This window comes from Eptesicus fuscus, chromosome 2, assembly GCF_027574615.1.
Source record: "Eptesicus fuscus isolate TK198812 chromosome 2, DD_ASM_mEF_20220401, whole genome shotgun sequence".
Lineage (NCBI taxonomy): Eukaryota > Metazoa > Chordata > Mammalia > Chiroptera > Vespertilionidae > Eptesicus > Eptesicus fuscus.
This window is the reverse complement of record NC_072474.1, coordinates 103,073,240-103,145,328: the sequence shown is the minus strand read 5'-3', so window position 1 is coordinate 103,145,328 and position 72,089 is coordinate 103,073,240. Positions and strand designations below refer to the sequence as shown.

The 72,089-nt window shown below is 44.0% G+C and overlaps 1 protein-coding gene across 2 annotated transcripts; it reads right to left on the bottom strand.

The window, feature by feature from the left end:
* Positions 1-30,442: 30,442 nt before the first annotated feature.
* On the bottom strand, positions 30,443-71,866 carry SEPSECS (Sep (O-phosphoserine) tRNA:Sec (selenocysteine) tRNA synthase). 2 transcript variants are annotated; one of them, XM_008140194.3, is made up of 11 exons: positions 71,683-71,866; positions 70,716-70,870; positions 68,437-68,555; positions 65,521-65,679; positions 60,279-60,432; positions 56,792-56,894; positions 49,510-49,639; positions 49,288-49,379; positions 40,300-40,393; positions 32,411-32,501; positions 30,443-31,065 (listed from the first exon to the last, which is right to left on the bottom strand). In XM_008140194.3, exons 1-11 carry the CDS (start codon positions 71,794-71,796, stop codon positions 30,765-30,767), a joined length of 1,512 nt encoding a protein of 503 aa, XP_008138416.3. In that variant the 5' UTR covers positions 71,797-71,866; the 3' UTR covers positions 30,443-30,764. The 2 variants fall into 2 exon arrangements, with proteins under 2 accessions (XP_008138416.3, XP_054585724.1); XM_054729749.1 differs by lacking the exons at positions 49,288-49,379; positions 49,510-49,639.
* Between the last annotated feature and the right edge of the window lie 223 nt (positions 71,867-72,089).

Below are 72,089 nucleotides of genomic sequence, written 5' to 3'. Positions count from 1 at the left end.
CCTGGTCCCCCACAAATGCCCTCCTCTGCAGGCCTGCCCCCCCCCCAATTGCCCTCCCCTGCAGACCTGGTCCCCCCACAACTGCTCTCCCCTGCAGGCCTGCCCTCCCCACTGCCCTCCCTGCAGTCCTGGTCCCCCCCAACTGCCCTCCTCTGCCAGCCTGGTCACCCCTAACTGCCCTCCCTGCTTGCCTGATCACCCACAACTGCCCTCCCCTGCAGGCCTGGTCCCCTCACAACTGCCCTCCCCTGCAGGCCTGGTACCCCCCAAATGCCACTGACTGCCAAGGGGGCTGCAGATCAGGCCCAAAGAGAGGCCTGGGGAGAGAGAAGCAGGGTCTGATCCATAGCCTCCATGGCAGCTGTTGATCAGCACTCGCCTCTCTCTTTCACTCTGGGCCTGGCCAACAGCCACATCTCTCTTTCTCTCTGGCTTCCACTGGGGCTGCTGATCAGCCTTGCCTCTCTGATCAGGCCTATTGATAGGACTGGCATAGAAACCGACCAATCAGAACCAAATCTGGGTGAAGTGCGAGGAGCCAATGACTGCCTAGGAGGCGGAGCTTTTGATGCTGACTGGCATAGAAACCGACCAATCAGAACCTAATCTGGGTGAACTGAGAAGGCAGAACCTAAGGTGGAGGCTGAGGAGGAGTTTTAAGGGCAACAGCTGTTTGGTGCAAGGAGTAAGGAAGCGGTTCAATTTTTTGATGACCGGTTTGGCAGTATAGTGCATATGGCTGGTTATCAGTCCAGATATAGGGATTATGTAATTTTGTCTGCCAAGAGCATCTCCTCCTGATGAAAAAGGCTCCCCCCACCCCCCATTTAAGCAATCCTATCCTATATAATCTATCTATACTACTAAAAGGGTAATATGCTAATTAGACCGGGTGGACCAGCCATCTTCCGGACGTCCGACTTCCTTCAGGACAAAGCCATGGTGGCGGGGGCTGAGGCAGAGGCCATTAGGGGTGATCAGGCTGGCAGGGGAGGACAGTTGGGGGCAAGATCAGGCCAGCAGGGGAGGACAGTTGGGGGCGAGATCAGGCCAGCAGGAGAGGGCAGTTGGGGGTAACCAGGCAGGCAGGCAGGCGATCAGGCAGGCAGAGGCAGTTAGGGGCGATCAGGCAGGCAGGCAGGTAAGTGGTTAGGAGCCAGCGGTCCCAGATTGCGAGAGGGATGTCCGACCTCCGCTTTATCGGGCCTAAACCAGCGATCGGACATCCCCCAAGGGGTCCCCAATTGGAGAGGGTGCAGGCTGGGCTGAAGGAACTCCCTGGTGCACAATTTCATGCACCAGGCCACTAGTTATATATATTAAGTTATAATAAACTAACCTCCCTCTATTCCAGGCACAGTACTATGTGCTTTACATATTAACTCATTCCATCCACCCAACAGAGTTGCCCAAGGGCATGCAGTTCGTAAAAGAAAGAGCTGGAAGTCTAGCAAAGAAGACTGGTTTTTGGAAGTGCATGCTAAAGAAAGGGTATTGGCCAGCTGAGCTCAGTAAATCCAGAAACGCTTCTTGAAGACGGGGGTACATTCCACAATATTTAAAGGACAAGAAGAATGTTTTCTTTTTCTTTTTTTAAAAAATATGTTTTTACTGATTTCAGAGAGAGGAAAGGAGAGGGAGACAGAGATAGAAACATTAATGATGAGAATCATTAATTGGCTGCCTCCTGCATGCCTGCTACTGGGGATCGAGTCCTCAACCCGGGCATGTCCCCTGACCAGGAATCGGACCTCGACCTCCTGGTTCATAGGTCGATGCTCAACCACTGAGCCACACCAGCCGGGCAGGAAGAATGTTTTCTTGGTGGGAGCGGGCAGAGAAAACCAAGCAGGAGCAGGAAGTGCACGGGCAAAGCCATTTGCCCTTTTTCTATTCCTCACTCATCTGGCCTAAGTCAGCGAACTTGAGAGAGCAACTGCTTTATTTGGTTCCGGGGAAAGATAGTTGCAATGAACATTATGCTGATATGCTGACCGTACCAGGCATCACTGCGCCCCGGTCTCGGCATATCAGACCTTTAGTAAGAGTTCACGGTCAGTTATCAAGGTGCATTACTTTCCGCGTAGCATTCAGTGCATTGCAGACGCGCCATCCACTGTAGCTAACGGGCTCCTTCTCCGTCTGCATGATTCTCAGCGCTGTCAGTCGGCGTGACATGTGTGCACTGGGCCTCTCACCGCCATCTGGCAGCCTCTCTGAAATCACAGCTCCCCCTGCACCCCCCACCCCGTCCTCCATCAGGAGTGGGTTCCTGAGCCAAGACTGCCGGGAAAGCGAGAGCGGGACGTATGGACGCCCCAGCGATGACAGCCATGATTTAGCTGCGTCAATTGCTTTCTGACATTTCCATAGCTCTTCCTGGCTCTACCTCTGCAGCCGGCCGGGTGAGAGCTGCAGGAGGCAACAAGCAGAAATTGAATTTTCCACAGTGTGCTCATCTGAGAGGCCCATTCCTCAGTTCTACAGGCAGCTACCTGGGAAGGTTCCAGCAGCTGTTCCTGCCCCCATGCTCTGCCCTGGCCAACTCGCAGGGGGACCTGCCCTCCTCCCCCCAGGAAAAGGAACGTGGCTCTGGGGACAGGCAGGGAGGTAAGAGTGTGCTCTTTTCTGTGGCCACCGAAGAGGTAGACAGAGCCCTCCGCCTCTCACCCCCACCCCGCCCCTCTGAGTACCCTGAGAAAGCCCAAGAGAATTTCCCAGGGTGTCATGGTGAGTGAGGTTGTGGGGAAGACACATTAGCGCCCGCACTTGGCCAGCCCTCTAAATCCCTCACAGGAAGAATGCTCACCCACAGGGAGGTTACACAAGGACCAGGGAGGGGGCAGGACCCCTTGCTGTCCACCTGACACCAGAACAGGGGGACCGCGTGGTGACACGGATGTGCGGGTGACACGGGGGGCCACAAAATGTGTGGGTGTGCAGGTGACACGAGGGGCCACAAAACCTTCTTTCTCTATTTCACTCTAACACGCGTGAGGAGGATGCATGTGAACAAGCGCACTGCGGGGGCCTCGTGCAGGTGGTTCTCTGCGGTGGTGTAAGGGGTGTGGTTGCTGCACACAGTCCCTTCCTCCCGCACGGCAGCTCCCCTTCAGGGCAACGGCAAGGATGCCAGCGCTGCGATGTCCCCTGCGTCCTCCTGTCCACCCCTGACCTCCCAGGGCACAGCCTCTGCAATCCGCCACGTGGGATAACCCTCACCACCCTGCTTCTCTCCCTCCCACAGCTTCGCTTGTTTCTACCCAAAGGTGCCCCCCACCACCCCATGCCAGGTCACACGCTGGGCCTGCCTGGGGGCAGAGGCAGAAATGGAGCCTTATTCTCTTCATGTCTGAAGGTGCCCAGCATGATGATGAGCTTTATCAATATTCTTGAGCAATTGCACTGCATATATAGTAACACTAACCTCAGTTCTCACCCTAGGCTAGCTACTAGTGAGGAGAAGAAATAATGTTAACACGGATTGATAAATGGTGCTTAAAGATTAAAGCAGGCGTCCTCAAACTACGACCCGCGGGCCACATGTGGGTGTTTTTGCCGTTTTGTTTTTTTTACTTCAAAATAAGATATGTGCAGTGTGCGTAGGAATTTGTTCATAGTTTTTTCTTTTAAACTATAGTCCGGCCCTCCAACGGTCTGAGGGACAGTGAACTGGCCCCCTGTTTAAGAAGTTTGAGGACCCCTGGATTAAAGCATCGAGCCTCAAATTGGGGAGGATTTTAAAGAGGGAAGCCCCAGCTTTGGCAAAGGTGAGGAGAAGCTTTGCTAATGTGTACGGGGCCGTTCTGGAGGCAATCTGGCACTGTGTGACTAAAATCAGAATGTCTCTTCCCTTTGATGCTAAAATTCTAGTTCTGGATCTTTCCCTAAAGAGATAATAGAATGAGGATATGAAACTGTTTTCTCGGGTTAGTCCCCAAATGCCAGCTAAGAGCCTAGTCTGCACAGGGCGTGGAGCTAGGGCCTGGGCATTGGGACTCCGAGGCGCAGGAGGCTGTCAGAGTGAAGAGGGCCCCAGAAGAATCACCTGGCAGGGTCTCTCAGAGCAAAAAGCCCACAGCAACCTCACTGTGCATCATAGATGGTGGAGACTATGTTTGGATGTACTAGTAGCCGTGTGACACAATCCTGCACAGTCATTTAAAATGTTTCCGTGACACTTGAATTTAAAAAAATGCAGATTGGGAAACAGGTAAAGTCTCACTATGTTGAGGAACACATGAGCATGTACATAGAGAACGGTGTGGAAAGCGTCATTGTCCAATGTCAGACTGAGCAAGGAGTTGTTTCTGGTAGGTGGAGGGTTGTATGTTCTTCCTTCTACCTTTGTGTATTTACATTTTCTACTAGAGCAGTGGTTCTCAACCTTTCTAATGCCGCGACCCTTTAATACAGTTCCTCATGTTGTGGTGACCCCCAACCATAAAATTGTTTTCGTTGCTACTTCATAACTGTAATTTTGCTACTGTTATGAATCGTAATGTAAATATCTGTGTTTTCCGATGGTCTTTGGCGACCCTGCTAGCGGTTCTCAACCTGTGGGTCTTTATACACAGAAAAGAAGGAATAAATGAATGAGGAAAAAGCAAAAAGGCATCCAAGTTCAACCAAGGAACTAACTACTAACAGCCTTCACAGAAGACCTGGTAGTCCCTCCCACTCTTCCCTGGGAGGATTTGAGCTCCTGGAGGGCAGGGACAGGGGCTGGCACACGGTGGCACCCAATGGCAGCTTATGCACCTGTGTGGTCACTGCCCTCTTGCCACACCCACCTCAGAAAGCCTCCTGGTCTCCTCTAATCCAACAACCGCTGGACTCCATGACCTTCCTGCGCCTCTTCCATCTCTGAGATGGGGCAGGGGCTGCCATCAGACAAGTGAAACCATCCAGCTAACAATGGGCTGGGAGTGGGGAAGAAGGCCCTGGCCATGGCCTCTTGTTTCTTAATGGCTGAGGCTCCTCTGATGGACGAGGCACAGCTGAGGCAGTTAAATCTTCCCCAGCAATTGCATGTGCCTTTAGGATTATTCATACTATGGTGAGTCCCCTGCCCAAGACCCCTTTTCCCCAAAGATACCCTGCCAAGCCCGACTCAGAGCTGATAAACCCATACCCAAACTGATCTCACAGCTGCTCTCCGAATGTGGTACCAGACCCCTCATCTGAGCCAAGCTGTTTGGACTTGCAATAAATTGGGGTGATTTTTCATCTGGGGCTTGTCGTTGATTTCCGAAACTGTTCTCATTCAGCAAAAGCTTTTCATTAAAAAAAAAAATGATTTTATTTTGTTTAGAGCAGTTTTAGGTTTATAATAAAATTGAGAAGGATGCACAGAGATTTCCCATATACCCTATGTCCCCACACATGCATAGCCTCCCCCCATTATCAGCATTACTCACTAGATTGGTACATTTTTCATCAAGGATAAACCTACATAGACACATAATCACCCAAAGTCCATCACTTACCCAAAGCACATCACTCTTGGTGTTGTACACGCAATGGCTTTGGACAAATGTATAATGACATATATCCATCATTATAGTATCATATAACTATTTGTGCTGTGCTCTGTCTATTCATCTCCCCCATCCCACCCCCGGCACCCACAGATCTCTTCATTGTCTCCATCATTTCAGCAAAGGCTTTTCAGTAGAGACAGTAACACGTCTTGGCAACAACATGAGTTTGGCATGCTAATAGGCTTTCTCCTACCACCAGACATTCTGGCAAAAAGGCCCCCTTTATCTGCTGACATAGTTTGGTTCTTCATGGCTACGTGATTTGCTCATGAAAGAGAAAAGGGAACAACAGTGAACACTCCCCCACCCCCACCGCTCCGCCATGCCTTCCTTCTATCACACTGAGCCACAACTTCAAACAACATGGCCCAGATGTGAGGAGACGGGAAATTAAACACCAGTTGATCAACTCAATCCTAGGCAGTTGGGGGAAGAGGAGAAGGGTAGTTATTTGGAACAAGATCCATGAGGACAAGAACTGCAGACCACTCCAAGGCCAGCACTGGCACGAGGCCTGGAACCAGAAGCCGCCGTGGCGGTGATTAAGTGGTGGAGGAAGTAGCAACTACAATGACAAATGTCTGTGGGGAGGTTGGCCCTTTACAAAGTGTGTTTCCACATGTAACCCCATGAGCTGCAGTTGCAGTTGAAAAGGTTTTTCCTTAGATGCATAGCACCCAAGGGCCATCAGGATCCATCCATCCACTCATTCATTTATCCACTCACGTAGTCACAAACACGGAGCTCTTACTGTTTTTCCAGGTACTCTGATAGGTAATTGTAGTAGCCAGGGTTCTCTAAAGAAACAGAACCGATAGGATGTGTGTATATAAAGGGAGATTTATTGTAAGGAATTCACTCATATGATGATGGAAGCCAGCAAATCCAAAATCTGCAGGGTGGGCCAGCAGGCTGGAAACCCAGGAACAACTAAAGTTGCAGTGCAAGTCTGAAAGCTGTCTGCTGGCAGAATCCCCTCTTGCTCAGGGGAGGTGAGTTTTTTGTTCTCTTCAGGCCTTCAACTGATTGGATAAGGCCCACCTACGCTGTGGAGGGCAATCTGCTTTACTCAATATCAGTTCACTTAAATGCTAATCTCATCCAAAAACACCTCAGAGAAACATCCAGAATAATATTTGACCAAATAGCTGGGCACCATGCGCCAGATTGACATAGAAAATTAACTATGATAATAATGAAGGGATTGAAGTGAATAAACCCAGCCCTCAAGAAGATCACAGACTAGTAGTAGAAGCAATAGTATATATTAGAATAGTAATACAGCATAGCAAGTGGTGTGTACTATAAAAGAGACACAAATAACAGTGCTAGAAACCTAAATGCATTTCTTTGACCATAGGGAGGAGGTGAAGGAGAAGGGGTTTCATGGAAGGCTTTTTGGAGGAGGAGAATTTGAAGGGGGATCTTGAAGGATCAATATAATTTGGATGGGTTCCAGTAAAGACATGGCAACAGGTAGATGGAAGAGCAAGAAAGAGATTAGAATCTGGTCAGGGAGCAGCCAGGAATTTATTATCCTCCTATATAATAATAGACAAATATGCAAATTGACCATACCTCCGACACACCCACAAGCCACGCCCACAAGCCACGCCCACCATCCAATCAGAGCGAGTATGCAAATTAACCCAAACCAAGATGGCTACAGCCACAGAGAGCAAGGTTTCCTAGGTAACAGAGGAAGCCAAGCTTTCTGCCAGCCGTTGCAGGCCTAAGCCTCCACTCAAGCTACAAAGTTTCAATTATAGAAGGTAAACAAATTCAAACAAATGGCGGCAGAATGGAGCTTGAGAGAGCAGGCCAGAGTTGCTGCCAGCAACAGGGGAAGCAAAGCTTTCCACACACCCTGGCTGGGCTCACCCGCTTAAGGCAACAAAGTTTCAATTATAACCCCAACACAAATGGCTTCGGGCCTCGGAGGGAGCCCCAGGCTTGGCTCCGCTCCAGGATACAAAGTTTCAATTGTAGAAGGAAAATAAATTCCAGATACCAGGGCCTCTGCTTGCGTTGCCAGGGGGCGTGGCCGGCCTGCAAACCACCACAGGCCCCTCGCTCAGGCCGCCCCATGCCCCCAGGGTACCCCACCCTGATCCGGGACACCCTTCAGGGCAAACCAGCTGGCCCCCACCCCTGTACCAGGCCTCTATCCTATCTAATAAAAGAGTACTATGCAGATTGATCATCACTGCAACACACAATATAGCTGCCCCTATGTGGTCAAAGATCCTGCCCCCATGTGGACACAGGATGGCCACCACAAGATGGCCAACAGGAGAGGGCAGTTGGGAGGCACCTGGCCTGCAAGGGAGGGCAGTTGAGAGGGACCAAGCCTGCAAGGGAGGGCAGTTGGAGGTGATCAACCCTGCAGGAGAGGGCAGTTAGGGGTGACCAGACCAGCAGAGGAGGGAAGTTGGGGGCAAACAGGCTGGCAGCAGAGTGGTTAGGGGGTGATCAGGCTGGCAGGCAGAAGTGATTAGGGGCAATCAGGAAGGCAGGCAGGCAAGCAGTTGGGAGCCAGCAGTCCTGGATTGTGAGAGGGATGTCTGACTGTCCGTTTAGGCCCGATCCCACTAAACGGGCAGTCAGACATCCTTTGAGGGGTCCCATATTGGAGAGGGTACAGGCTGGGCTGAGGGACAACCCCCTTCCGTGCACGAATTTCGTGCACCGGGCCTCTAGTAATTGTATAAAGAATTAGCAAGCAATATGGCAACCAGCAGAGTAAACAAAGGGCATTGCACCCTGTCCCTTCTTGTCCTATTCCACCTTTCTGTTTGCTGTAATCTGACCTATTTCTTTACACACTTGTAGTTAATTATGAGTAAGGCAGATTGTGGGAGGCAGGCATCTTCTGCTTTTGCCCCAGCACCTACCCATGGTTTCTCCTGGGGAAACCACATTCTCTCCAACTCCAGCTCAGAGTCTTCAATTTGCTCTCCCCCACTGACTCTGAGGTGGATCATGTGACCCATTCCTGAGCCAATCAGAGCCTCACACTCTCACTGGTAGAGTGATTGGTCAAGGATGGACATGTGACACCACTGGGGCCAAGTATACCCTGAACTCTCTCCCTCTTGCCATGAACACGAGAGAGGATAGAAGAGCTGAGATGAGACTGAGGCCCACAGATCGGTGGGCAGAGCAGAGAAGGGAGAAAAACGATGGGTCCTGGTATCTTCAAACACAACCCACAGAACACGGAGGAGGCTGTACTGAGACAGAATGTGAGCCCAGTATCCACAAGCATCTGGTGGTAATTGAATCCCTGATAATAACATCAACCAAACCATTTATTGACCACTCACTGCTGTGAGTGAAGCACTAACATATTTTGTCTCATTTAGCCCTCTCCACCTCGAAGGGTAGCTTCTATATCCTCCATTTTATAGCTGAGAAACAACCTCAAAGTCTTTAAGAAAATTTCTCAAGATCCCGCCTCCCCCTCAAAAGGCAGCAGTAAAATCAAGTTTTGAACCCATATCTCCCTGATGTTGAAACCCAAGCTCTTGCCACCCCAGTGGTTCAGAAACACCTGGGAAGATGTTAAGGAACTACAGAAATCTAGAGAGTTGGGTCACTTGGTCTGGAGTTGGACCTGGCATTGATAATGTTTTAAAGCTCCCTTGAGCCTCCTAATGGGCAGCCTGAGGTCATGTAGAAAACAGTTCTTATTTCTCTCGGGTAGCTTCAGCCATTTGCACAAAACCATATGACTCCAAACTCCCAGCAGTTCAGGGTAACCCTAAGTTTGACTAAACACCTCCACTTGGACTACACGGGTTCAGCCTGCCCCTGACGGATAGAACTGCCATCTGATCCCCAGGGTACGAGGGAGGGGTGGGTGTGGGCTCGGGCTAGGCGAAGAGGAGAATGCTCCTCCTCTTTTTTATTTGGCCTGTCATTTTTAGAAACAAGCTTTATAGGAAGTAGCAAAATGCAGCTGCAGTGGGAGACTCCGGGGCACGGTGGCTCCTGGCTGGTCACCGCCGTGATTCATGTTCTGTTCCACTCCATGGGCAAGCACACACATCCCCATGATGTGCAGGGACCGGGTATACCAGCTGGCCCTGTGGGCACACACACACACACACACACACACACACACACACACCTGCAGCAGTGAGGGCAGGAGAAGGACTGGCCAGCGCTCCACGTCTGGTTTTTTAATTTGCTTTTCAGTTGTTGGAGCAGTGGGGGCTGGGGTCCATTGCTTGTTTTCCGAGCTTGGCCACACGTAATTATTCAGACGTTCCCTCCTGAACATTCTTCCTGGTTTTAAAGAAAAATGCCTGGACTGTAATTTTGATTTTATGGCCTCTCCCTTGAGATCAGCTTTTATTCAAAAATAAAAGCCCAGCACAAAGGGTAAGGAAGCTCGCGAACGTTTTGAGGACGGCTGGCTAGCGCAGGCTCTCATTAAAGTGCTTCCCAGCTCCGGCGCGATCAAGAAAACACCTCCTGCGCTTGTTCTGAAAAACCTCCAGTTTCCTCCTGACCCTGTGACTCGCTCATGTCTAGCACAGCGCCTGGCACACAGTTGGTAATAAGCAAAAAAATGTTTTGAAAGAACAACAGCAAGAAAGAATGCCTATTGACCAAGTGGCTTCCTTCTTCATCGGCCAGATTCTGCAGGGACTTTAGTATTAATGAACCGTGAAATGAGCATCAAGCTGTTTGAATTTTGATGCAACATTTCGCCATTGAGAGAAAATTTCAAGAAAAATGCAAATAAAAAAACTGTCCTACGTTTGTTGTTAGTTTTAAGGTGCTTCTACAAACTAGCAAAAACCTTTAACACTATATTCGGGGGAGGGGAGGACAGACTAATCGGTCCTGTGCTGGGGGGATGCTGTCTATTTCTAAAAGACAACAGAGAGATGTTTGGGCCCAGGACTCACCTTCCCCTCCAACAGTCTATAGCTACAACCAAAGATGAATCAACTTCCCTGTGTGATACAGCCAGACTATAGTTTTCCTTCTCGTCCAAAAGGCTATTGTGAGTGTCTCTGATAAATATCTCACAAGGTCAAGGTCACCAGGTCTTTAGCACTTTCCAAGTTTATATTAACCCATCACCAAAAGAGAGAAAGTGGGGTTGGCGTGACTTGTTCATAGTGAACCTGTGATGGCTCTGGGTGATCACTCCTTCCTTCTACATGTATGCCCAAACTGTCCAATAATTCTCTAAGGGATTATCATCACACCAGTCCGGCGTTTCTACAAGTCTCCCCTTTCTCCTTACAAAAGAACCCGAAAAACTCTTCATCTCTGGCTCTCTCCCACTACGCCCCCCTCTCTCTCTCTCTTTTAAATATATTTTATTGATTTTTACAGAGAGGAAGGGAGAGGGATAGAGAGTAAGAAACATCGATGAGAGAGAAACATCGATCAGGTGTGTCCTGGGCCTCACGGGTACCTGCTCACATTCTGTATAATCACAGCTACATTTACTGAAGAACATACAGTGTGTTGGGCCTTGTTCTGAGGGCTTTACTTCCTCGCTCACAAGTGATTCTTGCAACAGCTCAGTGAAGTAAGTATCATTATTCACCCCCTCATGCCGATGAAGAAACTGAAGCACAGAGAGTGTGAGTAATTTATCCGAGGTCACACAGCTAACAGGTAGCAGAGCTGGCATTCAATCCCATGTCCTGAACCACCACCACACTGCGCTGATCTGTCCACATTTTGTCACTTTTTTGAACTTAGATTTAAAAAGCCCTTTGTGGTGTGATGGAATTATGGGAGATGATTTTTTTTTTTTTTTGGGGGGGGGGTGGGTTTTGGTTAAGATTTTCTGCATCAGATGCATAGTTATTTTTAAAGCCCCTTCGAGTGGCTCTAGCATCACTAATGGGCCCTGCATTTATGGAGGCCTAGCCTCCTTCCCAGCAGGCCCGGGTTTCCTACCTCCTGAGTTCCTGGTATAGAGAACCTCCCTGCCTTGCCCATCTTAGCGCATCACAGGCACGTTGCTGCCCTTCTCATTCTTTACCCAGAAAGCCCAGCAGGCTCCTTGCCCGCTTCCTTTCTCATTCCCCATCAGTCCTTTCCGGAGCCGCAGGCCCAGGCTAAGTCGATGGGAGTGACAGCAGTCTCTTCCCTGGAAGCAGCCTCCACAAGGACAGGCTTGGTGTTACAGGTGGGGTTGCATCCCCCAAATTCATATGTTGAAGCCCTCACCCCACCACCTCAGAATGTGAGCTTATTTGGAAACAGGGTCGATGCAGATGTAATCAGGTAAGCGGAGGTCATCCTGGAGTAGGGTGGGCCCTCACCCAACAGGACTGGTGTCCTTATGAAAAGAGGAATTTGGACACGGACACACCCAGGGAGAGGGCCATGAGGAGACGTGAAGATGAAGGCGGAGATCAGGGTGATGCAGCAGAAGCTGGGAGAGAGGCCTGGAAGCGTCTCCTTTACGGCTCTCACACGGAACCAACCAGCTGATACCTGGATCTCAGACCTCCAGCCTCCAGAACTGGGATTCAGTGCATTTCCGTTGTGTAAGCAGAATTTAAGGATTTGATTACCGCAGCCCTAGCAGACGAATACACTGGATACTAAATAACGGAGGAAAGAAGGAGACCCCGGTTAATGAAGTCCTCTGACTCCTCACTTAGATGCCCCTCTCTCAGGAAGCCTCCGAGAACCATACAGAGGTCTGCAGAGGAGGGGCTGGGTGGCTCGCAGGTGAAGTGAAGTCAGGGGACAGGGCTGCCAAGGTAACGTGCTAATATGTTTACTGTGGTGCCTTCAGGTGGGCGGATTGTGAAACTGGGATGAAGTAAAGGCTCCCCCCTCCCCCCAGCCACCGAGTCTGGGAGAGGTACTCTTCCCACACTCCATGTGCATGGATGGGCTTCCTCTGTTGCTAGTGGGAGTGGGGTTCTTCGGGGGCCGCAGGAAGAAGAATTTCCGGAGGGTGGAGGATGAGATGTGGTAGAAAGCTTCCATTGCGTGGAATCACTTCCCTGGGATTTCAAAGTCCCGTTTCCCTGAAACCAGTCCTGGAAGAGGTGCAGCTGAGGTTCAGTAGAGCCAGCAGCAAAGCCAGTGTCCGGAGTTTCCGTTCCATGGTGGACCTGGGCCTGGTGTGCCATCAGGCTAGCTGCAGGCCATTAGTCCATGTGTGTGGCGTCCACATGTCTGTGTGCCATGTGGGAGGATGCAGGAGTGTGGGAGTCCCGCAGTCGGGAGTCAAGTGCCACAAGAGAGCCGGAGAGGGAAGGCCTTTGCTTAGGAGTGTATGTGTCTCCAATCTTCCCGTGCTTGCAGTGGCCAGAGTAGGTGTGAACAAGGACCTGTTCCCAGGTGTGACTGACAAGAAAGTACCTTCCTAATGTCACCCAGACTTTCCTGGGCATGCGTCTCTCTCTCCCCAGCCCCCTGTCCTGTCCAGTCCATTGCTTCTTTCCAGTTATTCACAATTGGGCTCATTACAATGGTATCAATAGCACCTGATGCTTCTATGGTCACTCCATTCGACGGCTTGATGACGGTCTCTTTGCTTGTCAGCTCCCTCACTGGACTCAACTCTCAGGACTGAACTGAGGTCAGGACCACACTCACTTGGTCACCACTGTTCCTGCATAACTAGCTGTGTGCCCGGCCCCCTGTGCATCTCGCTAGGTGGATGGATGGGTTCCTGTGTGCATGGGGGGGAAAGAGCCAAAACACTGAGATGGGAAAGAAGAAACAGGATATGTTTAGAAACAGGATTTTATTTTTAATGGGAAGGTCCAAGGGCGGAGAAAAAGGAAGAAAGACAAAGAAAGAATGAGAGAAGAGTAAGAAGAATGATGCTCACCCATGTTTCTGGTATGGATTTATAGTTCCTTATCTGATATCTCAGGAACAGATAGTTCCACACTGGGAATGTCAGGGATTTTAAGAAGGCTGCTATGGGGTATAGTCCATATGGGGCAAACTCCTGAACACAAACATTGATATTCCTGCAGCAGAAAATGGAGGAATATTTATACAAAGCAGGATCAATGAAGACTAGAGTCAAGTCATATATTTTTTTAAACTTGAGGTTTTCAGAGGGTTGGGCCTTGTTAACAAGGATACTGTTAACAGAGCCCAGCTCCAAAATGGCACAAAGCCAGGCTGAGACGGAATCTCTGCTCACACCTTCCATTTCTAAACAGGAAAATGCTCAGTCACAGAGCCCTCCCCCGCCACTGTGTCCTAAGGCCACAGCCAGGGGGAGTTTGGGGAGGGGGTTCCCAAGAAACTGTCGGTGATAAAGCATGTGTTCAATGTATAAAAAGTGCTTTGTTCTCAGTCAAAGCAAGTTGAAGAATGAGAGGCCAGAGGAAAGACTTCTTACTGAAAACCGAATCCTTCCTTTAGTTCCAGATCCCTCCCCACCTTCCCCCATTAATACCACATTTTCCATTCTTCTTTTCTGGGAAATAGTTCTCCAGTCATCTTCCCAGCTGCCCGGAGCCCAGCTGTCCCAGGTGGCAGATGGTCTGGGCAGTGTCTGGGTGGAACACCCAGGGGGCCCCAGGCATCTCCTGAGACCTGCTAAACATTGAGAATGCTCCCCTCCTAGAGAATTTGTCCTTGAACCTGGCTGAGCTTATTCTCAAATGACTCGAGCCAGCTGCAGACATATATTTGCTGTCACTCAAGGATCCCAAAACTTGTGCAAGCCTAGGTTTCTCCATCCCACCAAGGGGTGAGGATTGGAACAGGGCAGAGGAAGGAAAACAGCAGCTCTGGCTTCCATCCTGTCCTTCACTTGCCCGTGACCTTAGGCGTGTTATTTACATTTTATATATATCGTTTTATTGATTTCAGAGAGGAAGGGAGAAGGGAGAGAGAGAGAGACAGAAACATCAATGATGAGAGAGAATCATTGGTCAGCTGCCTCCTGCATGCCCCACACTGGGGACCGAGCCCGCAACCTAGGCATGTGCCCTGACATGGAGTTGAACTGTGACCTCCTGGTTCATAGGTCGATGCTCAACCACTGAGCCACGCTGCCCGGGCTGATTTACATCTTTCTCAATTTCAGGAGCCCCCCTATGTAGAAGGGGAATGATTTCTTTTGCAGGATTGTTGTGATGACTAAGCCAGATGACATATGACAATGTATGAAAAGCCTAGGCCCTTAATAAGAACCTTTGCTATGTTTACTGATCCATGAACCATCCCTTGATACTTCCTGGAGCCAGCGGCCCACGGTTTCCTACGTAGGGGTGATGGAATGGAGAACTTGGAAGACTTTTGGAGCAAAGTCCCAAGTTTCTCTTGCACTGGTCCACACCCCCAAACCTTGGGCAATTCCACAACTTTTAGGACCCTCCGCAGAGTCCCCTTAGAAGGTTGTCCTGGATTTGGGATGAGTTCCTGTGAAGGTAGGATGACCTCAAAACCACGCATCCAAAATGTGAATGCTCCCATCAGCTCATCTGTGAGTGGCCTTGCCTACCTGGGGACTGGTGGACACCCCATTCCCCCAGGGCTGGCCCTGCCTCAGCACAGACACTCCCCTGTCAAATTTGCACTGGGCACAGCTCCTCAGTTCTTACTAAGTCAGTTGGTACAATGGTTGGCAGCTCACAGGCCCTTGGAGACAGGGAAGGGACTTGACCAGTACTGACTACTGATATTGATGCCCAGGCCAGCACAAAGGCCTCCTCAGCTTCCCAGATCCCAGGACACACCCGTAAGGTTAGGTCTGGAAAGATCAGCTACACATGGTCCCTATTATTTGTGCTATGTTCTTGGCTCCTGGTGTCTCTGTGGAGTCTTTGTGGTCCAAGGCGGTTGCTTGAGCTCCAGCCATTACATCGGTGCTCCTCTTGTTTGCCAGGGGCCGCCCCAGGCAGAGTTACCATTACTGAGATTTATTGATACGTGTGGTGGTTTTAAACATGTCCACAAGTTCTTCTATATTCTTACATGGAAAGGGGGAGGTCTGTGTCCCCTCTCCCTGAATCTGAGCCAATGACTCACTTGTTACCAATAAAAGGCAATGAAAGAGGTAGCATGACTCAGCTCAGAAAGGTCAGGCAGCGTCTAGCCGGTATCCACTTGCTTTGGAGGGGCAGGCGCCACTCCAGAAGTCTCACACCCCTGGACCGCTATGCTGAAAAGGCCACACCTGAGGAGCATCGGTATAATGACACTGGATGGGACTCCGAGGGCCCAGGGCCAGCTGAGTGCCAGGCCCCAAGCCATGCCTCCTCTCTCCAGCCTGAGGGACAGCAGTGACAATGCTTAGAGTGTGGGCTGCTGAGGCTGAGTGCCGCAACTTACATGCTGTTTTATCTACTCACTGGCCGAGTATCCGCACACAAGCAGCTTCACCTTTCTGTGCCTCTGTTTTCCCCATCCGGACAATGGGGATAAGAACAACCCTTTGGGCACAGAATTGACACGAAACCTATATGGGTTAAAACATGTGACAGCTTAGAATCATGTCTCATTCAATATTATCTTGTCTTCTTCACTTCACGGCACCAATTATTTCCTGGAAGGATTGTTTCCTCTGTAGTTCTCTCTCCACTAGACCGTGAGTGTACTATCCTCACCGCGTGCACCATCTCACTGCTGTCACCGCCAGAAGAATGTCTGGCACACAGTGGGGACTTGTATCAGTTTAGATCAGTGTATGTAACACATGAACTCATGACAACAGTTTAAAAAACAGCAGTGTATCTGCCCCTCATGAAAAATATTTGGAGGTATGCAGCCTGGGGAAAGTTTTATGGAGCTGCCATCATCAGAGGCCCAAACTATTTCTACCAGCTCCCCCACCATGCTTGGCTGCCCACCTCATGGTCCAACATCGGTGCCTGAGCTCCAGCCATCATATCTGAATCCTGTGTTAGGACCAAGGGAGCACAACCATGTGTATTGCTTCTCTTTTTAGGAAACTTTCCAGCAATCCCACGCAATAACTCAGCCTCCATCGCATTGACCTGACCTTACTAGGTGGCTACACCTAACTCCAAGGCAATCTGGGAAATTTAGTCCATTGGGAGGGTGCCATTTTCCCCAGTGAAAGCTGGGAAGAAACTAGCAAACTCTGGCCCGTGCTCGGTAAAGTCTCGGTCAGACAGGTAAATGGGCCAGCAGCTTCAGTCCTTTCCAACCGTGCCCTGGGGAGTCCCACGAAGGCCAGGTGACCTGTAATTGGTGCCATCCCGGCCTGTACTAGGCTGTGACTGCTGCTTGCATGAGGGGGAGTCGGAAGGTAGGAGGCTGCCTCTCCATCCCATACAGAAGGCCTCACATCACTGCCAGAGCTGACCCTGAACCCCAAGAGCCGACTGACCCCAGTGAGGCTGTCTGACGGAATGGGGACCGCTAAGGACAGGGCTGACCTTCCTCATTTGCATTCACCCAGGAGTGCACCTGCTTCCCCAGTGGCGGCGCTCACCACCCACGACCTCAGGATGCAGTGTCACCTTGCGGTGTGGTCAGAGGGAGTGTCAGCAGTCCTCCGGGCAGGTGCACATTCCCGCTGACCATGGGGAACTGCGGGCCAGAGACGCAGACACCCCGATGGGCCTCTTGGGACCCACGAGCCCTGCTCTCTCCTCTCTACCACATCCTCCCCTTCCCGCCCCCTGGCTCAAGGCTATAGAATCATCCAAGAAGATTGGTCTATAGAGGGTTCCAGAAACAGGTGCCAAGTCACAAGCTTCTGTTTCTGAAAGGGGCGAGCAGGGAGCCAGGTTTGGGCAGATATAGGCCAGGTTCACACATGCTGAGTGGACAGACTCGGACTTTTTCCTGGACTCAGCTCCTCAGCAGCCTTCTGTGCTCCCAGGCGTCTCCCGCCTGCCGCCATCCCAGCCTCCTCTGTGATGCCAGAGCCCACAGACAGTGACCCCAGGCCTGGGCTGAACCCTCTGGGTGCCAGGAGCAGAGAGTTTCCGAAGCCCAGTTCTCAGGTATAAAAGGTACATATTTGGCTAATAGACTACCCTCTGCCCCCCCCCCCCCCCCCCCGCCCCCCCCACCCCATTCCCACTATCACCATTAACACCAACACTGCCAGGGCTCTTCAGAACCTGAGCTGGGAGGGAGGTGTGATGAGGTGCAGACGGGGAGTTCTTTATGTGCCCTGAATTGTGCTCCTAATCTGCCAAGCACTCGACAGCCGTTACCTTATTCATCGTCTCCTCAGTCCTACGAGGTAGAGACTGTGATTATTATCCCCGCTTTACAGATGAGGAAACTAAGGCCAGAAAGCAGAAACTCCTCATCCTGAGATCCTGTCAGCAGGCCAAACATGCAGCCTGTTTTCATTTCGCTTGAGCCTTTCTGTCACTGACAAGTTATTATTTTTTAAAGACTTATCTTTGGCTAAAAAAAAAAAAAAAAAGTATTTTTGTCTCGTAGGCATGTCTAGATTTCCCTTCCACACACAATTTTTCATTAGCACCAGGTGCGGGAAAGGCTGAGGCTGTTTTAAAGAGATCAGAGTCCCCTTGCCATGTATTTGAGAAGACACGCTATTTCCCGAATTTAGCATCATCGAATCACGGCACCTCCCATCTACGGCGGGCCAACTCTATAACAGACATGACGCCAGACACTGTGCAGTCCTTGCATTTCCTCCTCAGTCCCTGAAGGGACACGTCAGCATTGCTCTCCCATCTGGTAGACGCTGAGGCTTAGCTAGGTAACCTGCCCCAAGTTACACACTTGGTAACTGGCGACCAGCTCTAAAAGGGGGCCAGCACTAATGGCCTATGAGCAAGATCCAGCCAGCCTCCTGCTTTTATATTGACACTGTTGTAATTAATCTAGTTATCAAGAACAGGAAAGGAGCGAAGGCCCAATATTATAGGCATATCATTTTGGGCAGCTTCACCGGGAAACTACAACTTTACATTCCCCAGGGGTCCAGCACAGGGAAGAGAGATGTGTGCCCAGTAAAGTTGGGGGGACTAGCAAAGGTGCTTGCTGTCAGTCACACCTGGGAACAGGTTTATTCAATCCCCTGAACAAAGGCGTTGGCTCTCTTGGTTTCTCCTGGTGCTCTTGGCTGTTTTGGGGTTCCTGTTGCAGGGGGTGCGCTCTCTTGGCTCCCCTACATTCGCCCACATGGCCGTGGACCACACATAAGGGACTAAAGGACTGTCACTAGCCTGATGCTGAACTGGACCCGGCTCCAACCTGGGACGGAGACTCTGGGCACTGGCCTTGCTTTCAGCTCTACTGAAGCCCCAACTACACTTCTTCCAGGACTGGATTAGGGGAAATGGGACTTTGGAAACCCAAGTGTGTAATTCCACACAAACAGAAATCACTCATTCTCCCACACGAGTCTCGGAAAATTCTTTTTCTCGATACCGTAAGGACTCCACCCCAAGTACTCAGTGGGGAAAGGGATACCTCAATTCCCCTGATAACAGTATGACCTATGAGCTAAGAATAAATTTGACACTTCTAAATGATTGGGAACAAAATCGTATGGAAATGAATAGTTCACAACTCATGAAAATTATATGAAATTCAAATGTCAGTGTCCCTAAATAAAGTGTTATTGGAACACAGCCATGCCCATTCACCCACCCTACTGTCTGTGGCTGCTTTCAAGTAGTTGTAACAGAGTCTGCAAGGCCTGCAAAGCCTAAAATATTTACTACCTGGCCCTTTATTTAAAAACAGCTTACCTGTCCCACCCCAAAGTGCAGGATCTTAACCCTTGTTCCAAAGTTTCCAAGAAAGCTCCAAGGCCGGCATCAGAGCCCTGAGCACCAGGATTCCTGAGCCTTCGCCTGGAATGAGGCCAGATAAGCCATCTAAGTCAGCCAACTTCTCTGGGGCTTATCTGCAAAATACCAATCATCATCTCGCCCTGCCGGGCTCCAAAGACTGTCAGAAGATGAAAACAAGATAATGTATGTGAAAGCATTTTGTAATCCGGAAAGCACGCTATAGGAACGGGAAGGATACTGCATGATTTGATTCAGAGAAAGGAGGATGGGATAAGGGAAATAAGCCAACTGGGGGAGGAGGAGTTCTGCCTTGCTTTTGCATAATTCATTAATTAAACAGACCAAACCTGCTAGCCATGGCCTTGGCCACTCCTGTCACCATTTCTTTGGCCCTGAAGACAGAAATCGCCCCTTACGTATTCAAATTCCGGGTCAGTGCCACTGCCCCAGAGAAATGGCTCATAGCCTTCCCAGGCTTGGCCTTCTTCCCAAGGAGTAGTCTTCAGCCCCCATCCCTGCCCCGCCCCCGCCCCAGGCGAATCTTAAGGTGCCAAGAGGACTCCCCTTCCCCAAACATGCCCAGATTCATTTCTCTTTATTCTGAACTTAAAACAAGTATGTCTGGGAAGGCTAACATGAACCCCTATTGGTTATTTCTCTAGTGTGAACAAGTGAGTTGTTCATTTTTTCAACAAATATTTACTAAGGTCCCCCAACGTGCTGAGGAAAATGTACGTAGATCAATGGTCCCCAGGAGGGAGGCCGTCTGAGGCACAGGCCGGGGAAGCTAGGTGGGTGCCATTGAATCTGGTGCCATCACCACTGTGCTGAACCACCCCCACTTTTCAAGGTGTCTAGAAAAGTGGAAGGTGCAGAGCAAGGCGCAGGGAGCTCCAGGAGGTATGGTTGGGATGGGAATAGTTTTGTAATAGAGAAGGTCAAGAGTATAAGTTACATCTTGAGTGTGAAGAGGTATTTGGAGCTGCTGCCTGGTAACTCTGGGGTGGGGTTACACTGAACTCCCCTCCCATTCCCCCCCGCCGCCCCGAAACCTGCTGCCCTGGGGGCTCTCAACACAAAAGCCAATCTGGAATCTGATGGCAGCCCTGCTCTCCTGTGCCCCAGCCCCGCCTGAGTCCCCCTGCTGGAACCGTGCAGGCTGACACTCAGTCCATCTTTCCAAAGTGAGAGACACACAAAACTGTGTGCAGAATTGGATGTTTATTTCCACCATCTGCGTGGCGATACCAGTTCAAGTTATAATGGCATCCGCTCTCCATCAGTATTAGGGAACCATTTAAACATCCACAGCCATTTACTGATTATAAACACACACTGAAAAAAAGGCGGCAAGTGGCATGCGGCCCCGCACCTGGTGCCTTTGTGTGCGTCAGTCAATTTCATGCCTAGGAAGCGCTGGGCTCCGTGGGGATGGCTATAGAAGCAGCTTGGTTCGTTGTGGGTTGTTGTTTTTTTCCCTGGGAAACAGCATAAACCAAGTTGGCTCAAAAATACACTTATTGCAAATAGATGGGAATAAATGGAAAATAGACAATGATCATAAATGCAAACAAAAAAATGCTGACTTTCCTAATGTTAAAAGGTCCATTTACTTCTAATTAGTAGATTAAAACTGAAGAGTATTTTTATCAGCCTTCAAGAAAAGTTATGAGGGGCTGCTGTGCAAAAGGCTCCTATCTCCCATGCCCAGCCCCTCACCACCCCACACCACCCACTCTCACCCTGGACGGTTTGAGTCTCTGGCAATGACAAATAGGGGATAAAACTGGACATGGTGACAGCAAGCAGGGGAAACTGAAGGAACAAAGAGAAATTGATGCTGTTTTTTTAAGGTTGATTTTTTTTTTTATTATTTTAGAGTGAGGAAGGGAGAGAGAGAAAAAAAAAACACAAACACCCATGTGAGAGCAACAGTTGCCTCCTGGATATGCCCTGACTGGGGATCGAACCCACAACCTGGGTATATGCCCTGACCAGGAATCAAGCACTCCAACCAACTGAGTCACACCAGCCAGGGTGAAGTAGATGCATTTTACAGGGAAACAAAGAAAGTTTACCTAAAAGGTGTGACATGTTTTCAGGATCAACTTCTTACCTTGCCTGCTTCTGACCAAGCCCCTGCCTTGTCACTGGCCCACTCGTGGCTCCGTACCGAGTCTGACCTGAAATTAGCCGTGTGACTTTGGGCATCATTCTCGGAGCCTGTTTTCTTACTGGGACAGCTTCAAAGGGGGCGTTTCATTAGACCAACGGATCCCAGGAGCTCTGGGTGGCACATTTCCAGTTCACTTCTCCAAGGAGAGGTTTGTTTTTGCTCTGTTTTGGGGGTTTTTCTGACAGCTTTCTAACTATAAGTACTTTCTGCCTCTATGACCAAATGTTTTGGAGGGAGGAGTGTGGAATAACACTCAAGCTTTTTAATAAGTCGTGGGATGTAAAGTACAGCATAGTGAATATAGTCAATAACATCGTAACTCTGTACGGTGACAGATGGGTTCTAGACTTCTCGTGATCACCTCTTAAATGTCTAATCATTGTGTTATACACCTGAAACTGATATAATATTGTATGTTGACTATAATTTAAAAATATTTTTAAAAGCTAAAAAAAAGGAGTACAAAAGGTTTATGGGGAAGGCCCTATAACAGAAAAGGGGGGCAGGCTGGGCAGGGGAGCCATCAGCCTGGGATGCAGTCAGTGCCCAGGCGGCTGGAAGCAGAGCCTGCCTGCTGGAGGACTCGCATCAGTGGGAAGAGCCAGGGCCCGCTACCACCACCCTGCTCCGAAATTGACCAAAAGCTTGACTTTGGCTCCAACACCGAGTTTTAACCAACCCTGAAGGAGCCACATCAGGGAGGCTGTCAGCCAAGCACACGCCTGCAGCGGTGACAGGCCTTTTCTTGAAGGGAGAGCAGAGCAGTGCCTCTTGTGTCGGCCACACGGGATAGAATTTTTAGGGCCCTGTTCTAAAAGCAGTGGAAAACCACTGAACAGTTTCAATCAGACAAGATGGGGTTTCATAGTTGCACGAGTATTGAATAATGCCTACTGAACCATTCACACCCCTGAGTCGGGTGTTGGTCCTATGCCAGGTGTCAGGTGCCTGGGACACGAGTGGACAGAACAAAAGTCCTGCTCTGGTGAAGCCTCTGTTCCTCAGAGAGGGAGGGAGACAAACGGTAGGACCTAAGAAATATTCACATTACATAGTCTGCTGGATTTCTGCTCTGCAGTGTGGTCCACGGGCCAACAGTATCACACAGGGGTTTGCTGGAAAGGCCGGCCTCACCCCAGACCTACTGAATTCAAATCTGCATTTTACCAAGAAGCCCACATGACTCTTATGCACAGTAAAATTGAGGGTCCACTATCAATCTTTTTTAAAAAAATATTTCTATTGATTTTAGAGAAACAAGAAGGGAGAGGGTGAGAGAGATAGAAACATCCATGATGAGAGACAATCATTGAGCGGCTGCCTCCTGCACGCCCCACACTGGGGATCGAGCCTGCAACCCGGGTGTGTGCCATGATCCAGAATCAAACCGGCAACCTTTTAGTTCCTGGGTCAATGCTCAACCACTGAGCCACACCAGCCTGGCTTCACTCTCAATCCTCAGACAAATTTTAGGCAATGTTAAAGTGGGGGCAATAACTACAGTATTAAAAAGTGTAGTTTAGGTAGACCTCACTGAAGAGAGACACTGATTAAAAACATAAAGGAGTGGGGGGAGTTGGCCAAGCATCTGGGCTGAGATGTTCGCAGGCAGAGGGAGCAGCTGCAACCAAGGCTCTGAGGCAGACAGGGCCTGTAGCCTTTGAAAGCAAGATGGGGAGGGAGCTACTGCAGTTACCAGACAAGAAACGCTGGCAGTCCAGACCTCCTTGGAGGCGCAGATGAGTGGAGAACTGGTTTGATTCTGGGTACGTTTCTAAGGTATATCCAAAATGATTTCTTGATGGATTCGATGTAGAATGTGAGAGAGAAGTTGAGGATAAGTCCAAGCTGTTGGGAGAACAGAAGTGTGATCAATTAAAGTGGGGAAGGCTGTGGGTAGAACAGGTTTTTTGGGGGTAAGATCAAGGAATCATGTAGAAGTTGAGATGTCCGTTAGACATGCACGAAATGATCAGTTTCACAGAAGTGTGGAGCTCAGGAAGGAGGTCTGCTAAAGATGTAAATTTGGGAGCCATGATCAATCATTCCACTATGGTCTTCTGAGAATAGGGCTAAATATAATGAACTACTGCCATGCTTGCAGATCTGCTGATTATACCAAAAACTTTGGTCAGACGATACAACCGATGTGGAAGTCACTGTAACAATAACTTTTTCTGTAATCCCTCCTGGGTTGTGATCTGACATTTCAGGTGCATAAAATAGTTAATGCATTTAAATATTGTTTTCTTTAGAATATTCTCAAATATAAATGCAAAACAAAAGGTAGTTCACTGATAAAAACCAAAACTGAGAATAAAAAAAGATTGTCATCTAAAATCAACGGTATACTTTTTAATTTCCATTGGAGAGTGGACAAAACTCACTGATGACTCCCTCTGAAAAAAATGTTCTACTAAAATAAAAGTTCTACTAAACTAGACAATGAATATATTTTCATTAAAATCTAGCAGCACTTGGTATAGTATAGCAGTGTGCAGAGCATTATAGCAGTTATTAACAGAAGTGCTGTTTCAGGCACCCAGTTAATCATTTATATATACTATCATCTCATTTAGTCCTCATTCCTGTAAGGTTGTACCCATTTCACTTATGAGACCGAGATTCAGAGAAGTTAAATACGTGAGCTCACATGGTTAATACGTACCAGGGAAGAAATCTAACTCCAAATGAAAAGAGAACTTCCTATAAAATTCAAACAGCATAATTTAGAAATGAAATCTGCTGAGGAAGGAAGGGATACTAATCTATTTTATTTTCAAATGAAGACAAGGTGCTTCGTCTAGGAAAGACTATCTTCTAAGCACCCAACTTTCTATAGTCAATATATCCTTTACAAAAAGGTTGCTGGAATGCCATTTCCTTTCTCTTTAAAAAAAAAAAAATTTAACCACCTCCACCCCCTATGACTCATGATTTTCACTATAAATATGACTTTTCTTGCTGACATCTAGGCAAGGTGATACTGATTAAATTAAAAAGTGGGCAAGTAATTTTGTTAGTTATCTGTACTTTCAGATTTTATCTATAGCAATGATTAGGTGAAATGATACACTGTACTGTTAATGATTTTTTAAATTTTTATTTCATGTAATAAATTATATAATTCATTTTATCTTTAAACAGTCTACAGCAAAAAATATTTTTGAAAACATCTTTCTCTTTTAGTAAAACAAATAGGTTAGCAGACTGACATCAGCTTCAATTCTAATGGCTAAAACCTACCACAATTACACAGTTAAACATTTCTCTAAAAGTTCAAGTTGATACCACTTGATAAAAAGAATACATTTCCATTCTGCATAAGGCCTTAGACTGAACTGTAGAATATTAGGTGGGAAATTATAAAGATATATTCGTTAGCATTGAACTCATCATCTTATTTGTACATACCGTAATGGCCAAAAGGAGCATGACAGTGAAAAAAGAAAGGCACAAAAGGATGCAGTGGGTAAGTCTTAGTCCTGTATATTATGAGCAGCCGGCCATAAAAGGCATATAATTCGCATAATGTGACAGATAAGGACAAAAACAGTTCACAGGAGGTATTGGTTTTTTTTACTGTTAATAGCAAATTTGATTGTTCTTATCAAATTATTCAGAGGCTATCAAACTTCTGTGAACATCAAGCATGTCAAACCCATGGCCCGCAAGCCACATGCCTCGTTTATTTGGCCCATGTTAACCTTTGAGTTTGACATGCTTGGTGTACTGATTACTTTTCAGTTACAAAGTAAGGTTGGCCTCATGAAGTGCACAGGATAACAAAACCATTTAAGGGCTTGGCAGAAATCAGTACATCTTAGAAAGTGGGAAAAGAAAACCCAACTTTAAATGCACCAAAGGATATGTATGCAAAAAAATTTCTCTGAATGTACATAAAATGAGATTGATCGGCATTTGTTGGTATTGTCAATTGTTGGCTATTTTCCTCCATGAAAGAACACAAGAGTTTAACTCTCATGATGAGCTACTTATTCAATATTAAAGTAACGTCACTGGTTAAAAAAATTACCTTTGTTTAATTTAAATTTTACTAAAACCTATCGTCCTACAGCTTAGGCCTCATTAAAGTTCTCATTACAGGGTGGTTAAAGAAACAGAGCCGGACACCATGTCACCTGAGGCCTCTCCTCTGGTAGACCAGCCAAACCATTAGTGCCAGGATGCTTTTCTTTGGTCCTCAATGTTCAATTCAGGAATTCATGCCAGTACATAAAGGTAGCACTTGCAAGTACAACAACAACGTTCCACATGTCCTTCCTTCCGTCCGCTTTAACCATAGCCATAGAACCTTCCTCAGCCCAAGAAGTGACCCTCTTTTATAAGTTGAATGAGCAAACATACTCTGATCTTTACACTAAACTGGTCATTCCAAAATACCATCCCCAACCAGGAAGGATATCACGTACACCAGAAGCCAGCCAGCACCCATTCTCTGCTAAGTTTGAAGTCGAAACTTACTCACTTGAAGCATTCGGCCCGGGGCCCACTTGTGAGTGAAATCCAACCAAAATGATTGCTCACAAAACAGACCAGACCTAACAGTCTCCCTTATTAGATTCCATCCTCCTCAGACTTGCAGAAATGATCTCTCTGCTGCTGCCTCACTCCTACGGTCAGCTGTATCCACTGCTTGGAACTCCTCATCCGACCTAACAACTCGAGTTCAGCGTAACATCCCAGTCATTCTCAACAACACAGAGTTTCTGAGGATATTAGAAAAAACATCTGTATTTGCTAGAAGTAATTCACACGGTTTCCTTCTCAGAGACTGAGTACCAATGTGCAAGACTTTTCTATGTTGTTGAAATCAAGGCGCTCCTCCCGAAGCAGATTCAGGAAGAGAGCCAATTGGTTGCAGCCCTTGCACGTGTAGATCCTACACTGGGAGGTCTTCCTTCTCCTGCCACTCAGCCTTCTGTCATGTTCAGAGGTACTGCTGACCCTTTGACTTTCCAGCTCCCCCTACTCAAGACCGCTGTTTCATGCGGGGTCTCAGCTGGAAAATTCACCAGATTGCTAAGCTGTACGTTGCTCATGCACCAAGCTCGATCGCCTATGTTCTGATCCTACATGCCTTAATATTAGACCGCTGCAGAGAGTCTATTGAGGGAGTGGATTGAGTCTTCACTTGGAGAAATGATGGGATCATCGCAAATCTTGAGCCTTATGCAGATGGACATTACTGCAAAAGGAGAGATCTTGGCAAATGATCTTTATATACTGGAACCTTTATACCTTCGGTTACTACGTTATTTGCTCAATAAAAGCAATGCTGCTTTAACATTTAAGCTCAAGTTGACTCCTGTTATAGCTTAGCCAGACATATTACTCAGGGTAATATGTCTGGCTAAGCTAAACCAGAGGTGCTGGTTTCTAAGTTACTTTTTGTAGGGATTGCGAAAATAAGTCCTGATGTCTCCCTGCTAATGAGGCTAAACATTACTAGGGTTGATAGTCAAGGTGTGCAAGCACCTGACTTGTACTCCTTACTAGGAATGCTGAAGCCTCTCGACGCAATCAGGACAACGATCACTGAGGTAAAGAAAACCACAGAATTTTGCCAAACCTCTCCTTGTCAAGCTCATCATAACGTGAGGTCTTTGCTCACAAGCCCCAACTGGCACTTGTCTCTACTCCTGAAGGCATACATAGCAGTGTTGGTGTCTGAAGTACTTGTTCTCTCTCGTGATACTCCCTCTGAGGTCATTTTAGACCTCTGCCATGTTTGTAAGATAATTATTCACACAAAGGGTGATGCTAGGTTTTCAGAGAGAGTTATTGAAGATTTGTGTGGCACTACCCAAGAGAATTTGTTGTCTGATTTTCCACTCGCCACACTTACTAGTGCTCAGCACTATGATCATGCTAATTCCGGGATTCAAGGAGCTATCACTTACTGTACCTTTGAAAAGCCTGCATTGGTAGGACCCTGCCAGACTTACCTTGTAACAGTTACTCAGGGATAACAAGCTTATTGGTCTATCAGAAGCTTCTTTGCATCTTGAGCCTGGTGATTTGTGCTCCTCAGTATGTCCAAAAACTGATGGTATTTTCTGTGCCGTTGTTGATGCTACACTGTCAGTACTCGATGCTGTAGAATCTTACCCAATTGTTGCCAAGCATGCTTGGTTTGGAAGATGTGATTTTTCCCGGGAAGTTCTTGTTGCTCCAAGGCTAACCCCATTGATCCAGCAACTGCATTGCTATCTGGAGATACTCCGCAGTGCAATGAAGATGAGGCGAAGGAATCCTCAGACTTCGGTATGTTTGCTTGCCCACGGCTTCTGGGGGTGTCCAGGTTTCATTATTTGGGGAAGGACTTCGCATAAAGGTTCAATCTGATGTTCCTGACATGGGTTGGCTCTGGATAGGATCTCACCACTGTTTCAATTTAGTAACCATTGGGACCATTTAAGAAAAAAAAAAAGAAAGAAAGAAAGAAAAGAAACACAGCCACAGCCATGTTATGTGCTGGGGCAAAATACTGAAAAAACTTAATTTAAATTTACCATTCTGTATATCAAGTGCCTATTGGTTGAACAAAACTGTATTTAATAATTCATATTCTATAGCTTCATTCATCTAATACACAAAGCTAACTAGAAAGATTTATAGCTGAACACTGAGTTCCTAAGGCTGGTATCACATGTCATTCCCTGATAGAGTGAGAATTCATCAGCTGAGAACATAAGAGCCAAATTGAGAGTTGGATTTAAAATACCTTTCCCTTCTGTGTGTATAAGGAACACATTGTGTAGTGACCTAAAGAATATTTTCTGTTATTCAATTTTCTTTTCTGGGCAGACTACCACAGCACAGTGACTTTAAAAACCCAACTCCAAAACTCTACCTGACAGCCTGAGGAAGAGCAGTTGGGTCACAAAAACAGACAGGCCACCTTAGTCAATGACAGAAAGGCATCATCCTTGGCCTCTGCCACAGTTTCAGGACAACTAAGGCCAATTAGGAGGGTTACCAATTAGTACTAGCAATTTAAAATAAACAACTATTTGTATATACTTCCTTATACTTACATGTGGAAATGGGAGAGAGCAAGGAAAACAATATTGGGGTAGGGTAAAGGAAAACCTGTATATACAGAACCTACAACAACCCTTCAAAGCTCTTGGGAATTCTACGATCTCAAGGTCAAATTTAAACCAGCAGGAATAGAACTGGAATTCCAAAACCTCTGAAAGGAAAGTGCTAATAATAAACACTGCAGCTGATTTTATGCACCAGGAATGAAATGTTATAACACATCTATCATTCACACGTGGGTTCATGTAATTTATCTTCAATTAGAATGATTATCTATTCAGCAACTGAAGCCTAAGAGCTGCTGATACACTGCAGAAGAAACAATATTTGCTAGTCTCTCTGCTCTGGCCTCTCTTAAACGACAATACAGATCACTTGTTCTGTAAAGCAGTTCTGGCTTACGCAGAGACAAGTGCACTGCCAGCATTTACACCGGCAACATCACTTCGTTTCTTTTCACAGACTCCAGAGGTTCTGTGCAGACTCTTCAGCTTATTGGTTCTACAATTCAGTCCCAAATTCACATAGAAAACATTACATAACTTTTTAATCCAGGATTTACTCCTTTAAAATAAGTTGTTAAAGCTATTTTTTTAAAACAGATCTTTACAATATTTGAACTCTAGAGATATTTATAATTAAGTACTTTATGACATTTATAATTAAGTAAGTACTTTATTTCAACAGTCTTGACTTCCAAGGTTGTCAAGCCAGTGTCTAAAGTATCCTAACTTATACTTTAGTGAGAGTGGATCTGTCTAAGCTCATGTTTAATAGCGCACATTGCCAAATCAAGAGAGAAAAAAACAACCCAGAAATCAAGGCAGATTCTTTACTGCAGTGTTTTCAAAAGTATGTTCAGTGGATGTCAATAAGTCTTCAGATAAGGATATGTTCAAGTTGTTTCAAAGGAATTCTTAGAACCTTTAATATGCCAATAAGCCGGTCTGCAAAGTCCCCAAATTATTTGTCCACAAGATCTTTTATCCCCATGAGCACCTCTTAGGAACAACACTCCACAGAGTGGGTCTTGAGAAACAGCTTCACCATTTGGTGTATTCAGAAGCTTCACTAATTCCTCCGACTATGAGACATCAGTCTATTTCTTAAATGACACGAATAATTGTCACAGCCAATAGGTCTTGAATTTCAGACTCAGAAAGTGAACATGTGGGCAGGGAGGGGGGATACACCTGTTTATCATACTACATCATTTCACTTCCCTAAAAATCTATGTTCAGAAATACCCATGGTTAACCACTCTTTCTAATTACTGTGCACAACACCTGGGTACACTAACCAATATTCGAAGGCTGCTTAAAGCAAAAACAGTGGAATTGAGTTTTCATTTACCCAAATGGAAAGATGCACAAGTGCCATATAAAACAATTTATAATTACATATTTAGAATGGGTAACGCTGGTTACTACCCAAGAGTCTATACCATACAGACAAATAACACTGTAGAGCATCTTCTTTGAAGCTCTATTGAATAATTAAAGTTGCTATGGAAAACTCTTCCCTCGAGGAGCTAGTTTACTTTAGAGCAGTGTTTCTCAACCTCAGCATTACTGAGATTAGGAATTGGATAATTCTTTGTTTTGGAAAGTTGTCTTGTCCACTATGGGATGTTAAATGTCAATAGCCTCCCACCAATCGTAACAACCAAAAATATCCCAGATATAAGCAAAAATGTCCCAGATATTTGCTTGGATATCAGCAACTCATCCCCAGTTGAGAACCAATGCTGTTGAGAGAAAATTAAAGCTTACCCCTTGACCGCTTCTCTGGGAAGTGTCCATTTTACAGGCATACTGTGACTTGCACATATCCACAAACATCTAGAAATTAGTAGCATTAGAGATCTTTCTAAATTCTATGTGATCAGAAACAAAAGTAATTTGTGATCGGTAGAGAATGGTTAGGAAGAAACAGTCTACACATTTCAAAAAGTATTGTGGTAATTTTACTGCTCTTATATAAGAATTATATGAATCATAATGCTTAGTTGACAAATATTTTTACAATTAGAAAAATGCTAATTGTGTATTATAATCCATTAAGGATCATAATGCTTGAGGCTATATAAGAATAAAAAGTATAACAATCATAAATGGCTAAATCAGGCCAGATTCTATTCCTTGACCAAACATTCTCCATGACATTCTCAATTCAAAAATTTCAAGACTTATCTTTAAACTGCTTGCTTATACTGTCACCTCATCATTTCTTTCAAATTATCAAAAAGAAACCCTTCACATGTCATGAAGAATCCTCGAACTTGTCAAGAAGTACATTCTCTAGTTTTAAACCCATTTCTTCAATAACCACATCTTCAGTTTTGTCATTGTCAACTCCAGATCCATCACTCTCTCTATTTTGTTCTTTTCTTACTATCTTGAAACACTTGTCCAGTCTCTTTATGAACAAGTCCACATCCTGTGTCTTCATTCCAATGGCTGACGCAGCATTGAGGTAGGCACAAGGGTAATCATTGGTATGTGACATGAAGCCTCGGAAAGTGTAGCCACTCACAGTTTGCACAGCCCCAAGAGGCACAACTCTAAAAGGAAAAAAATTACCAATTTGATATGTCTGGTGATATTAGAGTATCACCCACAAACAAAAGATAGCTATGTTGCTAAGCCTTACATCTACTTCTTAAGAAGTTTAGAAACAGCCATAAATCATGGTCTATGAAGAAAGACTGTCAGCTTTAAACTAAACAGTATACAACACACTCAATTTTACATGGAAAAGTGATTAATATTTACTTATCTCCTATTAAAGAGGTACAAGCTCTAGGAATTGCAGACACCTGTACATCTTCTTCAAAGAGTTAAAAGAAAATTGTTTTTGTAGCAAATATGGAATCTGACTTCACATATACGAACTTTAATGGAATGGTGGAACTAGTACGTCAAAATCACTTTGATTAACTGCCATGTGTCACCTCAAATAATCAACAAACTAAAATTACACCTATCTGATCAGTGCTATGCAATAAGGATTTTAAAGCAAGGATCCAAAAGAAATTATGTAACTGCTTACAGTGGGGCGGTGGTCAGCAATCAGTAATGGCACACACATTTTTTTTAAGCTTGATTTCATTGGCACACTTGATATAAGCAGATTTCTAACAGTCCTTTTTTATTTCTCAAAGTCAATTAAGATAAACTTAAACATGAAGACAAATCATGGCAACACTAAAAGCAAAGCTAAGAAAACCATTTTAGGAGTATCTAACTATGCTGTGTTATATCACGGTAAAAGCTGAATTCATCTAAGATTTTTTTTTCTTTTAAAAAGTTGTCCTTTGATGTAAAATCTCTAACCTCTGGTAGTCAGAGGAAAGTAATAGAAGAATGTAAACAGGAACACTCAGAACAAGGTATTTCTTTTCAAGTCATTCTTCTTTGACATCATCGAATTAAAAATGAAATTAATTTTTAAACCAGGTACATAAAGGAGCAAAATGTACATTTTTCAAAGACAGTACTTAGACAAGAATTGCATAACCTTTTTAGTTTAGAAAATGGGCTTTTCCTTAAAAATACTTTCACTTAAATTTAGTAGTGAAGATGACATTTCTAACACCATTAAGTGACATCACTGAAGATTATCTAACAAAAGAAAATAAAGACAAACATAGAGAGGTAATGAACTTTTGTTTCTGTATGTCTATTAAAATAAACAAGATTCATATCTTTCTGTGTCTATTTGATGTGTAGGCAGTCCACAGGTGGGCATATAATAGACTTATAGATTCTCGACCTCAATATTTATTCCACGATGAATTCTTAGGGGTAGTTCAGCATATACTTGGGGGACTATTGTTAAAGAAAGGTACTTTATTAGCCAAATAACTTTAAAAAGCCAAATCAATCCAAGCTTTTAAACATAATTACCTGGCTCCAGAAACCTGTCTGGTAAAAAGCATTGAGCCAAGCTGAGTGACAGCTTTGTCACGGTGCTCATCTAGTGTCTTAAGTGTCACAGCTGAAAAAGATAAAAGCACCCCAGTGAGCCTTGATTCACGAGCAAAAAAATCACTCAAAAAACAACACTTAATAATGAAAACATTACTTTTGTGTGTGTTAAAATACACATAACATAAAATTTACCGTCTTAGCCATTTTTAGGGTATGTTCAGTATTGTTAAATACATTCACATTGTTGTGCAACCACCATCCATCTATCCATCCCTATAATTCTTAGCATTTTGTAAAACTGAAACGGTATACCTATCTTACCTTATAATAGAGAAACATGCAAATTGACCGCACCTCCGCTATGCCCATGATTGGGCCTGCGAGAGGCTGGGGGCGGGACTCCGGGTGGCCTTTCTGGCTGTTGAGAAGACCAAGATGGCGGCGCCCAATCCTCTTATTTCCGGGGGTCCCGAGTGGCAATCGCCACCCGGGGGGCGTGGCCGGGCCCAGCCAGAAGCCTCCCGGGGTGATCCAGGCGGCGATCGCGACCCGGGGGGGGCGTGGCCGGGCACAGCCAGCAGCCTCCCGGGGGTCCCCAGCTGGATCGCGACCCGGGGGGGCGTGGCCGGGCCCAGCCAGCCGCCTCTGGGGCGGGGTCCCCGGGCGATCGCCACCCTGGCCTAAATGGCTGGTGCTGAGAGGGATCAATGGGGCCATTGGAAGGAGCAGGTGGTAGTTGACCACCGAGGCCATCTGCAGCAGCCGGATGCAGAGCTGGGGTCCACGTTCTCCAGGTTGGCCTCCGTGGGGCCTGTGTCGCACCCATAGTAGCCGAGTGGGCATGCTGGCATAGTAGCCCCAGCATGAGGCCAGCTTCCCAAGCCAGGCTGCGGAGGGAGGGAGGGCCTCTGGGCTGGGAGCACTCCCCCACCCCAGTGGACAGGGCACAGAGAGCGAGCAGCAGAGAGCTACTAGGGGTGGTGGGTGTGGTGGCCTGGCTTCCAAGAGGCTGGCTTCAGCTGCTGTGGCCTGCGTGTGGCTGGTGGTGGGGGCAACTGCGTGGGCGCATCCGAGGCTGGGGCACTGGGAGACGTGGGACTGCAGCCCAGAAAGCGAGGCTCCGGAGGACCTGGTCACCGACCCCCGGCATTGAAGCCGCCTCCTACAAGATGTATCCTAGCCTAGGTGTGTGGGAAGCAGGTTCAGGAACCTCTCCCTTTGCGGCGCCAGAGCCCAGGCCTGCCAGCGCCCCAGAGGAGACCCCCACCAGGATCGGGGGCTTGACCAGTCTCTAAACCAGGGTGGCCATTAGCCCAGGCCTGCCAGCACCCCAGAGGAGACCCCCACCAGGATCGGGGGCGTGACCGGCCTCCAAACCGCCAGTGACCCTAACCCAGGCCTGCCAGCGCCCCAGAGGAGATCCCCACCAGGATCGGGGGCGTGACCAGCCTCTAAACCGCCCACAGCCCTAGCCCAGGCATGCCAGCACCCCAGAGGAGACCCCTGCCAGGATTGGGGTCATGGCCAGCCTTCCAACTGTGGCGGCCCCTAGCCCAAGGAGGCCTCCTGGCCGAGGACGCCTGAGTCTGTTCTTGACCTAGGGCCGGGCTCTCCCCGCAAGGGACTCAGAAGCCGCCAGAGTCTAACTGCCAGTCTCTGGGAGTGCATCCACTGTCCACCAAAAAGTAGGGCCATCAAACCATTCAGTCTCAGTGCAGGCACAGGTCCGTGGCCGACGGGGTGGAGGCCAGACCAAAACAAAACAGCAGAAACACCCTGCCCACCTGGGCGGGTACTGCTGTAGTCCACGTGGCCTGGGCAGTGTAGAAAGCGCTACCTTCTCCCAGGTCCTGTGCTGGCACCGCCGCCTCGCTCACCCTCAAGCCCCCCTGAGTCCTGACAGCAAAGTGTGTGGGGCATTCTGCAGGAGTTGTGCCGTTCTGGGTGCTTTTGCCCAAAGACACACTTTGGGATGAATTCAGAGCCACATCTCATTTCCCATGAGACTGGAAGAACCATGTAAAAGGATTTTGACAAAAGCTTTCCACATCTCTGTTTATTCTTTTGAATCCATAAAACGACCTTAAAAAAAGCATCCGGGCTACCTAAGAAAGAATGCACTTTCTGGCCAGAGCACGCAGGATTCTTTTGCCCAACAGGTTAAAGGGAGCAGAGCTGGCACAGTGGGAATGGCCCTCGTGCCCTATGAGGAGACCGGGGGAATGGGGTTGCCGAAATTCCATAAGCCTCTTGCCACCTTCTCCTTTGCAAACCACACCATCCAGATCCACCAGGACTGGAGGCAACTGGGAATCACAGCCGTGATTTGGGACATGGTGAGCAAATCTTGAGGGGCCTATGAAAACATCTGCAATTGATTATAAGACTGGTCTTTATTTAAAAAGAAATAAAAGAACAGCTTTGTTGAGATATAACCCATATACTGTACATGTCACCTAAAGTGTACAATGAACTGGTTTTTTAAAGTAAATTCAGAGTGGTACAACCATCACCATGCTCAATTTTTAAATGTCTTCATGACCCATCCCCTCCAAAAAAAAACTTCTACCCATTGGAATCACTTTCCTGATCATCTTCCCCAAAATAGATTGCACTTTAAAGGTGGGTAAAGGAAAGTTGAGGGAAGTTAAAACACTGCACAAAGGATATTGTAAGATGACAAAGCCCAAAGTGAAGATCATGTGTTTTCTTTAAAAAATATATTTTTTTAAAATTTCAGAAAGGGAGAGGGAGAGAGAGATAGAAACATCAATGATAAGAATCACTGATCAGCCGAAACCGGTTTGGCTCAGTGGATAGAGCGTCGGTCTGCGGACTGGAAGGTCCCAGGTTCGATTCCGGTTAAGGGCATGTACATTGGTTGCTGGCACATATCCCGGTGGGGGGTGTGCAGGAAGCAGCTGGTCGATGTTTCTCTCTCATCGATGTTTCTAGCTCTCTATCCCTCTCCCTTCCTCTCTGTGAAAAATCAATAAAATATATTAAAAAAAAAAAAGAATCACTGATCAGCTGCCGCCCACAGGCCCCCTACTGGGGGTTGAGCCCGAAACCCAGGCATGTGTGCCCCTGATCAGAATCAAACCTGGACTCTTCAGTCCACAGGCCGATGCTCTCTCCATTAAGCCAAACTGACAAGGGCCATGGGTTTTCTTCAAGTTCTGCGTGGTTGTAATGGTCCCCAAATCTATACTAATAAAAGGGTAATATGCTAATTAGAGTGGTTGTCTTCTGGACATCTTTCCAGACAAAGCCGCAGTGGCTACAAAGGCCAAGGCTCAGGCAGCCATAACCAGCTGCAGTGGCAGCAGCATTGGGGTTATGGGGGTGGTGCCTCCAGAGGGAGGCCAGACTGGGGGCCAAGGCACAGGCAGTTTGGGATGATCAGGCTGATAGGGGAGGGCAAGGTAGGGGCAATCAGGCTGGCAGGAGATCAAGGTAGGGGCGAGCAGGCAGGCAGGCAGTGGGGTTAGGGATAATCAGGCAGGCAGGCAGGTGAGTGGTTAGGAGCCAGCGGTTCCGGATTGTGAGAGGGATGTCCGACTGCTGGAAGTTGGACATCCCCTGAGGGGTCCCAGATTGAAGAGGGTGCAGATTGGGCTGAGGGGCACACCCCCCCACCCCCCCAGGGCACGAATTTCGTGCACCGGGCCTCTAGTTAAAAAATAACTCCCAATTCTCCCTTCCCTGAGCTGCTGCAACCACCATTATACTTCCTGTCTCTATGATTTTAACTGCTCTAAGTACCTCGTATAAATGAAATCACTCAGTATTGGTCTCTTTGTAACTAGTTTATTTCACAGAGACATTACTTTGTATTCATTGTCAAGTGGCATGATTGGCATGCACTTAATAAATTATAGTAAGGATTTGCTTGCATGTCAGACAAAAATACATTAATATAAATTAACATACTCAGAATCAGACAGAATTTCCATATCACCTCTCTAAAGAGTGAATTTTCCAATTAAACAGATGAAACTATGACATGATCAATATGGCAGTTTAGTCAAATTCAACCATGTTTTAAGAACTTGTAAAATGAGAAAGTGGGATATATTTCAGTACATATAAAACACTAAATAAGATCAACTTCTGCATATAAAAGTGAAAATTATCTTTCTGAGATTATGTGAGTAAACTGCACTCTATGCATACCACCAATCACTGATACTAGGTACCAATTCCTAAGGATGGACTTAACCATACTAGGTAGTTTACAAATATAATCTCAACTATACTATCTAATAAAAGAGTGATATGCAAATTAACCATCACTCCACGACAAAAATGGCAGTGCCCATAGCCACAAGATGGAGGCGCCTAGTCCTCTCAGCCCTGTTGGAGTCCCCCAGTCTCAGGGAGGGCTGCCGCTGAGAGCCTGCAGAGTAAGCAGCCTGGTGGAATGCTGCCCAGAGGCCCTTCTGACCCTTTATAAAAAAAAAAAAAAAAATTCACTCCCCACAGGCCGATCCCCTCCCAGCAGCGGCAGACTGGGGTCTCAGCCTGGCATGCATCCCCACAGCGTGATACCCTGCCTGTGCTGGGGTCTCAGCCTGGCAGGGGCGCACACCCCCATGGCGTGATCCCGTCAGCGGTGGCAGCCTGGGGTCTCAGCCTGGCAGGGGCGTGCACCCCCACGGCGTGATCCCGTCAGCGGCGGCAGCCTGGAGTCTCAGCCTGGGAGGGGCGCACAACCCCACAGTGCGATCCCCTGCCAGCGGAGGCAGCCTGGGGTCTCAACCTGGGAGGGGCGCGCACCCCCACGGTGCAATCCCGCCAGCAGTGGCAGCCTGGGCTGGGGTCTCAGCCTGGGAGGGGCGCGCACCCCCATGGAGCGATCCCCTGCCAGCGGAGGCAGCCTGGGCTGGGGTCTCAGCCTGGGAGGGGCACGCACCCCCACGGCACCATCCCCTCCCAGCTGTGGCAGCCTGGGGTCTCAACCACTGAGTCACACCAGCCAGGCAGATATGGAGGAATCTTAAATGTATCTTTTTTTTAAAAATAAATTTTATTGACTTTTTACGGAGAGGAAAGGAAAGGGATAGAGAGCTAGAAACATCTATGAGAGAGAAACATCGATCAGCTGCCTCCTGCACACTCCCCACTGGGTATGTGCCCCCAACCAAGGTACATGCTCTTGACCAGAATTGAACCTGGAACCCTTGAGTCTGCAGGCCAATGCTCCATCCACCTAGCCAAACCAGTTAGGGCTGTCCAATATGTTAAAGAAAAAACCCTACCTAATAAGGAGGGAATATGCAGGGAAGGACATTTGGGGGTGACCGGGTTGTCAGGGGAGGGCAGTTAGGATCCACAGGGATTGGGCTTAAACAGGCAGTTGAATATCCCTGAAGGGTCCCAGATTGGAGAGGATACAGGTTGGGCTGAGGGACACCATCCCACCCCCAGTGCACCGGGCCTCTAGTCCTATCTAATAAAAAGTAATATGCAAATTGACCATACCTCCGCTACACCTACAAGCCATGCCCACCAGCCAATCAGGAGCAGGTATACAAATTAACCCAACCAAGATGGTTGCAGACATGGAGAGATCAGGAGGCTTGGGTTTCCCTGGCAATGGAGAAAGCCAAGCTTTCCGCCTACCCTGGCCTGCCTTGGCCTCCGCTTAAGGCTACAAAGTTTCAATGATAGAAGATAAACAAATCCCAACAAAAATGGCTGCAGCCACAGAGCGAGCAGGAGGCTTGGCTCTGCTCAAGGCTACAAAGTTTCAATTATAGAAGATAAATAAATCCCAGATAACAGGGCCTCCGCTTGGGTCGCCGGGGGGGCGTGGCTGGCCTGCAAACCACCACAGGCCCCTCACCCAGGCCACCCCACACCCCAAGGGAACCCCCACCCTAATCCAGGACACCCTTCAGGGCAAACCAGTCAGCCCCCACCCGTGCACCAGGCCTCTATCCTATCTAATCCTCCTATCTAATAAAAGAATAATATGCAAATTGACCATTACTCCAACACACAAGATGGCTGCCCCCATGTGGTCAAAGATGACTGACCCCATGTGGACACAAGATGGCCACCACAAGATGGCCAGCAGGGGAGGGCAGTCGGGAGGGACCAGGTATGCAAGGGAGGGCAGCTGTGGGCGATCAGGCCAGCAGAGGAGGACAGTTGGGAGGGACCAGGCCTGCAAGGGAGGGCAGTTGGGGGCGATCAAGCCTGCAAGGGAGGGCAGTTAGGAGTGATCATGCCGGCAGAGGAGAGAAGTTGGGGGCAACCGGGCCTTCAGAGAAGAGCAGTTGGGGGGGACCCAGGCCTGCAGGAGAGAGCAGTTGAAGAGACCAGGTCTGCAGGGGAGGGCACTTAGGGGTGACCAGACCTGCAGGGGAGGGTAGTTAGGGGTGACCAGGCCTGCACAGGGGAGGGCAGTTAGGGGCAAACAGGCTGGCAGAAGAGCAGTTAGGCATCAATCAGGCTGGCAAGGGAGTGGTTAGGGGGTGATCAGGCTGGCAGGCAGAAGCATTTAGGGACAATCAGGAAGGCAGGCAGGCAAGCAGTTGGGAGCCAGCAGTCCTGGATTGTGAGAGGGATGTCCGACTGCCCATTTAGGCCTGATCCTACCTAGGGATCGGGCCTAACCGAGCAGTCGGACATCCCTCTAGAGGTCCCAGATTGGAGCAGGTGCAGGCTGGGCTGAGGGACACCCCCCCCATGCACGAATTTCGTGCACCGGGCCTCTAGGCTTACCTCATAATAGACAAACATGTAAACTGACCATACCTCCGCAAAACCCACAGCCAATCAGGAGTGAGTATGCAAATTAACCCAACAAATATGGTGGGTTAATTTGCATATGCAAGCATGGAGCGGCAGGAAGGGGCTGGATGCCTGCTATGATGGGAAGAGGCGGTGATGGAGGGAGTTACAGGAGCAATGCTCCGGCTGGGTGCGAGGACTTGCAGGCTCCCGGGCAGCCGGGAGGAAAGCCAGGGGAAGGAAGGCCTATTCTTGCACAAATATCATGCAACAGGCCTCTAGTTCTTTAATAATTCTGCATGTGAGGATTATTATCTCTATTTTATAGATGGCGAAAGCAAGTTAGGGGCTAGTACATGGCAGAATTGGGATTCAAATTATACCACATCACCTTCTATAGCATCTACATAAATTATAAACCAACAAAGGACTGGCTGGGCCAAATATTTCTCCATGGAAGCCATTCCTGAAAAAGGTTTAAGTTACAAATGACTATTTACTAACTTTCCTCAGATATGCCTGAAATATGAAGCATATTACACTGCACATATTCACAAAGTAAAAGAAATATAATGAAGCTTAAAAGTTACTTAAATGCATAAAAGTCAACATTTATATTATGCCGTTCAGCAGTTCTTGTCTACATAATAAAAATCATAGCCCCTATACAAAGGAAATTATCATAAATGCAGAATTCTCTAACACAGAGATGCTCAAGAAAACAAACAATAATAGCAATAAAACAATATAAGAATAGCTTTAACTTCTAATATTATGGTGTTTGTTAACTGACAAATGTTTTTTAATATTTATATTGAGTCCTTACTAGCAGCCAAATGATTTTCATTAGAAGCAGGAGTTAAAGTATTATTTTCTGACTATTAGCTATAATACTTAATATTGACTTGGATTCTTTCAGAATATAGTGGGGGGGTTTTAATCTTAGAAATACATTAAAGCATTTCCAAAGGCTAACTAAACCTTTTCAATTTACAAATTAATACTGTAATAAATTTAGAAATATCATTGTGACCAGAAGGAATTCATACTCATTCTAGAAATACCAGCTTCCTGCTGGGGATGGTTCAGAAGTGCTGATTTTCCTTTTAAAGGAAAAAAATTACCTAAAGATATGGGATTGTGAGGTGTATGCAACAGTCTTTCATCGTAGGCTTCTGCCAGCTTCTTTAGTTGGATGGACAAATATGAAAACATTTCCTGCAATAAGAAAATGTTACAGTTGAAAATCAAATAAGTATGTATTGAAACTTGCCAAATTTAATAAGACAAAATCTGACTGGTGTCAAGTTTGTGATATAAATTAAATTAAACTCATTCATGTGCCCTAGGAGCAATTCTTTACTTTGCTGCACTATAGTGAAATTCAAAGCTGCCACAATTATCAGAAACCACAGGATTTAGGTAAAGAAGACGATGAACCAGCACATTTCCTGCTTTGGGGCTATCATGTATCCGTCACAAATTCATCCTCTTTTCAGAACCTCCAGGGCTCCTGCTCTGGTCCAAGTAGCTGTCTATCTCTGCCCTGGACCACAACAATACATTCTAAATGATTTCCCTGCCGCCTTTCCAGCCCCTCGACAATCTGTTCTACACACAGAATGGTCTTTCAAAAGCGTAACTCAGACCATGTCCCTCCCAATGACTACCTCCTGGAAGTATAAAAATACAAACTCTTCACCCAGAAGGCCCTGAACGATCTGGCTCAGCCAACAAGCACAACTCAGCAACTTACTACTGTGCCACTTACTACAGTGCCAGCCACATCAGCTCCTTTCCAACAGCTGAACATGCCAAGCTCATTCTAGTGTCAGAACCTTCATGCCTGCTTCCCCTGGACTCAGGAGCTCTTCTCCAGTCATTCCATGAGTGGTCCCTTTAGAAACAGACTAAGGAGACCTTCCTTTATTACTTCCCCTTAAAAGCTGCTCAACGACTCTGTCCATTCTCAACTCTCAATCTCATTCCAACACCATTACTTATCACAATCTGAAATTATCTCATGTATTTGCCTAAACAAATACTGCTTATGACAATTTACTAGAATAGAAAAACTCCTTGAAAGGAAGGACTCTGACTTCTTCACCACTATTTCCTCAACACCAAGAAAAATGTGCCAAGCTTTTAGAATGTAAGTAACTTAGGAAGAGGTAGTTTAAAAATGAATTTCTTTTAAATCATATAAACTTAATATTAACAATTCTCTCAACTCAATTTAAAAATAGAGCAACTAAAAACTTAATATTATATTCATGATCCTACTCTAGAGAACAATGCACAGCTAATAGTAGAAAATAAAGTAAAAATATTTTATAAGTACAAAATTTCATGTGCACATGTAAGAAGTGGGAGTTAAACCAAGTTACATATAAATATTAAATTGGCAATTGTTTGACCTAAAATTATACTTTTTTCTCCTAGTAAGCCCTTTCCAAAGTCTTGAAATGAAAATCTGTCCACAAAAGTCTGCTCCCGAACAACCCATTTGCACTGACCTCCTCCAGCCAAAGTCAAAACCTATAAAGTCTAAAGATGCAACTAATAGCCCCAGACCAATAGAGTACCCTGATGTGAAGACGGCAGAAAATGATACTTCTCTAATTTCACAGGTCACAAAAGCTGCTTCCATTTTCTGTAAGGTAAGGGTTGCAGAGTCTGATCCCACACTGGGACTCAGAATAACTTTTTTATGTTTAAAGCACACAGACGACTAACTCCATCCTTGGTTAAGCAAAGATTAAGAGAAGAGAAAAATTTCTACCAAGTCTATAAATTACTAGAGGCCCGGTGCACAAAATTCATGCACTGGAGGGAGGAGGATGTCCCTCAGCCCAGCCTGCACCCTCTCCAATCTAGGACCTCTCGGGGGATATCCGACTGCCGATTTAGGCCTGATCCCTGAGGGATCGGCAGTCAGACACTCCTCTCACAATCCAGGACTGTTGGCTCCCAACCGCTCGCCTGCTTGCCTGCCTGATTGCCCTTAACTGCTTCTGCCTGCCAGCCTGATTGTCCCCTAACCACTCCCCTGCTAGCCTGGTCATCCCTAACTGCCCTTCCCTGCCAGCCTGGTTGCCCCTAACTGCCCTACCCTGCCAGCCTGGTCGCTCCTAACTGCCCTCCCCTGCAGGCCCAGTCCCCCCAACTGCCCTCCCCTGCCGACCCAGTCACCCCCAACTGCCCTCCCCTGTCAGCCCAATCGCCCCTAACTGCCCTCCCCTGCTGGCCTGTTTGCCCCCAACTGCCGTCCCCTGCCGGCCATCTTGTGGTGGCCATCTTTTGACAACATTGGGGCAGCCATCTTGCAATGACATGGGCACAGCCATCTTGTGACCACATGGGGGCGGCCATCTTGTGTGAGGATGTGCAGGTCAATTTGCATATTACCTCTTTATTATATAGGATTAATGAATCTACTAAAGACCACAAAACAATGTTGACACAGTATATTTTATATTCTGACCTGAAATTTATTTTTGGCTAATTGTTGTTCTTGAATTTTTAGGGTATAAGATCAATCTCAGCATGTAAAAAATATGAAATCTTAGATCATGAAAAGAAATTGACTCTTTTATATTTAAAAAGTTAACATCCACATTTGTCATATCTATTGAGCGTGTAGAGAAATATTTAAGGAGACAAATGTTATCACCAGAAACAGAAAAAAAAAGTTGTGATAGGTATCTTTTTTTTTTTTACTTAATTTTTATTGTTGACCCTGTTACAGATGTTTTCATTCCCTCCCCCTTCACCCACTTCCTCCCCTCTGGCCATCACCACACTCGTGGTAGGTATCTTTTCTTAGACATATAAAAATTTCTGACCCCTCCTTCTTAAACTAGTTTCAATATTCGCTTCAGAAGGTGAAACAATAAAATAGAAGAAGTTAAGAGTTTTTCAGCAACTGAAACAATTCACAATCTTTCAGCACCACACCAGTGTTTAAAAAAGTCACGTTTTAATGTATTGATTTTTTCATCTCTATTATACGACAAAGTCTTAATCTTCACCTGTCTCTCTTACTCTCTTATAAATCAAACTCTTAGCAGAAATAAATCTGAGAGTCCAGAAATACCTTTCACAGACTCCTACATTCCGCACCCCCAATAGAAACAAAAAACAAACACATTTTAGAATTGAACACCAATTTAAAATATTATTCTACCTACTATGGCTGCCAAAATAATCACCAATGTGGTCACACTTATAGAGCACAGCTGACCCTTGAACAACACAGATTTGAACTCTACAAAGCTACTTACATGCAAATTATTTTCAATAAATACAGTTGGCCCTCTGTATCGCAAGTTCACATCCACAATTAAACCAACTACAAGTCGAAAAAAGTATTTCGATCCATGGTTCGGAATCTGTGGATAAGGAGGGCCTACTGTATACATTGCTCTACGCCCTTATATATAGGTAGGGACTTGGGCATCTGCAGATTTTGATATGAGGCGAGGGGTTCTAGAACCAATCACCCACAGATCCAATCACCCACCGATACCAACAGCCCACTGTAGTTAAGTTTTAGGGGAATCAAAAGTTATACATGGGTTTTTGATTGCACAGGGTGTTGGCACCCCAATCCCCATATTGTTCAAGAATCAACTGTACTTAATTTGTAGTTAGCTACTTCTAAAAAGAGAGGAAATGTTTCCTAAGTAACACCCCTAGTGGTGCTTTTAAACTTAATACTGCATACATGTTAATTAAAAAACTGAGATTTTTCCCAATGTTCAATTGGGAAAATACTTTAACAAACACTTTAACACATCAGTTTTAACTAAATTAGTTCTATCAATCACTTGCTAATACCACTAAAACTCAGTTTTAACTGCAGCTAACATTAGGATAAAAATCTTTAAACAGTAAGCATAATACTAAGGTAACTAAATCTGATATCACTACTATGGGAGTAATCAGAAAAAAAAGAAAATATTTATGAATCAAGTTCACATTCATCTGCAAATATTTATAGTATCTCTATTCTGTGTAAAGGGTTATGAGGTAATCCAATAAGCAAATAGGCTTAAGTTATCTGAAAGCACAATATACTGAATCCTACAATATTCCACACATTAAGGTCCTAAATGTTCTCCCATTAATATCACTAACTTTAAATAGATCGTTTAGGAGACTGTACCACTATTTCCTACACTAATACTTAGCTAAGCAGTTTTTTACCTGATATATTAAAGGCACTAAAGAACCTGCTTGCCTTTTTTTTTTTTTTTTTTTTTAGCTACAGTTAAATCTATAACTGACATTTATTATAAAATACTTCTGTAAAGGGAGAAATTTATTAGCACCCCAAGCAAATATATATAGAGAGATTGTACTTAAAAGAAATGAAATATTATTGATTTTCTATGTCATTTTTGCTGTATTTAACCTAATTTTAAAAGACTCTTCACTACAGATAAACTGAGCTGTATACCTGAATGCTAATGTCAGCTATATTTTCAGAATAAAAATACAAAACTTTACACCATAGTTCAAGATGTTAATGGAGAGGAAGTTGAATTATATTAAGCATTACCTTTCCTATGGCCTTTTGTAAACTGATTTGCAGTCATGAAGCCCAACATTCTGCCTATAACTCCCCATAACCCAAAGTTGTGCATAATTCACTAAATTTTAATGAAAAAGGTCTTACGTAATCATGTTTTTTAAAACATACTGTTTCATGTTCAGCTTAAGATATAAATAGAACTTTGCATATTACTATAGTATGCCTCATAAGGTGGGTAATACATCAAAAGGAAAACAAATAGTCTAATCTTTCACCTGTAACATGAAAGGATGGATGGACAACAGGCTGTAGGTACATATCCATGCAAAGATGTCCATATTTGAAGATAACAGTACAATGCAATGTGTCTCTATGATTGTGGCCAAATTAAAGAATCCAGGCACACTCGGCAGTCTTTGCATCCCAGGCTAAAGTACAGCTTTCAAACTCTTCTGTTGTGGCCCCACAAACAGGCCACATGCTTTTGTTGAGATTCAACCACTCCACTTTAGGGCTGCAGAACTTCTAATGTTTCCAAACCCAGCTTTGTTATAGAACATTGTTTGGCCTAGATGTCTGATGTTCTTTTATAATGTAGTTTGTCCTCCGAGTGTCAACTAACAAATTCCAGCCCCTGGAGCAGCCATTCGCTGCAATCCTCTTCTGCACTTGTCCAATTCAGCAGACATTTGCAACCATGATTACCTGCCTGACCTGTCAACAAGGCACTCTTCTAAAAGGAAAGCGAAGCAGAATAATGGCCTTCTCCAGCAAAACAGGTGAGGATAAACTTGTAAGACTGATCTTTCTGTTTGCTTAGAGAAATTCAAAGAAACAGTCTCTTAAATTTAACCCCTTCCCTTAAAGGCTGCTTCAGTTAAATTCCTGGTCATTTCTCCCGTCAATGAAGCAGCTGTGTTGATCCAGAAGGGGCTGAGGGCAAAGAGGCTCAATTCACACGCATAGTGCCACTGTCTCTGATCCTTTCACCCTTCAAAAGAGACGGCTGAGAAGGAATGGCTTCAAGCTGAGTTCTTGTCTGCCTCTACTGTGAGAAAGATAAAGCCTTTTCTGAAAAAATATACTAGATGAAATACCCTCTAAAAATATCATTGTGGTGAATAAGGGCACAGAATAAAAAAATTCCAAGTTTTCTTTTAACACTCCTTTTTTTAGTATGCAATAACACCAATAATATAAAAAGGAGCTCTCGGTGATGGTATATAAATAGCTCTGGCTGGAACAAAATAGCTTTGCCTCAGCTTCTCCAGAGCTGAACCAATAAACTATCACGATTAAATTTTCACAGTTCAAAAGCAAGTCCATTTAAACAATAGAGGCTCTTACTTCTGCAACAAATCCAATAAAAAAACAATATTTATGCTACATATATGTAATTATGGTTTATGGAAGACATCGACATTTTTCAATGAAAAGATTTGCCTGTTGAATGAAGTTGTAAAGAACAATTTTATTCACTTACAGTGACAGAGTTCTCAAATGAGCATTCTAATACTAAAAGGCTACTACTGCAGATAATCTGTATTCTAAGTCTCTATTAAAGAATTTTAAATAAAACCAATTAACACAGAATAGAGCCTTTGGGGTTTTACATACCTCCACTAGATAAGAAAGGGGCAGTCACAAGATCATCGTTTTTATGGCTCAAGTGCCTAGTACAGAGCAGGCAAACACTCCCCTGATACTGGACGCAGTGAGAGCAGAGTGATCAGACAGCAAGTAGAGACTTTAGCACCACACTAACCTGAGTTTCAATGGCAGTTCTGGCACTTACATGTGGTCCCTGAGTAAGTACTTAACTTTTCTGTAAAATGGGAATAATGCCTACCTGAGAAACTTACTGAGTAATATGAAATAATGAATATAATAAACCTAGCAGAGTTTCTGGAATACAGCATACATTCATAAAAATGTTTTCCCCATCCATCTACTTTTCCCTTAGCCTAAAAGAGGTTTCAGGTTAAAATAACTAACTTTAGCTAGCAGGACCCCTATAGACTCGTGCTAATACCCAGTAGTTATAATCCTATTCTTATTCTCTCCCTGTTTATTCCACTCTACTCTATCTAGATAAAAAGAAAAGAACAGCCCTAACCGGTCTGGCTCATTGGATAGATCGTCAGCCTGTGGACTTAAGGGTCCCAGGTTCGATTCTGGTCAAGGGCATGTACCTTGGTTGCAGGCACATCCCCAGTATGGGGTATGCAAAAGGCAGCTGATTGATGTTTCTCTCTCATCAATGTTTCTAACTCTCTATCCCTCTCCCTTCCCCTCTGTGAAAAATCAATAAAATATATTAGAAGAAAAAGAAAAGAACAAAGTTCTGGGTGTTACAAAGAGAGCTGCATCTTGACATCTAATAGGGGTAGAAATGGGTATGAGGTACCATGAAATTGAAGAGACCATCATCTTAAATTGTTCAACCTTACAAAATGTTTGATTTATAAATTACCAATGTGACTTGTACTTGATTACTAAATTATATGCCAATTACCATAATTATAATGCCATGGCCCAGGAAATAACTATTTTAATTTAAAAAATATTTACAGTCTTTTAAAACCAGAAGTGGTCTGAAATAGTTGATTCTTTCACAAACAAGAAAATAAAATCTGCGAATTCAAGTACCTTTTTCATAGTGAAACAACTATTTAGGAAAGAGCTAAGACCCACTGGTATCTGATACAACTAAACTTTGAGGTGACAGTTTACCTCACCTACAAACAAAAGCTTCATCTGTCCTTTGAAAAAGGTTCCTTGAAGATTTTGAGGTCTTCTCTTGGCTACTACAATCTATGGCCATGATGATTACTTTAAGGAGTTTATCAAACTGGAGTTCTATTCTAATCATTTAAAATTTTTTTCCTCAGGTTTATCAAGGTATAATTTACATACAGTAAAATTTCAAATGTCCACTTTTCAGGTGTCCACTTCTATTAATTTTGAAAAACATATTAACAGTCATGAAACTACTTCCACAATTTGTCACAATAGTTCCCTTCCCCAACCTAAGTCACTGGCATCCATTCATCTTTTTTCTGTCCTGATATTTTTTGCCTTTTCCAGCATGGCATATAAATGAAACCATACAAAAAATATGGAGAACTTTAAAAAAATTTTTTTAAAGATTTTTAAAAATGCAGAACTTTTGAGTTTGATTTATTTCATTTAGCACAGTGCAGCATTTGAGAATCATTATGCTGTTGAATATATTAGTAAGTCTGTTCCTTTTTATTGCTGTGTATGTATGTACCACAGTTTGTTTATACACCAGATGATGGGCATTTGAGTTATTTCCAGGTTTGGGCAATTAAGAATAAAATCATTATAAACATTGATGTCTAGATTTTTGTACAGGCATAAATTCTCATTTCTCTTGAGTAAGCAGTAAGAGGTAGGATGGTTAGTTTACATGATAAGTGAATGTTAAACTTTATAAGAAACTGAAAGAGTGTTTTCCAAAGTTGCTGTACCATCAGCAATGTCTGAGTTCTACTTGCTTGAGATCTCGGCCAAGATTTAATAGTGTCAGGTAGCTGTTGTTGTTTTTAATAGTAGCCCTTTTAATAGGTGTGTACGTAGTGGTATCTCACTGTGGATTTAATTTGCATTTCCCTAATGACTAATGATACTTAGCATATTTTCCTATTCATGTAAATTTTAAGAGATATCCTCACAAGTAAATAATTACTTTCCTATAGACTGAATAAGTGGGGTAGGGGAACTAGGATAAAATAGGGCACAAAAACTTTATAACTTATCATATTCATAAAGCTGTTGAGAGGATTTATCTGATAATATAGATAAAAATATTTAAAAATATGTCAAGTATTATTAGAAAATCCAAGGTGCTATAATTGCTACTAAGTACTAAAAAGTTATACAGACACCAACATTGCATCAGAGACCTCTAGTTCTCCCAGAAGAGAGATGAATGAATCATCTTAGTCTGACTCACCCTGCAAATACTGTCTCTGTCTACATTTTGGAGCAGTCCTGAATTAAGCTAGTTTTTAGTGTTAGAGACAAAGCCCAGTTTTCAAGCACAAATGTCACTTTTCTTTTCAAAGTCAATATAAACAATGAGTTCAACATTCCAATAATGGCAAGGGATAAATTTATTATTTTAGAATGAGAAACTGGCCAACTTCTGACCTGGTTCTTCCTTCTTTGACTGATGTCTCATGCCTAAACAAGTCTCCAGGCTTCCAAAAACTAAAAAGAAAAGCCTTTTCCATTTGTCTTTCAAGAACCTCTATCTAAATGATAAATGAACTGAATTTTACTGAACTAATAAGAATCCCTGATGTAGGAGTTTCTCAAGACAAATAAAAAAAGCAAAATCACCTGTCCAAGATTCCGCAAAGTATCTAGATAAACAGGAAGACAATGACTAATTGCAAACCACATATGGTAGTTCCAGATCAAGTATATCCTGTAGGACTATACTAGATATCTATTATCCAAAGTGATAAACCAATAGGCAAAAACACCAATGATTTGGAGTGCCATCCTAGTCAGGAGTATTATTTTATAGCTAAAAGGAAAAGCTTACCTTTCTTTCTTTTAATAGTTTCTTATAGCCATTTGATCCAAGTGATAATAAAGTAATAAGGACATCTAAAGAAGGTGAAGCTGAAGCTCTTCCTGAAATAAGAACAAGTTACACTCAGGAGAGTAAAAAAGCTTTGGAAATTCAGATTTATTATAGTAGTCTATGTACAAATGGATTTTTGTTTATTAGGTACTTTTTCTGAAGAGCAACTAATTTATTTACCTGGATACATCTTGCTGATTTCCTGAATGAAGAAATCATTAAAGCCAGCAATTATAGCGCCACCTACTGGAACCATAAAATTTTTGTCCAAGCTCTGAACGAAAGCATCTATTCTTCCAACCCGAGCCCCCTAGAATGAAATAACATGTATTATTACATATTAATTTCTAGAAGAGACAACAGTAGCTATTAATAAATAAATACCATTAAAGTAATGCAGAAAATAAACAATTTATTTGCAAAAGTGCCAGTAGTATATTTTTAAGTATTAAACTGAGTTTTTTAATGCTCCGCCTTATATGTGTAAGAGCACTTTATAGTTTACAACCTGCTTTCACACAAAAATCATTGAATCTTCACAACAACACTGTGAGAAAGGCAGGGTTTCAATATTAGTTCAGGTAGAAACTACATTGAAACTGAGCTTTTTCACCTTAAAATTGGGTATTAGAGTGTGGATTCCACTGTGCCTCTCATCTCTGATCTTCTATTAGGCAATAAATGTCATCAGTGGGCCTTAAAACTATTAAGTAATTGTAAGCACCCTCTGGGAGGTTGAGAGTGGCCACCATAATCTAATGGACTGCAGCCACCCACGCTGCCAATCAATTAGCTACACACTGAAGTGCCTCTTTGATCCTTGGATAACCTACTAACTGCATGATCACTCCAAGCAATAATTCTGCTCCTACCACCACTCAGATAACAAAAGAGAAAAAGAAATTTTTATTTTTAACATCACTTAATGGAATTTTTTTTTTGTATACTCTTGGCAATGTTTCTACATTAACTCATGATTCCTAATGTTATCATCTTAGATGATCTCATTCCACTGCAAATGAACTTCAAGTGAAAATCTAATATTCTGGTGAAAAATTGAATACTTACTTACCAGAAATATAAAACCAACACAGTCCCCATCCAACACAGTCTATGACCTTCTGTCTAATGTGCTTCAATTTTCTCCTCTTAAAAATAGAGATACTATCTAAATTTCAACTAAGATGGTTTATTTGCTTTATCTGTGGGGACAGATTTTCAATCTGTATTCAGAATCTACATTTCTATTAATATAACCGCCTTTGACCTTCAGCTTCACACTTTCTCTCCACGTCCATATCTCAGAAAGAATGGAAGCAGCAGAGAGCTGGTCTAATCTCAAGACCAGATCCAGGCAACAGGGAGAAGCTGCAAAGGCTGCAGGCTATCACATGATTAAGTCTCCACCTTCCCATTACTCTTCTAATTCCTCATAAACTGTGATCAGAGAAAATCTCACATCACAGGAAAACAGAAGCATGTAAGACTAATAGAATAACTGAAAAACATGCAAAATAATAGTACATAAAACTAAGTGGAAGTTACAGTTGCCTTTTATGAACATTTAAGTACTACTGTCCAAGGCATCCTGGGAGAAACATGAACCTCAATTGGGAGCAGAATTACCAAGAACAATCAGTGCGCCAGAATTTGCTAAGGCCCTTCACCAGTAAACACAGAAAGCCCTGAAAGGGCAGCAGACCCTGAGGCAAGGAAAGACAGGCTGGACCTAACCCCAGGAAGGGTACATAGACCTCATGCTCCATTATCAAAGAGCAGGAAAAAAGATTTGAAGGATGGAAGCAATTAAATAGATTAGGAAACACAGAAATATGTTCTAAGAAGTAAAGAGTTGCCATTTATCGTTTCATCCATTTACTCATTTATTCATAGAACAAATATGTGGGCACTTAACATTTCCCAAACATTGTTCTAGGTTCTGGGGATAGCATCAGTGAATAATACTAACCGCTGACTCTTGAACAATGTGGGGAATAGGGGTACTGAGTGCAGAGAATAACTGAAGTTGGTCCTCCACATACGCAGATTCCCAACTGCCTGATTCCAGGAGAGGATCCTGGATCACTCCATCTACTGACACCACCACCCCCCAAAAGATGAGGGCATTAACCAAGACTGTCATACTTATTGTTTACTGTCTGCTTCTGCTCCATGCGGATGCGATTTTGTTGTAAACTCACTACTGCATCCCTAGCACCTATCCTGTTGCCAGTCACATCAGTGGGAACCCTGTAAATATCTGTTGAATGAACTGACAATTAGGTCCGTGAATAAGTAGTATAAGACCTACTTCTCTCAAATTCTTAACATGTAAAGTTGCTGCTTCCTACACTTTGGATCTTTATAAATTCACTCGGACTCTAAATGTCTGAATTAATTATATGTATTTTTGTAATTCTACTATATCCCCCACCCTCCATTAAGTTGTCTTAACATCCGTATTCCTTGAGTATCCTAAATTAGTCAGTTCAATATATAATCATAAGCATAGGTTCTGCAAAGCTAACTTCCTGGGGACTACCTGTGCATACAGAATGTTCTGTATACTCAGCATTAAGTCATTTGGGGACACTGCCCCTTAAAAAAAGAGAATCCTGACACATTTTAGTTATAGCTCTTGCTTCACTGGTTGCCTCATTATTGTAATACATGCTTCCCAAGAAAGTATTTGCAGTTTTAGTACTTTGTCTTTTAGAGCAAAATAAAAGCTTCGGATCTTGGGCAAGTCACTAAATCCAGCTGAGTTTGCTTCTTCATTTGTAGAATGAAAACAATAAGTACACCTTAAATTATTAGGTTAAGCTAACAAACTTGAAAAGTCTAACAGGATGCCTGGCACATGGTGGGTAATGAGTAAATAGTATATATTACTAACGAGAACTATTGGGAAGAATTAAAGCTAACTAATTTTTATTTTTAGAATGGCATGAAACAGCAACCAGTACTCAACAAGATCCAAGTACTTATTTGATTTAAAGGAACTGTGACGCCCTAGCTGGTGTGGCTCAGTGGATAGAGCATCGGCCTGCGGATTGAAGGGTCCAGGGTTCAATTCTGGTCAAAGGCACATGCCCAGGTTGTGGGCTCGATCCCCAGTAGGGGGCGTGCAGGAGGCAGCCAATCAATGATTCGCTCTCATCATTGATGTTTCTCTCTCTCCCTCTCCCTTTCTCTCTGAAATCAATTTAAAAAAATTAAAAATAAATAAAGGAACTGGGCCACCATCACTATTTTGAGGGGAACTTTAGGGAAAAATGGAATATTTATGTACTGCTTTATTTTATCGTGAATAAATGGTAATTTTAGAAGTTAACACAGTATCTACAACAAGTTTTAAAAATAGCTACATTTTTAAAAATTTATTCACCAATCTTATTGTGTTATTATCTGGTTAAAATTTTAGTAAAACCATCTCATGAATGAAGAGAAGTGATGACAGAGTATGGTATTCTTGATTCACAACTATGAGAGAAACTTTTATATTATATCCTGAAGCTCATTTTCTTTTAGTCTTAATCTCATTGAATATGCCACCAGATTTCTAGTATTCAAAAATATGTGTGAGCACCAAAACAGAGTACTTCCAGGTTAGTAAACAACATTGCAGTAAATGTAAAGGAGCCATTAAAATTATCATTATAAAACTTTATAGGCATGTAGAGATAATCTAAGTTTATGTTTAAGTTTAAAATTAAATATATTTTCACTGTTTTTAAAAGTTAATCCTAAATGTACACAATGACTAACTATATAAAGAGCAATAAATGTATATAAAATAAGAAAAAAATAGATACATAGATTACTATGATTATTTGTTAAGGTAACAGGGTTATGAATAAGCTTCTACTTCCTCACTTTTCTAAACTTTTAGTAATGCTGATGTATTTGACTTTTAAAAGAATTGAAGCTCATAAAAATTAAGGAAAGGGGAGAGAAGGGGAAATGAGGGAGGTGGAATAAAAATAAATCACTAAAATTAAATTAATTTTAAGATTTCCAGCATTGAGAATTATAAAACCTTCCTCTGCTACCATTCAAAGTAGATACAATCTAGTTTAGAATTGTGATGAAGCCTTAAAAAGTTAAAGAATAAGCCCTGGCCATGTGGCTCAGAGTTGCAGGTTCGATTCCTGGTCAGGGCACATACCAGGGTTGTGGCTTTGATCCCCGGTCAAGATGAGAACAGGAGGCAACAGATCAATGTTTCTCTCTCTCTCTCAAATCACTTAAAACATATCCTTGGGTGAGGATCAAAAACAAAAAAGTTAAGGAATAATAGAAAAGGATTCCAAGGAAATGGTAGCTCTTACAAAACACTGACATACAGTGCCTACAGTGTACTCCACCCCTGGACTCACGTAAACAAATCTATTTTCTTACTGGTTAAGCTAATTTGAGTGGGAATTTCTGTTACTTTCAGCCAATTATATCCTAACTGGTACAACCTTTGAGTAAAAAAGTTAGCAAATTGGCTATTACTATCATATAAACCACATTTATATTAGAGATGATATTAATAAAAAACAAAAAAATTATCAGATAAGATTTACTGGGCTAAGGAGCATTCACCACCATGTTGGAGAAGACCACAGATAATGTGTGAATAACCTGTGTCCACATGACATTAAATCATATGTATTTCAAAACTAAATGTGATTATTAACATCATTATGTACACAAATTATATAATTCATACCTACAGGAGTAATATCTATCCCATCCTAATACAGTATGAATAATTAATCACTGTAAGTAAATATAATGCTTCATTTATTCATTTCCTTTTTTTAGTAACTAGTTATTGAGTGTCAATTATGTACCACGTACTGTCCTAATTATCTATAATAATAAAAGCATAATATACTAATTAGACAGGACGTATTTCTGGATGACCTTCTGGATGAAGCCAGGGCTGCGAGGGAAGCCCAGGTCCCGGGTGCCTGCCGGCAGCCAGAGGGAAGCCTGGGTCCCGGATGCCTGCCCAGGTCCCAGGTGCCAGAGGGAAGCCAGTGCTGGAAGCTGGGGGGAGGAAGGCCTACTCTTGCATGAATTTCATGCATTGAGCCTCCAGTTGTATTCAAAGTAGATACAATCAATAACTTAACAATAAAAAATAACCTATTAAATATTAATAAGTGCTATGTAGAAAAAGAGCAAGAGGCCATCAATTTTAAGAAGCAACATTTTACATACCACTAGGTAAGAAAAAAACTGCCAATTAACATTATAAGATGCCAATGATTGTAAAACATCCCAATTTCAGAGATGTTATAAAGTGAAAAAATGTGCACCTTAAAAATCAATGAAAATGGTAAAACAGGAAAAGGGGGGTAGAAATGCTAGCAAGAGAGAGGGAGGGGTTATTTTAGATAAGGTGTCTAAGAAGGTCTCAGTGATATAAAATAAAAAGTGAAATAAGAAACCATGTGACTCTCTAGAAGAGCAATCCAGTGAGAGGGATGAGCAAGAGCAAAAGCCTGGTGGTGTGCACACATGTAATGTGACAGAGAAATGGAAAGAAGGCATGTGCAGTGAGACAATGGGTAAGAGGAGAGCAGTAGGAAATGAAAGCAGAGGAGCTGCAGAGGCCTGAATATACAAAGCCTCGCAGGCTATGGCTGTGACTCTTATTTTGAATGGGGATGGGAAACACAAGGATATTTTCAAAATAAGAATCTAAAACAGATGATTGGGATGTAGTTGATGCTTATAAAAATAAGATAAGTCAAAATTTTTAAAAACTTGCTTACTCGATAGTTATCCTAATATATAAGAACCCAGGGTCAGTAACATCCAAAACAACCAAAGGCTCGATTGATCAAAAGTCAGTCCTGCAGTCAGTACTGGGTTGCTGTGGTGACCCAGCACCGACTGCCGCTGCAGCGGGCGCGGCAACCCAGCACTGATTGCCAAGGGGGCTGCAGATCAGGCCCAGAGAGAGGCCCAGGGAGAGAGAGGCAGGGTCTGATCCACAGCCTCCGTGGCAGCTGTTGATCAGCTGTTGCCTCTCTCTTTCTCTCCTGGCTTCGCCAGCAGCAGTGTCTCTCTCTCCAGGCCTCTGTGGGGGCTGCTAATCAGCACCACCTCTCTGATCAGGCCTGGAAATAGGCCCGGAGACGCTGACTGGCATAGAAACCGACCAATCAGAACCAAATCTGGGTGAATTGTGATGAGCCAATGGCTGCCTAGGAGGAGGAGCTTTTGACACTGACTGGCATGGAAACTGACCAATCAGCACCTAATCTGGGTGAACTTCGAAGGCAGAACCTAAGGTGGAGGCTGAGGAGGGGTTTTAAGGGCAACAGCTGTTTGGGGTAAGGTGTAAGAAAGTGGTTCAATTTTTTAATGACCGGTTTGGCAGTATAGTGCATATGGCTGGCTATCAGTCCAGATATAGAGATTATGTATTTTTGTCTACCAAGAGCATCTCCTCCTGATGAAAAAGGCTCCCCCGCCCCTCCGCATGTAAGCAATCCTATCCTATGTAATCTATCTATACTACTAAAAGGGTAATATGCTAATTAGACCAGGTCAACCGGACATCTTCTGGATGTCCAACTTCCTTCCAGACAAAGCCATGGTGGTGGGGGCCAAGGCAGAGGCTGTTAGGGGCAATAGGAGAGGGCAGTTGGGGGCAAGATCAGGCTGGCAGGAGAGGGCAATTGGGGACAACCAGGCCGGCAGGGGAGGGCAGTTGAGGGCGAGATCAGGCCAGCAGTGGAGGGCAGTTAGGAATGACCAGGCAGGCAGGCAGAGGCAGTTAGGGGTGATCAGACCGGCAGGCAGAGAGGCTAAGGGTGATCAGGCAGGCAGGCAGAGGGGTTAGGGCCAATCAGGCAGGGAGGCATAGGCAGTTAGAGGCGATCAGGCAGGCAGGCAGCTGAGCGGTTAGGAGCCAGCAGTCCCAGATTGCAAGAGAGATGTCCGACTGTCAGGGATCGGGCCAACACGGCAGTCGGACATCCCTCAAGGGGTCCCCAATTGGAGAGGGTGCAGGCTAGGCTAAGGGGACACCCCCCTTCCCCGGTGCATGAATTTCATGCACTGGGTCACTAGTATAATAGAATGTTTATAAATAAAGTCATTTCCAGTCTAAGATAATAAGGTAAAGTGATTTCCTTAAATATTAATATTAAATCAATATAGTTTTTAAAATACCATAATCCAGTATATTAGAAAAATGAGAATAACTCAGAAAGTTAAAAACTAAGCTCCTGAAGTATTTCTATGTTGGTTCAGATCAAAGCTATTAGTACAATTACCCCCATACTTCTGAAAATGACTCTTACTGAATGAATATTGTATGCAAATCACTAATGCTCCATAAAATAGAGGGTGCTAGATAACTGTTTTTACAATATTAGATTGCAAGAAAAACAAAGGATTAATCATATATGTTAAAATCCATTTTTTTCTTGACATATTTTTAAAACTCTCTTACCTGCTGAATGAGGTGCATACACTTTGAAGACTGCAATCCATAAGCATTGTTGACTATATGTGGAACGCCATAAGAAGCACAAATCAGAGCCAGTTCTTCTAATCTACAAACATAAATATTCAATAGAAAGACACATTCATATTATGCTTTTATAAATTACAGTGTGAAAACTAATATAATAGTTATTGTTAATGCACATGAGGAAAAGATGACAAAACTGAAATTTCTACAGCAGTATTTTAGCATATACTAGGTGTACCAGTTAATAATGCGGATTTTTTTCAATAGATGGAGTTACACATATGTTGATATATATGCGATTGGATATGTATGCTATTTTGTTGTATTGACAGCAAACTTCAAAATTTCATGTCAAATTTGCTGAAGGTGTTAACATCATAGATATTTTTAGGCTTAAAAATGTCTAATTTCATGCCAAAATAAGAGCATTTGTAGGAAGTTTTAATTCATTACTTTATTTTGAAGAAAAGTGCTGCTGAAAGTTATTGTATACTTCGGGTGAACATGCTCCATCTCAAGATACTTGTGAATGCTGGTTTAAATGCTTTAAAGGTGATGATTTTGATGTGAAAGACAAAGAACGTCCAGGTCAACTGAAAAAGTTTAAAGACCAACATTACAAGCATTATTGGATGAAGATGCTTGTCAAACTCAAAAACAACTTGCAGAAAGATTAAACATTGCTCAGCAAACAATTCCCAACCATTTACAAGCAATGGGAAAGATTTTAAAGAAAATGGGTGCCACATCAACTGAACGAAAGACAAATAGAAAACCAAAAAGTCATCAGTAAAATGTTGCTTCAATGGCACGAAAGAAAGTCTTTTTTGCATCAAATTGTGAATGCGATGAAAAGTGGATTCATTTTGAGAATCCCAAATGCACAAAATCATGGGTTGATCCAGGCCAACCATCAACATCAACTGCAAGGCCAAATTGCTTCAGAAAGAAGACAATGTTCTGGGTTTGGTGGGATCAGGAGGGTGTGGTGTATTATGAGCTTTTAAAACCAGGTGAAACCATTAATACTGATTGCTACCAACAACAAATAATCAATTTGAACCACGCTTTGATCGTGAAATGACCAGAATGTGCCAGAAGACACAGCAAAGTAAATTTGCTTCATGATGATGCACCATCACACACTTCAAAACCAGTTAGACACGTTAAAAGATCTTGCCTGGGAAGTGTTAACCCACCCACTGTATTCACCAGTCCTTGCTCCTTCAGATTACCACTTGTTCCGATCAATGGTACACGCACTTTCTGAGCAGCACTTCAAAATGCACGATGAAGTGGAAAATTGGGTCTCTGAATGGTTTGCCTCAAAACAAGAAAAGTTCTATTGGGACAGATATCCACAAATTACCTAAAGATGGGGGAAATGTGTAGCTAGCAATGGACATTACTTTGAATAAAGCACTTTTAATGTTTCTCTTGAAATTATCGTGTTTTGATTACAAAATATGCATTATTAACCTGTACACCTAATAACTAGAAGCCCAGTGCACAAAATCTGTGCACGGGTGAGGTCCCTAGGCCTGGCCGGCGATCAGGGCCAATTGGGGCCAGGCTGATCGGGGCCTGCCAGCTGGGGGAAGGAACAGGGGGAGGAACGGGGCGCAGGAGGTTGGCCGCCAGTCCCAAAGAGGGAGCCGGCCCTCGGCCTCCCTGGAAAAGGGGCTGCGTCCACCACCACCCACCCCTGGCTCCCCGTCCCAGTCCGGGGTCCGGCCCCACAATGCTCTCTGTCCAATTAATGAACTAATAAAGACAGTATCTACCCATCCAAATTAAGACTACAAAAGAATTAAGCTTAATGTAAAGACATCAAATATTTTAAATTTAATAAAATCAGAAATTCAAACATATTACTAATAACGATGTATCACCACTTTCCTAAAGTTCACTCTTATAAGAAACACTCACCATATATTACCATTAAAAAGTGGTATATGAGAATTTTACTGATAAAAAACTTCATTCATGTAAAATACTTAATACTGCATCAGGCATATAGTAAACATCCAAAAAGAGCTAGTCCAGATGAGACAGAAACAATACTATCCTCAAGGATAAATAATCTAACTAACAAATATCCATATGCTGTTTTTGGAAATGTGATTTATTTCTATCACATTAAAATTTCTCTAGATAGCAAAACCATCAATGAAGAAAGAAGAGAGATGCTTAATATTTCAATGTAAATTTAAAATATGATTGGTAAGTAATAAATAAAGCATATACAATACAAGGCGGGGCAAAACTAGGTTTACAATTGTGAGTACATGAAACAGTTTATTCTTATATTATTATTAATTCTTGTTTTATTTGCAATATAATCTTAAAATTCACAGACTCATGGTTGGAGCAAGGCAAATTTTCATGAGCATGGTTTTAAAATTGTCTCTTAAAGTCCACATATAAGATAGTAAAAGCCAATATGCATTCATTACTGCCAAATTACGTGATACCATGGAAACCAAAGTATAACTTGGTGCTACAAAAATAGTACAAAGTCAAAATTTTAACAAATTACTAGCATTTCTACTCAAAATGTTAAAATGAAACAAAGACTTGCTATCAAAACTAGAAATCTGTATTCCTATACCTAAGCATATTACATTTTCAAATTAAAAATTTGTGGCCATCCTTTAGAAAAGTAAACATTTGCTTTTTTCCCCTTTGCTTTTATTTTCTTAAACATTTGCATTTTTCTCAGAATGCAAAGGCAACCACTGTATATACTCAAGTGTACATCTGGATTAATCTTCCAATTAAAAAATATTCAAAGGGCAACAAATAATTCTAAAATTTTCTGTTACTACTGATAGTTCCTACAGAGAACTGTTAGATCAAAGGAGTGGAGATAACAATGAAAACAAGTAAACTCACTATTTTGTTTAGAAACTTCTATTACAGAATGAGGAAAAAGATGCCAAGAAATTAGAAACAGAAAAAAGAGCAAGAAAACAGATGCTCTGCATCTACTTGGGTGACAAAGGAATCTCCACTTGGTACCAGTTGCTTTTTCTTCTTCTATATTAAATTTTTATTTTCTCAAGAGATTATGCTGTTTCTCAGCAAGGTCAATCAATTCTCTTGGAACAGTCCATTCACCTATTTACTGCCAAATGTTACTTAAGCATCTTTGAAAATTAGTATATATGTACTTTATTTACAAGACTGATGAAATCCTAGCCGGTTTGGCTCAGTGGATAAAGTGTCGGCCTGAGGACTGAAGGGTCCCAGGTTCGGTTCCGGTCAAGGGCACATGCCCAGGTTGCGGGCTCAGTCCCCAGTGGGGGCGGGCAGGAGGCAGCCGATCAATGATTCTTTCTCATCATTGATGTTTCTCTCTCTCCCTCCCTCTCCCTTCCTCTCGGAAATCAATAAACAATATATTTAAAATAAATACATAAAAGACTGATGAATACCTAAAGGACAATATTCACAAATCATTTACCTGTCAGGTACCCTTGGAGCAAAACAGGATGTAGTAGAATGAACACACAGCACATTATCAGACCCAAGTTCCTGGATTTTAGCTTCTACTGCTTTCAGGTCTGTGCGCAGCTCATCACCTTCTAAAACGTTCTCTATCACCACGGGCTCAAAACCTAACCAACCAAATCGGAAATCAAAATATTAGTGTAAACTAAAATAAGAGAAGACCCTTAAACTCTAGGAAGTAGCGCTATTCTACACAAGAACTCTAAATACTTATTTTGGTTGATGAACCCTCCTCTAGCAATAAAGACCTGGCTCAACACTGGAATGAGTCAAAGGCAGGTCAAAATAATGTGCATGACCACAATTAGGACCACAAATCTATTTAGCACTTTGATATGACAAAAAAGACTAATTCTGGGAAGTAAGGAAAACATATGTTAAATATACACCTATAAAAGTAGTAACAGCCAATGATGACAAAAATGATCACTAGTCCACAGAAAAATAAATCTACACATTCTCTGGCAATGCTTAAGTTTTATTTTAAGCATTGGACATCCTTCTTGACAAAGATCAAGAAGATCACTTCATTTCAGATATGAATAAAAATAATAACTCAAGTATTGAAACAAATCACAATCATCAACTTAATGTTTTACCTCTAAAGAAAAAGGTAATGCATTTTAGTAGCCTAGGGATCACTGACTCATTTCATTTTTCTAGATAGCAAAACCATCAATGAAGAAAGAAGATGGTTTACAAGAGCCTTCTATAACCTAAATATAAAAATTGGTTTTTGTCCTGGCTGTTGTGGCTCAGTTAGTTAAGCGTCGTCCCATGCACCAAGAGGTCACCAGTTCTATTCCCAGTCAGGGCACATGCCTGGGTTGCAGGCTCAATCCCAGGTGGAGGGGCGTGCAGGAGGCAGCTAACTGATGTTTCTCTCATTGATGTGTCTCTCTCTCCCTCTCCCTTCCTCTCTCTAAAATCAATAAAAACCTATTTTTTAAAAACTGTTTTCAATTGGAGAAATCCACTTCAGAGAGGAACCAAGATGGCGGCATAGTTAAACAACTAATCTGCTGCCTCACACAACAATTTCAAAAATACAACTAAAAGACAAAACATCTACCACCCAGAACCACGGGAAAGCTGGCTGAGTGGAAGATTTACAGCTAAGAAGCGAAAGGAGCACAAACGCTGAAAAGCTGAGGTACGGAGGCACGCGAATCGGGCCGGCGGCGGGCGGCTGGGTGCGCGGCTTTTCTTCAACCCGCAGGGAGACAAGCTCCCGATCACTCTGAAATCCAGTTTCTGGGGACAATCGGGGGACCCAGGCACCTACGGGGAGAAGCTGGACTCTCGGCCATCGGGTCGGAAAGTGAGAGTGACTTTTTTGCAGAGGTGCGCCCAGCAATCTTTGTTTACTGCGCTGGAGCGCGGGGCACAGGAACTTGGAAACGTGGAAAGGCAGAGAGGGCTGATGGCAGCCATCGCCGTTGGCCACGCCCCAGCCTAGTGACACCCTGAGACCCCGCCCCGCCCTGAGGCCCCGCCCCGCACATTCTACAAACCCGCCCAGGTTCCACACAGCGGCTTTTGCATATAAATGGCCTGTTCTGTGAGAGCTCAACCAAATTAACTGTAGCTCTAGTCAGACTGCTCCAAATCCGCCCAAGCAAAGAAGGAGAAAACTAGCCCTTGCTGTAGCTCCTGCTGGGGGACACACAGTACACAAGGGTACACCAAGAGTGTCCACCTCAAGTAACTGGGAGGCTGACCCGTTGAACCAATAGGACACCTAGTACACAAAGCTACCCTACCAACTCAGGGAAGCAGCGAAAATGAGAAGGCAAGGAAACAGATCCCAAACCAAAGAAATGGAGGAGAACAAGCGACTGGACATAGAGTTCAAAACCACGGTTATAAGGTTTTTCAAGAATTTCATGGAAAAGGCCGATAAATTCCATGAGGACCAACTAGAAATTAAACATACACTGACTGAGATAAAAAATATTATACAGAGACCCAACAGCAGACTAGAGGATTGCAAGAATCAACTCAAAGATTTGGAATACAAAGAGGCCAAGGACACTCCTCCAGAGAAGCATGAAGAGAAGAGAATTCAGAAAGTTGAAGATAGTGTAAGAAGCCTCTGGGACAACTTCAAGCGAACCAACATCAGAATTATGGGGGTACCAGAAGAAGAGAGAGAGCAAGATGTTGAAAACCTATTTGAAGAAATAATGAACGAAAACTTCCCCCACCTGATGAAAGAAATAGACTTACAAGTCCAGGAAGCGCACAGAACCCCAAACAAAAGGGATCCAAAGAGGACCACACCAAGACACATCATAATTAAAATGCCAAGAGCAAAAGACAAAGAGAGAATCTTACAAGCAGCAAGAGAAAAACAGTTAGTTACCTACAAGGGAGCTCCCATACGATTATCAGCTAATTTCTCAACAGAAACCATGCAGGCCAGACGGGAGTGGCAAGAAATATTCAAAGTGATGAATAGCAGGAACCTACAACCAAGACTACTCTACCCAGCAAAGTTATCATTCAGAATTGAAGGGCAGATAAAGAGCTTCACAGATAAGAAAAAGCTAAAGGAGTTCATCACCACCAAACCAGCATTATATGAAATGCTGAAAGGTATTCTTTAAAAAGAGGAAAAAGAAGAAGAAAGATAAAAATTATGAACAACAAATACATATCTATCAACAAGTGAATCTAAAAGTCAAGTGATTTAAAAATCTGAGGAACAGAATAAACTGGTGAACTTAATAGAATCAGAGGCCTAGAATGGGAGTGGATTGATAATTCTCAGGGGGAAAGGGGTGTCTGTGTGGGGAGTATGGGAAGAGACTGGACAAAAATCATACACCTATGGATAAGGACAGTGGGGGGGAGGGGGGGAGATAAGGGCAGAGGGGGGTGGGAACTGGGTGGTGGGGAGATATGTGGGGAAAAAGGAGAAACAATTGTAATCTGAACAATAAAGATTCATTAAAAAATAAATAAAAAAATAAAAAAAAATAAAAACTGTTTTCAATTGAATTAGTACACCTAACCAGCATGTGATCAAAGATCCCCCCAAATAATAACTATGTAACCTTATATGGTAAATATTTAGGTATCCATAAACTTAAAAAGTTGTATAAGCAACATATACACTAAATAATGTACAAAGCACTTATATAACTACTAGAGGCCTGATGCACGAAAATTCGTGCAAGAGTAGGCCTTCCTTCCCCCGGCTACCGGCACCAGCTTCCCTACAGCACTGGCTTCCCTCCAGCACTGGCTTCCCTCCAGCACCTGGGACTCGGGCCCTGGGCTGCTTCCTTCCTCCAGCTGCCAGCAGGCACCCGGGACCCGGGCTGCTTCCCTCCTACAGCCACCTGCAGGCACCCGGGTCCCTGGCTTCCCTCTGGCCCTGGCTTTGTCAAGAAGGATGTCCAGAATGATGTCTGGAAGATGTCCGGTCTAATTAGCATATTGCCCTTTTATTATTATAGATTTCCTCTGTGATACTAGTAAATACCTAACCAAGCAAAACCTAGGGAAAAAGTAAAACCTAAAGGTTTAAGTCTCAAAAATTGGATAGAAAATAAACCTGGGAAATTTTGCACATAAAGTTATTATGCAGTCTCATTTTCAGTCTTCCCAAATACCAAATCTAGCAGCAGGCTAGATTCATGGATTTAAAAGCCTAAAGGATTTAGAAATCATTTAGCTCAACTCACTCATTTCAAAGATAAGGGAGCCAAAGTTCAGGAAGATTAAGTGGTTTCCCCAAGGTCACACAGGAAGTTAGAGCAGTTAAGAGCAAGTAGTTTTCTTTTGAGTTTTAGAATCCACACCAAGTTGTCTGCATTCTAGCTACAGAAATATCAAACCTTGGTCACTATAAAATCATCATTTCAAATACGTGGTTCAGAGGTATCCAGGTTTTTTAAATCCATACCTTCATAGCTATTAAAACAAATATACGAACTTTACTTAAATAAGTAACTTCCTGAAGACAGCTCATTTTTACTGTTTCTCAAATTCTCTAGACCCAACCCTATTTTGTTTTCAAGCAATTAAAATACAAGTTTAGGTGTTTTTTTACTAATACAACTATCTTGCTTCCTAAGAATGGGGGCTATCTTGAAAAAGAATAAACTGCAAATCGTAGGCCAACATCTTTTGGAAAATAGTTTTCAATAAGGCAATCTTTTCCAAATTCCAAGAATGTGGTTCAATTCTTTAGTTAATAGGATGTAAATTAACAGACTTGATAACTTTATACCATTTAAAATAAATCAGTGTATTTTTTAAAGTCTATCAATTTCTGCTATATGTCCTTATTACAAATCGTTTTACATGAGTTTCTTTTTTTTTTTTTAATATATTTTATTGATTTTTTACAGAGAGGAAGGGAGAGGGATAGAGAGCTAGAAACATCGATGAGAGAGAAACATCGACCAGCTGCCTCCTGCACACCCCCACCAGGGATGTGCCCGCAACCAATGTACATGCCCTTGACCAGAATCCAACCTGGGACCCTTCAGTCTGCAGACCGACGCTCTATCCACTGAGCCAAACCGGTTTCGGCATACATGAGTTTCTTTAGGATTATTTATGCAGTTAAATTACAACCCAATACTGTTCATTTCACACAACAGACTGAAGTCATTCAAAAATAACGTTAAATTCTCAAATTCGATTTGACACACACATGCATGCACATGCACAAGCATACACATACATACACACACACACACACACACACACACACACACACACACACACAGAATGGAATGTCAGTCAGTCTTTAAAAAGGAAAGAAATTCTGACACGTAGTATACCATGGATTAAAGCTTAAAGACACAAGTAAAATAAGCCAGTCACAAAGGGAAAATACTCTAGAGTAGTTAAATTCATAGAGACAGAAATGAGAATGATGATTGTTAGGAACTGGGAGCAACGGGAAGGGGCAGTTACTGTTCAATGGGCAGAATTTCAGTTTAAAAGGATGAAAAAGTTCTGCAGATAAATGGTGATTATATTGCACAACAATGTGAATGTACTTAATGTAGTGGAACTGTACATTTTAAAATGGTTAAAATGGTAATTTTATGTATATTTTATCACAATAAAAATAGGTTTAGTTTCTTTTCATTTATATATCTTTACATAAAAAGTTTGAAATGTCTACCTGTGATACTGAATACATTATATACAATATACGTCTCTTCTTTTACCTGCAGTGATCATGGATTTAAAGCAGGACTTCTGGTCTATTCGTGGCCATATAATATACTTTGCCTTTGGTCTTTTGTGTCGTAATGTCAAGAAACACAGAGTTAGACTCATACCAGTTGCCATAGGCACTACAAAGCAATTGGTCACTGAATGGACACCTAGGAATAAGAAGTAAAACAGAAATTAGTTTCAATTCCATTGAAAAACCAGCTTTCTTCTTGAGGGAATTATATACTTCTAGCAAATAATAAGAGTTGTAGATTTAATGCTGCTGCTTCTGTACTCACTCTCAGGAAGCTCATTGCCAATTTCATCCTTCATGCTTATGATCTGATTTTCTATCTTATTCTAAAGGTTTTTATATATACACTACAGACCTGGTGCACGGATTTGTGCACATTGAAAAGAAATTAATTAGAAGGTGGCCAGCAGGGTAGGACTGGGTGAGACGAGCCGGACAAGCCCTGGAGCCAACCTCCCGTGGTCCCACCCTGGCCAGCCGCACCTGGGGTGGCGCCGCTGCTCAAAGGGCATCTGCAGAGTGAGCAGGGTCCCTCCGGCAGGTGGAGTCCCTTGGCCTGGCCTGCCGGGATCGGGCCAAAACTGGATCTCTGGCATCCCTCAAGGGGTCCCAGAGTACAAGAGGGCACTCTGTAAAGTTGCTATCATACAGGGTGTGGAAAGCAAACACAAGTGTGCAGTAAACCAGATTCGAGGCCAACAGTGCCCCAACAACAACATAACCCACGGCCGAAGGTGGAATCACACGGCCCCCTCCTCTCTGGTTCCAGAATGTGTCACCTGAGAACCTCCACTGCCAAGTCACCACAGCTTGGCAGTAAACCAGATTCGGGGCCGACAGTGCCCCAAAAACAACATAACCCACAGCCAAAGGTGGAATCGCACGGCCCTGCGAGGAATTGGGCTCCCTTCTCTCTGGTTCCGGGATGTGTCACCCAAGAACCGCTGCTGCCAAGTCACCACAGCTTGGCAGTAAACCAGATTCAGGGCCGAGAGTGCCCCAACAACAACATAACCCACGGCCAAAGGTGGAATCGCACGGCCCTGCGGGGAATTGGGCTCCCTCCTCTCTGGTTCTGGAGTGCGTCACCCGAGAACCACTGCTGCCAAGTCACCACAGCTCGGCAGCTCCTGCAGTGAGCATCTGCCCCCTAGTGGTCAGTACACGTCATACCTACCAGCCAGTAGGACGGTCGTTTAGCCTTTTATATATACACTAGGGGGCCGGTGCACGAAATTCGTGCATTGGGGGTGGGGGTCCCTCAGCCCAACCTGCCCCCTCTTACATACTGGGAGCCCTCAGGGGATGTTCTACTGACGGCTTAGGCCCGCTCCCCACGGGAAGCGGGCCTAAGCCACAGTCTGGCCTCCCTTTGTGGGAGGCAACCGGGATGATCAGGAGAAGGCACCAGCCCCATCACCCCGCTGCTGCAGCCACTGCCAGTCACCACAGCCACCAAGGTGTTTTCATTAACACGGACTCCAGTCCCTTCACCAAGAAAAAATGACAACTTTTTTTAGGCATTTTCAAGATGTGTCTTTCATAGGATATGCATTTCTTTCTTTCTTTTTTTTTATCCTCACCTGAGGATATGTTTCCATTGACTTTTAGAGAATGTGGAAGAGAAAGGGAAAGACAGAGAGAAACATCAAAGTGAGAGGAACACTTTCATTAGTTGCCTCCTGCATGAGCCCTGATCTGGCGCCTGGCCAGAGAGAAGCCTGCAACCTAGGTACATGCCCTTGATCAGAATCGAACCCAGACCCTGCTGTCAGCAGGCCGAGGCTCTATCCACTGACTCAAACCGGCTAGGGCAGGATATGATATTTCTTAGCCCCTCCAGCAGCGGACCTTCGTTTTTTTTCTCCAGAAGTATGGTGGAAAAACCCTAGATCACCTTTTTGGATTCTTATTACCCAAGTTACTAAGAATATTACCAATGGCATACAGGAAGCTTAGCCAATGTGCAGTCAGAAAAGGTGTTTCCTCTATAATTCACACCAATCCCAGGCTGGGCCCTGCCCAGGCCTAAAGCCTCTGGCCGAAGCCTTAGGCCTGGGCAGGGGCCCTCCAGCTCCCTCTGATCACCGGCTCCGCCCCTGCCCAGGCCTTCCCAGGCCAAAAGCCTCTTGGGCAGGAGCATACACCCAGCTCCCTGCTATCGATCGCAGGGGGTCTGCTCCTGCACCAGGAGCGGACCGCCAGGACACAGGGTGCCGTCATCTTTTTTGGGTTAATTTGCATAGTCACTCTGATTGGCTATGGGCGTAGCGAAGGTACGGTCAATTTACATGTTTGTCTATTATTAGGTAAGATACTAGAGGCCCGGTGCATGAAATTCATGCACGGGGGGGTGGGGGAGGATCCCCTCAGCCCAGCCTGCACCCTCTCCAATCCGGGACATCCCTCTCACAATCCTGGACCGCTGGCTCCTAACCGCTCACCTGCCCCCCTGCCAGCCTGATCACCCCTAACGGCCTCTGCCTACAGGCCTGATCACACCCAGCTGCCCCCACTCCCTGCCGGCCTGGTCGCCCCACGCAGCCTGCTGTTCAGTTGTTTGGTCACCCCTCATTAACGCCCCTGCCGGCCTGGTCGCCCCACGCAGCCTGCTATTCAGTTGTTTGGTCACCCCTCATTAATGCCCCTGCCGGCCTGGTCACCCCACGCAGCCTGTTCAGTCGTCCGTTTGGTTGCAACAGTCGCTTAGGCTTTAGATAGATAGATAGATAGATAGATAGATAGATAGATAGATAGATAGATAGACAGACAGACAGATATGTCTTCTCAAAAATCATTTGTATCCTTTTTGAAAGAGACATTAATAAAGGAAAATAGGCAAAGGCATGTATGGCTGGTCAGCCAAAAGTATTACGATTAACACAGTACATACCAGCCATCTTTATGATGTCCAGGACCAAAGAATTGGTAATTTTGTTCAAAAGGCTAGAACCTGCAGCTTTTGGTTGCACAGCAGAAATATCACCTGATCGTCCAATTCCATGAATGAACCTAAGCAAAAGATGGGCCAACAACTGGACAAAAATATTCAGTGTTCTAAGTAATCCACTGTATAAGTATACAAATGCAAAAAAAAAAAAAGTACCAGGAGCAATACTTGACTATTGTAGATATATTTCAAAAACTATTAATAATATGAAAATATCCTATTAAATTGAAACAAATTCATCAATTTTGCTCTCGTATCTAGTCTCCAAAGCTGGCCACCATTAATTCCTTTTCTCCCTATACCCATATGGTACTGCCACACCAAGAGATGGAGTCTAATTCCCTCCACTTGAATCTGGTCAGGCCTTAGAGACTTGCTGGGCCAGAAAGAAAGTAGCAGAAGTGATGATCTGGAATTTCTGAGTTAGAGCATCAGAAGCCTTAAAGTTTCCTACCCAGGGCTTGTTCTTGAGGACTCCCTCTTGTAATCCACATGGCCTCCTGGGAAAAAGCCAAAGTCACATGGAAAGGGCAACTGAGCTCCCAGCAACCTAAGTGCGCCAACTTGGATCAACGGCCCAGTTGAACCTTCAGATGACTAAACGCTCAGCCACCATCTGACTGCAACTACATGCAAAACCCAAAGCAATCATCACCCTGCTGAGCCCAGTTCACCCACAGAACTAGGAGATGATACATGATTACTTCAAGCCACTACGTTTTTGAGGTTTGTTGTGCAACAGTAGAAAAGCAAAATATCTGCAGCATTAAATTCTCTTCTTTCTTTCCTTTTCCTCTAATCAGAGTAGGGGACTAAGTTCCAATGGGGATGAGTTGATATTTCAAATATTGCCTTAATCCATTCTTTGAAAAATGCATGTGCTAATCCACTCATTTTAAATTAGATGTTATACACTGTTTAAAAAGACCTCTGAATATTCTTCAAAATCAAAAACCTATTTGTAATTTATAGTTAAATAGATCGGAAATTCTGCATCCTGGAATTATCACAAAGCACTAGTGCCACACTTCATTACCACTGAAACCTCATGTACAAAGCATTTTTTACAGATAATACCTGTTATCAGCCCATTTTTAACATGACATTTTCACCCAAGTTATACATTCGTTATCATTAGTTTTAACTGCAATAGAGTTTTTCTTTTAACTGACACATATAATTGACATATAACATCATATTAGTTTCAGGTATACAAAATAATGATTCAATATTTGTATATATTGTAAAATGATCGCCACAAGTCTAGTTCCCGTCCATCATCACACACAGTAAAAAATTTTTCTTTCTTGTGACGAGAACTTTTAAGATCTACTCTCTTAGAACTTTCAAATATACAAAACAGTATTATTAATTATAGGCAACATGCTATACATTACATCCCATGACTTATTTATTTTATAACTTGAAGTTTGAACCTTTTGATTCAACTAGAAGTTTGGTGGTTTGGATTGAAATAAAATTCAACTATGGGATAGAAAATGTCATCATGAACTTTTTTTCAACTAATATTATTCAAACCAGACTGTTAAACCTAGGGGTTGTCAAACTTCAGTAAAATTTTAAATCATGGAAGACAGGAGTTTTCATTTTAGAGTTTACCTATATTTCACAGAAAGGTAGGAGAATCGAGAAATGATTATATTTTAAATCACTGAAAATTAAATGATTATCAGAATTGATTAAAAGCTTTTTGAAAATATCTAAGAGTAACTTAATAACCTAATATTAAATTTAATATACCCTTTCCTACATCTATTGAAACAAAGCAAGGTGCTTATAAAATGGGATTCAGTTTAGATGCAGATAAACAATGATTTATACTTCTATCTATATATCATTCTCTAAAAAAACTTGCAACTATAGAAAAGAAACATAGAAAATCATTAAAAAAAACCTTAAGATATTTTAAAATCATACAAATAATAGGTTTATTAGGTTAATTGTTCTTAAAAGAACATATAGCTAGTATTGTTAACTACACTGAACCTGTCAAGAACTTTTACCCTGCTGTCTTGAAAAGCACCTACTCAGATTAAATTGTTGCATCTTAAGTTTACATGCTCATTTGAATAGGGAAGAAATAGGTTCCAAACAGACATTTTATAATCTAATATGATGAATACTGCCACCATTGTTTGTAGCAAAAAAAAAAAAAAGGCAGGGAAAGAAATGTTTTCACATGCTATTTGAAAAAAATATACCTGTAATGACGCCGAGCAACTAAAGCCGAAGCCACTCTCCCTTCCCTTTCTCCCACACCACAGTTGCCCAGGAAATTGTTGCTATCCATGATCGCCAGTTCATGTAGAAAGAGTTCAAGTGTACTTTCATCCCAACCATCCTCTGGACATTTGCCCTTAAAACAAAAAACACATAATTATATTGAGATATAATTTAATTATATTTAAGATGGTTTCGTCGTTCCTTAGAATGCACCTCGATGCATTTTAAACCCTTTTAATGTGTTAGTTTGCCATGCTCCTTGCTGTCTAAACCTCAGACAGAAATTCAGCACTATGAAGAAACCTCAACCAGGAAGAAGGTTTATGTCCCACTACAATTATCTACAGATTCGAGAGGGAATAAATAAATAAATAAAAGCGATGAGATTTACTCCGATTTAAAGTTGTACTAAGTTAAGGTTACTGAAAGCCAATTAAACCTTATCTTCAGCGGAGATTCTTCAAACCAGACTGCGAAAGCGACAGGTTGCCAAACTTCAGTGAAATTAAAATTCGGAAATGCCGTGCCCGGTGATGTTCCGAGGCAGCACTTGGGATGTGTGCCGTGACTTATGAACGAACGCGTGTTCCCCGAGTTCTCGGGAAGTGTGAAAGGTGGGAGGTGCGAACTTTGCCCTTTCCGCAAACAAAAAAAAAAGTAAACCAACTGGGACTTCCGCTCCCTTCCGCCTCCCCAAGTTACACACCACGGGACTCAAGATCTCGACCCCACACACGCCCCAATGCACCCTCAGGTTTGGGGGGCGCGGCGAGGTGGAGAAGGAGCTGAGCGCAGCCAATCGGCGTAGTGCCTGCCCGGCTGCGACAGGCCGTGGGGACAGCTCTCGGCCGGCAAACTGAAGCGGGTGAAGCTGGGCGCGGCAAGTCACGGGGGCGCAGCGGAGCTGGGGGCTCGGCGGCGGGCAGCCGCCCGACCCCTCGATACCTGCTCCAGAAGCAGCCGGATGAGGTGCTCGTGCGTGCGGCGGGCCTCACAGCCCTGCCGCACGTAGGCCGGCGACACCAGCCTCTCACCGGCCGCGAAACTCTCCGGGTTCATACTGGCGGCGGCAACGGTGGCGTTAGAACAGGTGACACCAGGACGCACACACACACACACACACAAGAAAGCCGGGACGCAACTCGCCGCCCGGACGGTACGGCAACACCCAGGGCCAAATGTCTGCGTCTCGTTCTCGCACATGCGCAAAGTGCCCCAGAAAGTGTACCCGAAACTGACGGATTGGAGCATGCGCAGCGGGCTCCAGCGGGTACTGAACGTGAGCCCCGCCTCGCTGCCTCTGATTGGTCAGGTTAATCCTTCGGCTTTCTGAGACGGACCTGACTTTGCAC

Bases quoted from the DNA above. Each gene is read 5' to 3' on its own strand.
- SEPSECS (XM_008140194.3), bottom strand. From the start codon at position 71,796: ATGAACCCGGAGAGTTTCGCGGCCGGTGAGAGGCTGGTGTCGCCGGCC. The intron at 49,640-56,791 runs GTAAGAGAGTTT...ATTTCATTCTAG, and splicing joins GTATGCACCTCATTCAGCAG to GGGGCTCGGGTTGGAAGAAT. The intron at 32,502-40,299 runs GTAATTTTTTTC...TATCTTTTTCAG, and splicing joins TCACAATCCCATATCTTTAG to CTGTGACACTTAAGACACTA.